General features: G+C 41.9%; 1 protein-coding gene across 5 annotated transcripts; it reads left to right on the top strand.

The window, feature by feature from the left end:
* Positions 1-33188: 33188 nt before the first annotated feature.
* On the top strand, positions 33189-55709 carry sema6d (semaphorin 6D). 5 transcript variants are annotated; one of them, XM_068318651.1, is made up of 20 exons: positions 33189-33289; positions 41769-41937; positions 42978-43089; positions 43926-43986; positions 44188-44250; positions 44343-44444; positions 45588-45678; positions 45985-46104; positions 46448-46536; positions 47306-47523; positions 47601-47732; positions 48201-48356; positions 49615-49788; positions 50100-50240; positions 50534-50611; positions 50718-50776; positions 51328-51384; positions 51906-52088; positions 53258-53499; positions 53613-55709. In XM_068318651.1, the coding sequence occupies exons 2-20, from the start codon at positions 41817-41819 to the stop codon at positions 54705-54707; spliced, it is 3294 nt and encodes a 1097-aa protein (XP_068174752.1). In that variant the 5' UTR covers positions 33189-33289; positions 41769-41816; the 3' UTR covers positions 54708-55709. The 5 variants fall into 5 exon arrangements, with proteins under 5 accessions (XP_068174752.1, XP_068174771.1, XP_068174779.1 ...); XM_068318661.1 differs by lacking the exon at positions 33189-33289 and adding an exon at positions 34058-34251; XM_068318670.1 differs by lacking the exon at positions 51328-51384.
* The last annotated feature ends 16380 nt before the right edge of the window (positions 55710-72089 follow it).

Here is a 72089-nt window from a genome sequence, read left to right as displayed (position 1 = left end):
ATTGTCACAATGATGATGTCTTTTTTTTGTTGCAGTGCATTCAGTTCTCAGTCAACCTTGAAGATGGTTCATTAATGGTGCACCGGATGTGACTGTGGTGAACAATCACAGGTACGTACATTTATTTAGAATCATAAACCATATGTTTCACATTTTGGAATGATGCCATTTGTTGATTTTGATAGTATGCCTCACGCATGCACACACACTGGAGTGTACTCATTAGTCATTCTGTCATGAAAGCAGTGTTAGCATGAACAAATAAACCCAGCTCATCAAAACAGGCTGTTATATGTCTAAAAGAAACAGCGTTGGAAGGCATGTACAGTACCTCTAACGATGAACTAACGTGTAGTAAATACAGCAGAACACAGCTCCTGTGGGCCCGTCTGATTACAGCAGTTGATGATGAAGGAAAGAGAAAATTATATAATCAACCAAATCATTTTAAGCTAAAAAGGGGAAAAGCAAGAGACAGCAGAGAAAACCAGCATGTAACATTTAAGGGTATCTAATATGTTGTTTTACACATCTAAATTTAGTAATTATTGCATTTTTATCTTTTTTTTTATCAAAGTCAGATGTAACTATCCTGTGCTGCCTCTGTTCATGTGATCTAAGGTTGCAATTTGATTTGGCGTAAATTCTACATGGTTAGCTTTAGATTAAAAACAATCTTGGTTTAGGTTCATTTGAGTCAAGAAAGAAAAAAATGAAAGGTTTTTTTATTTTTTTTGCAAAAAACCTTTAATCACATTCAAACATTTTACAATTTTACATTAGATGAAAGCACTAAAGTGCATCAGAAGAAGAAGAAAAAAACTTCAATCACATTCAGAACATTTAGAACATTTTACAGTTTTTCATTAGATGAAACTTCAAAAACACTAAACACCAATAAACAAAAGGAAATACAATATAAAACTTAGTGCATTAAAATAGGAAGTTTGCAAAAGTGAGGTGGTCATCAACTAAAGTGCGTAGGACATTTTTGTAACACCAGATGTTCCTAAAGTTATTCAGGTCTTTTGTCATTTTATAGAAACCAAATTCTAGTTTTAAGCGACATCTGATGTTACAGCGAAAAACAGTAGTTGCTTCTTGAACAGTATTGTTTTCAATCCTCCACTTCCTGGTCATATAAATTGCGAGTTTTGCCTCTCAAGAGATAAAATTTAAAAGCTGCCACTTCCTCTGATTCGATTTATTGTACCCAGCACCGTAGATGAATTTCCTGATACTAAAATTTTCACTGAACAGATTAAAAACATTCGTTAGAAGAGTGAAGAGCACTGCAAGAAGAAGAAGAACAGATTAAAAACATTCGTTAAAAGAGTGAAGAGCACTGCAAGTCTCCCACACTCACTAAAAGCATGAAAGACTGTCTCACGAAGGGGACAGAAGGGACACTGGCTGGACACCGCAGGGGTGAAAACAGAGATAAAAGCATTGGAACCGATGGCACCATGTAAAATTCTCCACTGGAGGTCGGCTGTTTCTTTCTTGAGGGGAGGTTTGTACAGGAGTCTCCACTGTGGGTCAGGTCCATTTCCCGTCATCCTGTTGGCCCAGGTAATGGGTGCTCTGTTACACAGGTTTTTCTTGTTGATTACTTTTACACAGTATTTGTACAGTATTTTTTTGTTGGCCGTGTGCAGGCTGATTTGTCGTTCATCTCCGAGGAGAGGACCCTCCAGTTCTCCAAACAGGGGACTGATGTGGACCTCAGGGAAAGGATCTTTGCTGTCCGGCACAGTCCCTGTACTATAGTCCAGGAGGAGGCTTCTCTCCTTCCCGGAGAGTCTTTGCCTCCACAGTTGTAGCACCCTCTGAGCCACCCTGGTGGACTGGATGTTCAGCAGGGAGCTCACAGCCTGGGCATCTGCCAGCGCTGGCCCGGCGTTGTCCACCAGCTGCTGGAGAGTCCTGGTCCTGGTTCTGCAAAGCGCTGCAGACAGCCCAGGTGTGGCTCCACTGCAGACATCCAGCCTGGCTCCATGCACTAGTGGCTCCTTCAGTAACCAGAACAGAGAGTCAGAGCTTTTTCCTGGGCTGCTTTTAAATAGGGCCCATGACTTAAAAACACCATGATAAAACGGAGGCAAACCGTTTAACTTTAGAAACTTCGAGTCCATTAAAAACAGTGTAGCAACCAGGTCCAAGTGGCTCACTCGTCTGAATATGCAGCTGGCCACCTCTCTCCACGTGAGATCCGCTGGTCCGGTCAGAAACCGCTGGATGAACTGTAATCTGAACGTGGCTGTTCTGCTAGCCAGGTGGATGAGGCCCTGTCCCCCTCCTCTCTTGACAAAAACAACACTCCTTGAGGCACCCAATGCAGCCCATCCCAGAAAAAGTTAACAAGTTTGGTCTGGATTTGGGCTAGAAGCCCTGATGGAGGGTCCATACAGGCCAAGCGGTGCCACAGCTGTGAGGCCACCAGGTTGTTTATCCCTAAAACTCGACCTCTGTACGACATTCTGGGGAGTAACCATTTCCATTTCTTAAGTTTCCCTTCTATTTTTTCAATGACGCCCTCCCAGTTCTTCCTGGTTGTTGTCTCATCTCCCAGGTACACACCGAGATATTTGAGACCATCAGTCTTCCAACACAAGTTTTGAGGAAGAACCGGGAGGTTGCCATGCCACTCACCAACAGCAAGGGCTTCACTTTTGTTCCAGTTTACTTTTGCAGCAGTTAAAACATTGAATGAGTTTGTCAAACCCACCAAAACATCAACATCCCTTTGGTTTTTGATAAGAACAACAACATCAGCAGCATAGGCAGATAAAAGAATGCTCTCTCTAACACCAGGTAAAGTCAAACCGTCGATGCTTTTGCGGATTTTACAGAGGAGGGGTTCCAGAGAGAGTGCATAGAGCATCCCAGACAGGGCACAGGGCCCCGATGCACCCTGAAGGGGGCACACAAATTGCCGTTAAACTTCAGTATACCCTCAACGTCCCTGTACAACACCTTGATCTTGGCAATAAACTCGGTGCTGAACCCAAACCTCTCCATAGTTTTCCAGAGGAAGCTGTACTCAACACGGTCAAATGCCTTTTAAGAAAGAAAGAAAGAAAGACAGAAAAAAGAGACAGACAGAAATAAAGGCAGAAAGAAAGGCAGACAGACAGACAGACAGACAGACAGACAGACAGACAGGCAGGCAGGCAGGCAGGCAGGCAGGCAGGCAGGCAGGCAGGCAGGCAGGCAGGCAGGCAGACAGACAGACAGACAGACAGACAGACAGACAGACAGACAGACAGAAAGCAAGAAAGAAAGAAAGAACGAACAGTGTCGCGGTCAGGAGTCCAATCTTGCTCAGCCATGAAATCTATACTCAGGGTAAAAATGGACATTTCACACACCTGTGAGCAGTAGAATAGTATCTATCCTCTGACCTGATGTTCACACAAAACACAAAGGGACAGTTGAGCCTGAGACCAGATGGTGTCAAATTTTCACACACATTCCACATCATCTGGACAGCCGGTAAGGCTATTGAATTTTTAGGGAGTGGGCTGCCTGGGTGCCGTGCAGGCTGGTGGCAGGCTGGTGGCAGGCTGGTTCATGAGGTAGGCGCGTGTCCGGATGCATAATTAACAGACTGGTTTGCCACCTGCCAGCCTCAGAGGTCGTGGTGTCCCCTCCATTAGCCAGGTGCCAATCAGCCCCTTGATCACATGAGCACATCCTTGTCCCAACGGCAGAATACCCAGAGGGCATCAGTCACATTATACGGGCCAATCTGAGGCTGGGACACTTTCACAAAGACCTGAGCAGAGACAGCTAGAGATGGAGCACAGGGGTGCTGTCTCCGTCACGAAGCTGAGCTGCCACTCAGGGGCAAATGAGGGCAAAGACTCCCCCTGCACAAGGATACAACCTTCCCTCAGCAGCTAATCGCCATCCCTCCCACATTCCAGAACAAAAACACGAACAGACTGATGAACAGGAAGTGCTTCAGACTGACTGATGTTGGTTAAACTGTTATATTTACTCAATTCTGGATATATTCATGTCTCTTGAATTAATCTGCTGCAGTAATTCCACTGATAGATGCAAATGTGTTTCTTTTGAATGTCAGGTCAGTATACAGTAATTGTGTTTCTGAAAATGTCACACGAGGCGTCACCAGCTTTAATTTATAACGACTATTTGTGGCATTTTGGTGTTAAATGCGTTTTTGTGACATCAATAATATAGAACATTGCGTGAACTTTTTGTTTGAGACCTTAACCAACCTCTGCCTGTGACCAAGAAATAGGATTTAAAACGGGAGCCGGCGCCTCTGTCATCATGGTCATATTAGTTCTGCTGCAGTAATACTAAATACTTAAGTCAGAAATACTTTCATCCTGATGGAAGTTATTCTAAAGCTACTTCAGAGCGCTCACCAAACAAACCATTTGTTCCCACTCAGACTACAGCTCTAAATCTCTGGGCTCTCATTGATCTGGAACTAGGCTTCAACACAATACTGAAAGACTCCTTTGAGAGGGTCAGTACAGCAAGCAGGGGCAGGAGGGGTTTGAGGGTAGGGGCGAACCTGCAAGTGGAGGGTCCCTTAGCTCCTGTTTCCCAGCTTAGACCGATAGACTGAGATGAAAGACCCTCAGACTCTGTGAACGGAGTTCTAGACAGGTCTCACTAACACAGAGCCTCTGTCCAGACCACAGAATGCTGCTTTCAGTTGACGGGCCCATTGTCTTTCCTTGGAGAAAAGCAACATTTCATGTGTAAGAGGCAACAATGCAGAAGATGGGTTGGGGTGTCGTTGAGACTGGACTGAAGACTTCATTTGGGGAAACGCAATTACAAAGTCCTCAATTCTGTACTTTCATTCATTGTTGAGTTTAACGGATGCAACCGGAGAAAGTTTGACAATTAAAATGTAAGTTTTAGTTTTCTAAAATAACTAAGAGGCACATTTGTTAAAACTTGAGTCTGATGTTATCATGCGAGCCCAAAAACAATTTTTGTTGTATCTTCTCCAAGGCTGAATCTTAAACCCTCCCTTATTACAATAGAACTCTGGTAAAACTACCTGGGTTGGGATTTGTTTTTCTCACTTGTTGGCAAACCATCTGTGAACGACTTTTGTTACAGGGAGAAAGTTACAAGGCTAAATTCACACTCACAAGAACACTGGTACACCTGTTGGTGCACGTTTATTTATCAAATGGATGTTCCTTCAATCACTTGGTTTCTATTTTTCCGGTGATGGACGCATTTGAAGGAAAAGTTCTATACCAACATTCAATAAATGGTTTGCTTTATATATGGGAACTGCATGACTGATTAATACAAGCAAACCTTGGTTTTCGAACGCTTTAGACCTCGAACAAATCGGAATTCGACCAAACAATTCGGAATTTTTTTGTCTTAGAGGTCGAACAAAATTTGGAAGTTGAATGCGAAACAAACGCCTTTTTCTCGCCACCAAACACGAGAAAAAGGCGAGAAAAGTCGAGAGAAAACGAGACGGTAATGTGCTTTTTATTTTAAATTACTGTATTCAATAATTTTTCACGTAATTTGCGTTCCATTGCCTATGGTACGAGTTACGGTACCGTAAACTTCTGTCCAAAAGACGACGGTAACTCATACCTTAGGCTAACCTGATGACGTCGATGTTTTGTTTTTTTTCTTTCTTTTCTAGTGTTTGCTTCTTTTTTTTACATTTCTTTGATATGTTTTATTACTTTACAATTTGGTATATAAATGACAGTATGAAATAACATATTGTGTTGAAAAATGGTAGTTTTCTAGCATCTTGGAACGGATTAAGACCATTTACATTATTTGTAATGGGAAAAATGTATTTGGAATTCGAACAAATCGCTATTCGAACAGCCTTCCAGAACGAATTATGGTCGGAAACTGAGGTTTGTCTGTATAGTAATAGTAATTATTCACCCTTCATTCCAGAACAGAACTAGATAATAAGTTATGTTGTCATATCAGATATCAGGGTGAACGTTCCCCCTTATTGGGGTCAAACAGACATACACCAGTAGACTGAACAAATCATTTCAGTTCAATTTGTATTTTCCTAGTGTCTCAAAGTAGAATTGAAGGAGGAATAAAGTTCTTTTGGGGGTGAACTGACCTAAACACCCTCTTAAAGATGGAAGCCAGCTTTCTAAAATAGAAAACACCATCACGTCACACATTCACATATTCATGCAAAACCATTCTTTCAAAATCCATAGGGAAAAAATTGACTTTAGCCATTTAAGCTAGAACTCTGGAGCTGTGGGGTCAGAGCAGTTTTCAAATGAGTATGTAAATATTCATATGAATGAATTTTGTTGTAATAATGTTTTAACTGTTGGGAATGCTGATTCACAGCTGCATGTGGAGCTGTGTCCAGGTGTGTGTTGTGTATCAGGTATCCTTGGTAACGAGAGGTAACAAGGTCGTAACATTCACACTGTTCTCTCGATGCCCCATTCCCTCACAGATCAATAAGTTCCCCGTGTCGAGCTTCATTGTCCCCCCCCCCCCCCCCGGTGATTTGTTTAACCTCTGGTGAGTCTAAATGAAAACAAGGAGCTGCCATCCAACGGCTGAAAGTTAAAATTTTCTGTGACCTCAGCACAAGAGGAAACATCTCTCCCACAGCCTGGGTTTATTTTATTTTTTTCTTTCATTACTGGAAACTGTGTTCAGTCCTCTTAGAGATTCAATTGGAAAATGTCCAACTTCCTCTGGAAAAACTGGAAAGTGTCAAGGAAATCACACAGAGTTGTTTTTGACTTTTATTTTTAAGTGAATGTCATTTATGGGTGTTTCTTTCTTTATGATGCTTCTATTTTGTTGTCCTGTTATGGATTGTTACTATCAGCTGTCTACGGGTGAGAAGCTGGATACACCCCTGACACATCAACGGTCACCGGGAGACCACATGAAAGACAAACAACCACTCAACTACAAACTCAAACTTATGGTCGATTTAGAAATTATGAATTTCTAAATTATAGAGAACCCAAACAGACACAGGAGAACACACAAACTCCACACAGAAAGATTCAAACCCAGAGTCTTCTTGCTGTAAGGCGACAGCGTTACTCCCTGTACCACCCCCGTCTGTCATTTCATTATTTTTTTTAAATTTCATATACTGATTTGAACCCCCAAAGGAATATTAAGGGAAATTAAGATTTATTGGTGTTCTATTTAGTTATTTGTTTGTTTGTTTGTTTGTTTGTTATCCATCCACAACACTTTTCTTGCATATTGCACACAACCTTATAGAACTTGCAAAATAAAAGTGACAAAAATGGTTGTGTTATTATTGACTGAAGACAAAATAGAAGTTCAAACCTCTGGGTCTGAGCTGACCAATCATAATGAAGTGAATGTTAAATAGTTAGAAGTATTGACAGCCTATTAGCTTGTTGCTAGCTCAGGTCTGCTGTAAAGTTTGTTACTTGCTAAAGCTAATTAATAAACCAAACTGCAACCAACACCTACACTTTTAGGACCTAGACACAACCACTGATAAATATATTATGGGGGAAACACTGACCTTTTTTTTTTTAACGTGCATCATGATCAGGAAAGTGTCCAACAACGAGAGAATGTTTCTACTACAAGTATTCCTTGTATGAATTTGAGGAACCAGAGGGATACGTCATCTTGCAATGGCCTTTTGTTTTAAAGTGATGAAAGGTTATTAAAAATGCAATAAATTAAAAATGAAAGGATAAATCTTGGCTTTTTGGATCAATACCATAAAACCACAAATACCCACTTTTAGAACTACCAAACTACCAAATATTACTAAAAACATGTGGAACGTGGTTTTGCTGCTCAGGCGATGAGTGACAGCTCTTTTTTCTTCCAGAATAGATTATAATCTATGTGAAAATGACCCCTTGTGTAATTTTCATTTTCATGTTTTTGGACTTTCATTCTGTACATTACATTCTGTAGATGCAGATCGAATTCTTTCACCCACGAAAGCTTTTGGAAGGCAGAACTCATTATTCAGTGTGTTGGAATATAACAGTATCACCATGTTGTTTCTCATTATATATCCCTGTACAGATCTTTAATGGACTTTTCAATGCCCACATAAGCAAACTCATCTCTTTGAGAGAAAAGGAGGAGCGGACCCCTCTGGCCTCTGTGTCCTAGTTTCCTTTCGCTGTCCGAGCCAAGAGGTCCTCCTAGCGCTCTACCCGTGCCCCCATCCCACCCGTCTGTCAGCTGAGAGGCGGGGGCTTTTGTTTCTATCCTGAAACTGTCTTTAATCCCCTCTCAGGTCTGAAAGAAGTTGGCTGTTCAATCTTGATCATGTGATGAAGGCTGATTTTGTGCTTCATTCAGGCTGTAGATATGGATTAATGGTAAGTGCAGCGTAAAGGGTTTGGCAGTTAATATGTAAGTCTAAAGAGACCGTTCTGAATGAAAGGATGTGCTATACTATTGGACATAAACCATGCAATTTGCATAATAAAATGGTGTTTCTGTCTGTTGATGTGAATATAGCTGAATGTGGAAGTGCTCAGTGTCTGCAGTGTTAAAACTCTCTCAAAGCACAGAATATCATTAGGAGGAGAGAATAAAGACCACATGAGGTAACCAGCTTTATACAGTGATACCTCTACTTACGAATGTAAGTAGAACACAAACACAAACACAAACACAAACACACACACACACACACACACACACACACACACACACACACACACACACACACACACACACACACACACAACTGAAGAGATGATGTGGGTAAATCAACAACAGGACAGGAGGTTGTGATCATGGACATCATATATCAAAAGTGTCAAATGCATCAGTGATGTGCTCATCACTTGTCCGTGAGGTCAATACATACATTGTGAAATGTGAATATTGAGTTATTTACAGAGCAAATATGTTCTACATCGTGTCTATAGATGTTTGTTGCAACGATGCCTCCATTGATTCTAGTGGTGTGGCTCCCATTAGTGGAGGGAAGGTTCCATCTACATCCACATCTTAAATGTTAAACATAAGAAGCTTGATGATTGATCCAAAGAAACACGCAAAACAAACTTGGAAAAACGACACACGGATTAACAAATTACACATAATGAAGAAAAAAGACTGACTAAAAGCAAATTGATGACCAAACAGGAACACAATCTCATGAATCGCTCACAAATTCAATTTTGATATTGACACAAAAGATAATTTGTTAACTTCTACAGTCAGAAATAAAATGTAAAATTGAATTGCTTCTTTCTATATAAATTTGATTTACAGAAATTACAAGACAGACCTGATGACAGCATTATTTATGTCAACATTTTTCATTGTGAAATATCATGAAATTTGGATGAATTAATCACTTCTTGTTCATATTTAGGATTGTGGCCCTTGCTATGAACTGGCGTCTCATCCAGGGTATACCCTGCCTCTCCTCTACAGCCAGCTGGTATAGGCTTCAGCAGGAGCCATAACCCGTAACTTCTGATAAGCAGCTGAAGACAAGACAAGGATAATGGGAATTCATCAGTTTCAAAGCAATCAAGTATTTCATGAAGTCACTTAAATATATTGTTTTTATTCACAAACTGTCTGTTCAAATGGAAATTTTAATTCATTAAGGAATTCCTAACACACACAAACACAGACACCCACAAACAGGGCCCTGTCTCAGTACCAAATTATTAAAAGCCTACTGAAGAAATGGGTTTAAGGATGGACGGATGGATGGAATTAATAAGGAATTCATTCATCCATCCTTTCGGTCTTCAGTTCGTTTCCTCAGTGAAACTTAAAACATGGAGCAAAAGACAGTGAAAAATGAAGCGCTGTGATGATAATGCTCCTGAAACGTGTCTGGTGATGTATTCGTTTATCACGGGTCACAACACGGTGACTCCACCGGCTCCTTTGTCGTCTCTTAAATCATCTCCACCTTTTCAAACCATCCCTCCATAATAAAAGATCCTTATCAGAACTACTTTGTCACACAGCATTAGAATAGAATAACATTCCTCCTGCTAACAGTTACTTTTCTCCTGTGCGACGGGATTTAAGAATTCTTTGCATCAGTGTGTGCTCATCCATGCTGAATATATGTGGTGTCACAGAATCGCCCTTCAGCCATGCTTTATTTACTGACTGGGTCTGGTGTGTGTTGCAGGAACACAGCCGTCAACAATCACGACACAACCTCAATTATGTTACAAGTCGACTCTGACTGTAAATATCACGGGGAATATATCAGCCCCAGTTGGAAACATGCATCCCAAAATCAACTCATACGCATCCAGTCCTGTGGTCGTCATCAATCATATTCTATTTCCGTTGTCTGATGCTAGTGTCTATGTGATCAATATGTCTGCGGCAGCAGCCCAGTGTACTTCTTATTTAATATCAGAGCATCAGCCCAGGTCTTGGCTGGGCGGGGGGGGGGGTGAATCAGATATTGCTGCAAAGGACAAAAGGCTGTCAACAACAAACAACTTTAACGATAATGATAAAAATAACAATGTGAGTATCCCATCTGATGAACGATAATGTTCCGTAAACAGCGGCGATAAAAAACGTTGCGCCTGCGACAGCTGTGTCAGCAGCTCACCAGAACTTAAAAACGCTATTTATGACCTGTTACTGCCACACAAACAGGAAAACAACAAAAACAGGAGTCTGGTGCGTTCATGACAAGATTTTTGACTCTTTAGGACAAACTTAATTTATATTTTTTTTAGTTATTCTAGTGACATCACGGACTAACGTTGTGTGTCTTTTCATGAGTTGTCAAACGCAGTAACCAATGCTGAGCGACTCCTCGAGGGCTGCGCCTCGCATAGCTGCTCCGTCACGTATTTAACATCCATCATGAGAGCACAACACACTTGACAAACCTCAGCATGAGCAAGCTGTCATAAGCAGCATTATTTATCCATATAATAAATGAGATATATGTTTGGCAGCTAGTTCCGAGAGAGACTGCGTGTAAGTCCTTGTGCCAGAAAGAGTTGAGGTTGGTTTTAATAGGACATTCCAGCTGACTGTTGTTTTGGCTCTGAGGTCCTGCCTGGGCCGAGCTGCGATAATAAATCACTCCTGATCAATAACAAGAAAATGAGAGTCAGAGTGTAAGGTGTCACAAAACAACCAGTGTCTGGGGCGCTTCTTCAGACGTGTTGATGGAGTTCAAACAGTTGATTTGAGATTTATTCTCAAGGTCGAAGAGACAATACATTTCTAAATTTCTAACTTTTAGAAATGATTTTTTTTTTTAAATTTCTAAAAGTTAGTTGATTTTAGAAAACCTCATGTCCTGTTGCTGATTTACCCACATCATCTCTTCAGTTTGTGTAATGCATGGATTGGTATATACAGCTGGTAATAAAAGCCGCTAATAGAAGGTTTTTGTGATATTTCTATAGGACACGAATTTGTTACAAGAACACCTAAATCCGTTCTTGTTGTTTTCTTCCCATGAACCTGGCAGCATAAACTGCAGCGATAGGAGGACTACGCTGTGTGTGATGTGATTCTTATGTGTATGACTGTACCTAAAGTAATGGATGGAGTCCTCTGACCCTATACCTGCTCACGGTGACTGAGGCCCAACAGCAGATTGCACCATTAAACCTTGTGATTATATAAAGAGCCTTACATAAAGGCTGGAGCCAGCTAAAAATACAGAGCCCAGTGGCTTTAAAACTGTATATAGGTCTGCCAGTGAATTATTCAATACAAGTGAAGTCTGACCAAAAAAAAAGCACCCACAAATTTACACAGCAACTCAACTGGAGTACCGTGTGTTTCTGCTAAGATCTGAGGTCACTACTGTTTGGTGGATGGAGCAAAGTTTGGGGTCGTAGTTTTTAGTAGGTGGAAAAATACAGAGAGATGAGACCGAGCTGGAAAGAGATGGGAAGTCTAGCTGTGAGAAAAAGATAAGAGACAGAGTCATTTGTTTTTCTGTTTCATTCACAGCCTCTGTTTGACTGTTTGTGATTCTGCTGATAAGGAAACTCTTTTAAGCACAACTAATGACCGACAGGTCGTCTGGAACAATAAAGCACGCACGCTCAATTTTTAGGACTGAATTTTCTCATTCAGACAAATTGAGTGCAGCAGAGGCAGATGTGTGTTCTTAAAGCTCTTGACCTTGCTGCAAAGAATTCATCGACTTTCTCTCAGGCTGAGCTTCCCGTCAGGTAAACATGAAGTTGTGCCCACAGGCCAAGAAAACTACTGGACCAAAAGCATAGAAACATTGAATATGAAACATTACCAGATTAATCTGAACATATTAACCCAATGTGTTTTCACCCAAAAAAGGTAAAAGACATATGGATAATGTTCTTATACAGTATCTCATACACATTATCTTTCTATCTTTCACAATTTTTGTCTTCCATGAATGTAGAAATGCTCAAATATTAATGCGATCAAAGTCACAGAGTCAAGGTTAAAATTGGTCATCCTCTGTTCAGCATCACTGAAAAGTGAGCAGGGACCTCCAAAATTCCACTTCCCCACAAGAATGGATCAATAATGATCCATCCAGAACAAATTGATTATATTGCTATAATGAAGAATATAATTCATTCACCTTTTTCACGTTTTACTCATGAAAAATCGTGGTAAGACATCCACACTGTTGCAGTCACCCCATGAATAAGGATGGAAAAACAGATTTATGGTAAGGATACACAACTATATAGAAATTATATTCCTGTCATGTGACTTAATTTTTTTAAAAGCTAAAAGTCATAATCATAGCTGGAAGAAGTTGGCCTGAAGATTTTATGCCTAAAAGTCAGTAAGATGGTCCTCAGGGCGAGACAGCTGTATGGATGGATGAGGTAAGTGTGATTTTTGCTTTGTTTGGGTGAAAATTATGTTATTTTCCAATTTTAAGATCTACAAGATGCTGTATGCAGACTACATGCAAACTTTAGCATGGATGCTAAATAAGCCATTCATAGTTAAGTTGGGGTTTTTTTTGGTTTTTTTAACTTTGGGAGGTCAAGGAAAGATGTGCGACCAAGTGATGTATTGACTTTACATTCAAACTGCAGTCATTCATAGTCTCAGTTGCTTCCCAGCGTAACCAGAGGGGATGTGATTTATGGGAGGGGCGGTAGACCACTTGGCCAAACTTGAAAGCTTTCCCTTCTGGATCCTGGTGGGTCTGTTTGTCGTGGATCAACAGTGTTTAGATGTACATATGAGTGTGTTTCCCTGTGTGAATGAGTGTGTGTGTGTGTGTGTGTGTGTGTGTGTATGTGTGTGTGTGTGTGTGTGTGTGTGTGCGTGCGTGCGTGCGTGCGTGCGTGCGTGCGTGTGTGCATGTGTGTGTGTGGATGCTAAAACTCCTGACATGAGTTCCCTTTACAACAAAAGGTTGTGGATACAGAGAGATTATTTTGATCTGGTTTGCGGTGATGTAAATGAGTCATTTACAGATGGATCTGAGGAAGAGGAGAAACATCTCTTCTCCACTTCATGTGAGCGGCTCTGCAGGTTTGCTTTTGATAGTTCAAGCATGGCTGAAGCAAACTAAAAGTCTTAATGTGGCAGACTTGTTCACTTCAGTGATAACAGTACAAAAAGTAATTCAGCCTAAAAGTGTCCATTGCAGTATAGAAGTATCTTAAGCCACTGGAGACTCTGAGAGAGAAAAGAAAAAAATATTTTGGGAACATTTTAGGAACCATAATGGTTAGCAGAGTGAGCAATTCACTGAAACTTTCCATCTGGATCTCATCACTGGGAGAGTGGCTTGCTCTTACTGCGGTGACTGAACTCACCACTCTCTCTCACACACACACACACACACACACACACACACACACACACACACACACACACACACACACACACACACACACACACACACACACACACACACACACACTCATCCTGGACAGGAAAGGGAAGTGGTGTGCAGCTACATGGACATATATCTGTACCTAAAATTAATTGCTGAATCCTAAAACCTTGAGTCATTCAAACCACTCATGGACATTCCTGGAGTGGACAAAGACTCCCTGATGTCAGGATTTGGCCCCCAGCTTGGCATCATAGTGAGTTTTGTTAGTTTTTAGAACCAGAAGTGATCATATTTGGATGACAGCATGGAAGTGGGGAGGGAATCCTGGGTGAGAAACTGTGGAAGTTACTTATCAATCACAAGTTAGTAACATGTGTCAAATTCAAGGCCCACGGGGCCAAACGTGGCCCTCCACATCATTTTATGTGACCCACGAGAGCAAAAAAGGTCAGAATGTCTAAAAATAAATAGGACAAAAGTGTGCTTGGAGTAAAACTACATTTCCCACAATGCAGTTATTCAACCCATTTTAACTCAAAAACATTTTGAACAAATTTAATGTTCTAACTTGTGTTTAATGTTATTTTTCTTTTATCCATCCATCCATCCATCATCCATCCATCCATCCATCCATCCATCCATCATCCATCCATACTAATCCACATCAGAAGACGCTATCAGCTTCACCTTGTGTTGTAGCAGCTTCAGCTCTTCACTTTCCAAACCTCATTCTTCTTCACCAAAGCGAGAATCTTGTGTTCAGTTCAATTCACGAATCTTTTGTTTGGATTCTTTATTATTCCCCTACAATTATTTGTTTTTGAAATGTGAATTCCTTTTTGTGTGAATCTCTTTTGGATTCCGTGTCAGTTTGATTACTGTGTAATTGGGTTCTTGGGAATAAAAGTATTTATGAAGATCAAATCAATCTTTACCAAATGAAGGAAAAAGTAAACTCTTCTAGCATGCCTGCATCACCTGTCTCACACCTCGACCTTCTATTTCCAGTATAAACATAAAAACACGAGTAAGCGTACTGATAGGATTTCACTCATACTTTATAACGATAAAATGTAACAAAGTTGCTACATCAATATTTTTATCATCATCATAGTCACTATTTAAAGTATGTTAAATTATAATGTTGTGTTTGATGATGTGCTGCTCACTGATTACCAGAAACAACATGCAAATGCAAAATACATAGAGTATTGATAAACAGCTGATAAATATGGATTGACGGTGCATCTCTCTTTGATTTGTGAGAGATACTTTTATCCATACTAAGAAGGCAGCGGATGCAGCCACAGACAGGGATAAATATGTGAACATTTATCAGGAAGAAATTAGAGAACAGAGAGCAAGACAGGTGTAACACATCGACTATTTGCTCTTTACCCAGCCACTTGACTTCAAATGGTTGTACTCTGCACTCCTGTTTTATAGAGAGCCCTTGCAGAAAGATAAGGGAGAAGATAAAAATAAAAAAAACTTGTATTGAATCTCCAAAGGGAGGCAGAAGCCCTAATTTTATGTAAGAGGCAGGAAGCGGAGGACAAATGCTCCCCTCCTCAGACCCAGCACTTCCCTGTTAGAAATATAATTGAATGGATCATCAAAGTTTCCTTCCCTCTCAGTTCCTGCGTGCTATAATTAGATCTGTGCTCTCTCTCTCTGGCAGTCATCGCCGACTTTGGAAACCTCTTTTTTGTCTTTCTGAGCCGATACAGACACTCGCTTAGGGTCATTTTTACAGCTTCTCTTCTGGATGTTGAGGAACTGGAGGTGGGGGTGGGTGGGGGGACTGCTGATCAGCAGTTATCAATAAGACAGCATCACTGTAAGGTGGACAAAAACAAACAGCCACAACTCATTCATTCATACACCGTTAAAATCCTTAAAAGGGGGGCAGAACAGTCCGACAGTTTGGGATACCCACTGTGTGACCTGCAGCTGAGTAAATTCCCATGCATGCGGCGTTATTCTGCATGTACTCATGCATGCATGGGTGTGTGTGTGTGTGTGTGTGTGTGTGTGTGTGTGTGTGTGTGTGTGTGTGTGTGTGTGTGTGTGTGTGTGTGTGTGTGTGTGTGTGTGTGTGTGTGTGTGTGTGTGTGTGTGTGTGTTTGAGAGAGAGAGAGACAGAATAGCTGGAGTTCAGGTTTTTTTTTGTGTAGAGCAAAAGCAAACAGTCCATAAAGAGGCCCTTCCACTCTCCCATTTCAATGTAAATGAGTCTGACTCTGTTAGGGGGTTAAAGAACTCTCCAGGGGCCTGGCGACTACCATCATTGGGTCACACGTGCACACACACACACACACACACACACACACACACACACACACACAACACACACACACACACACACACACAATCATGCAGAAACAGAAACATGCATGCACACACACAAACTCTGAAGGCGAGAGGCCCAGATAAAGAGCTCAGAGAGCCTGTCAGAGTGTCAGCTCCCATTAGGCCAAAGGCTGTTGTGTGTGTGTGTGCGTGTGTGTGTGTGTGTGTGTGTGTGTGTGTGTGTGTGTGTGTGTGTGTGTGTGTGTGTGTGTGTGTGTATGTGTGCAGACAGGCGTACTGCTTTTTACATTTCATTCAGCACACACACGCACACACTCTTTTCTCACACACATATCCTTCCCAGAGCCGCCCCGCCTGGCTGACATGCTGTTTCAGACAAGACACACAAAAGACAACGGAACCCGCCTGAAAAGACAGACATCTCCAACATTTCCTACATCACATGCAGTGGGGAGAGAAGAGAGGAAACAAAAACAAACTCTAAATGATTTTAGATGAGCAGAGGCTGAGCTAAAAAAAACATGGAACCTGTTCAAGGATCCCCTGCAAGATCAAAACTCGCAGGTGCACGACAAAGTAAAAAACTTCAGCGGGGATCTATTTTTAGTTTTTCAGTTTCAAACATAAGAAGTACAGTTTTCATCTATAATGACATTGTTAACCGTGATGTCAGGTGTTATTACACAGTAACTAAATGGAAAAGAGAGACCACACTGGTGTATAAAAAACAGCAAAGCATTTGCAGAAAGACTAGAGAGTCTCAGGGAGTCTGCGTAACCTTGGTGACCTTCACAATTAGTGCTGCACTCCCTCGGCCGCCCCATGGCCAGCGAGTTGTAAAGAGCAGGATGAGGCTGCCAGGACACAAACAGAGAGGATAGAGAGGGGTGGGGGGTTGATCTCCTCCCACAAAGCCTTCAGAAACATTACAACCTGAAGAGGAGGAGGAGGAGGAGGAGGAGGAGGGAAGCAAAACAACAACTGAAGAAAGATGAAGAAAATAGAGGAGATATTAAAAAAAAAAAAAAGCCCGTGTTCAAACCTGGGAAATAAAGATGTAAACACCCCCACACACACACGTCTCCAGCTGCGCGTGCCCTGACTCAGCTGAGACTCGGGGCAGGTGTGTCATTGTGTTACCAGCCTAAAGCGCTGGCATGCTCGGGCAGCAATATCAGCTCTTCCCACATAATAAACAAGAATCAGCGCTAAAATAGAACGGCTGGAATGACTTCTTCTTTTTTTTTCTTTGGTTGTTAGACCTTCCCTTTCTTCTTCCTAGTCTTTCATGTTTTTAAACAGAGGCTAACAGCTGTTGCTAAAAACAGTCATCTGAAAACAGCATGTGTGCTTGATCCAGGGGGGAACTCCAGCCACCGCAGAGCATTCAATCCCAGACTCCAGCACCGCTACTCATGCTACTGACACACAGTTCAGTCTGCTCCTCCAGCCTAATCACTCCTTCTGTTCAAAAAAAAGCTTGAAACCACAGCCCACATGCCCCCCTTTGGCAAGAGTCTGATTCGTAAGCATACAGTCAGGATCTTTCATGTACATGTGCTCATTATTGAGTTCACTTTTCACCCACATGCATCTCACCTCGTGTAGGGATGGGGTGTGCATCCATCATGGATCCTGCGTGTACACACAGGCTCAGACTGGTGAAGGAACAGAAAAAAAAACAGTTACGCATAATATTTTCACGACAAAAGAATTGATGACTGGTCAGAGATGTATGATGTGACGAAATGAATCATCAAAAAAGACGTTTAGCACGGTGTCAACGAGGTCGCGCCTGGTGTTGCTTCGTTGTATGGAAAGAAAACTTGAGATTGAAAACATAAAAATTAACAAATTAGTTTTTTAAAAATTAAAAAAACGTTATTTGAAGGGTTTTTGCTTTTAAAAACTCTAGCATATAACTTAAAATGCACTTTTCAAATTTAGAAATCATGTGTGGTAACATTTGAGGTCAAGTGTTCCTCCACATCAGACGTTCAGCGTTTTAAGTGATACATGTCAGACAGGAAATGAGGTTTAAGAGTCAAGAAAAATAAAACAAGTTTATTGCAGAATCAACTCGTCTTCACCTCTTGTTATCGTCGATTCAGCTATGTCAAGCTCTTCCATCTCATCCAGATATCCTTCCATCTTTCTGTAACAAAACCCACTGAGCAAGCTGTTAGTATAAAATGTGCTTTGCTTAAATTTAGACACTAAAAACTACGAATAACAGGTGTTTAGTTTAGCATGGGATTCAAATCTCATGCCTCTTTGATGGAATAGAAGAAAGCTGATTGCTTTAAACTGAACACAGTATAAAGACTTTCTGTATTTGACTGTATTCCAGAGATTTATGTTGGTTTTTTTTAAAAGATACATAATTACTTTTCTCATCCACATCCATTCTTTCTCCTTCCATATCTGCTCTTTACTTATATTATACAATTTCCTCCGGGATTAATAAAGTATCTATCTATCTATCTATCTATCTATCTATCTATCTATCTATCTATCTATCTATCTATCTATCTATCTATCTATCTATCTATCTATCTATCTATCTATCTATCTATCTATCTATCTATCTATCTATCTATCTATCTATCTATCTATCTATCTATCTATCTATCTATCTACTTTACCAATCTGATAAACAACCTCAAAGCCCAACTTATTCTCACTGTCATACAATATTTGTTGATTGTGCCATTTGGCTTCTAACACTAGGACAAAAAAAACATACACAAAAAAAAACATACACAAAAAAAAACAAGAGACTTTTACCCCCCAGAAAAATGCGAAAGTCCCTGGCGTTAGCCCCTAGCCCAGCAGCAATCGTACCTGAAGCAAACACAAATGTGAGCCATTCTTGTAAGGTGAACTCCTGCCTCCGTATGATCAGAGCATTGGGTATGATATATTGTGTAGATACTATAATCCATAGAAAAAACTGACTGTAAAATAACCCTGTAACAGCCACATCCTGGTTAGCACAATATCAAGAAACAGACTTCAAAAGGCAATGAATGAGAATAAAGGAACTGAAAAATGAAGACGTAAAACATGCAGATGGATAAAGAGAAGGACGCCACGCTATGATAAGGCTCATTGATATGACTTATAACCCACCGGTATCCATGACTGCAGCTGTAACCTTTGGTAAATGACTCTACTTAATCCACGACACGGACACAAGCCTGATGGGACGTAAAATTAACACCCCACAACAGAACACCGACACTTACTGACACTTCAGAATGTCTCTGCAGAGCCACAGACCTATACATACAGAATAAATAGACGATATACATTATTCATCCTCCGTCAGCGGAAATATTCACGGTCCCGTTTCTATCAACATTCAACAAATTGGGAGGAAATGTAATATGATGTAGATAACTGGGATATTAGGAGAAAATAGTCCATTAACAATGCATGGCTGGAGAGAGAGGAGGGGATGTGGACAAGGGGGGAAGACTGGGTTTAAATTAAGGGTTGAGAACTAGAAAGATGGGGCTCAGAGGGGCAAAGACATTATTCAACATGCAAGATACCACTCGTCTGTTGCCCCAGGTAGGACAAAAACAGAAAGCTGAGCTACGTCAGCACTCCATCAACCAGGAAAAGTGCAGAGGATGGGTTTTCCCTCAAGACGGAAGCCATTAATTGGGATATATTCACATGTTTTAAGATCATTGTTAAGTTTAGCAGAAAGTCCATACAGTCAAAAAAGCCTAGTTTGTTTTTTGCGGGTAAATAAAAAATAAACTAGGCTTTTATTGTTTATTTACAGTATTTTCTTCACTATACGGCACAACTAAAAGCCTTAAATTTTCTCCAATTCTCATAATCCAATGTGCCTTATATATTAATTTTTTTTTAAAATAGACCATTCATTGAAGATGAGTTCTCAGATGTGCTTTATAATCCAGTGCGCTTTATAATCCAGTGCACCTTATAGTTGCTCCATTTGTTCAGATGTCTTTTTTGGATTGTTACTACTACTCTTGGCTCAGAGAATGGGCCAGGAGCACACACACCTACACACACACACACACACACACATATTAAACCTTTGCTCATGTCACACAGAAAGGTGAGGTACGGTAAAGTCCCGCTGTGTAAAACGAGTCAAGATCTGTTTTTTTATTCTCTAGGTAAGTGTGTCTGCTGGGAGTACACGGTTTGACCTGCTCACACTCTGGACCTGTGTTGTAGAACTGAATGATGTTATCAACAGATGAATGGCCACGCGGGTCAAAGGTCAAGTCCAGCTCCGTTGTTTTGGCTCTGGAACTTTGTGTGTTCACTCAGCTTCCTCCCATCTAATCCCCACCAGCTGTGTGTGTGTGTGTGTGTGTGTGTGTGTGTGTGTGTGTGTGTGTGTGTGTGTGTGTGTGTGTGTGTGTGTGTGTGTGTGTGTGTGTGTGTGTGTGTGTGTGTGTGAGGCTGCTAGAGCCTGATGACTTACCAGAGAAATGAGTTAGGTCTACTTCATTTAAATATAATCTACCTGTGGGAGACATAAGACGTTATTTTCATTCAATGCCAGCTGGCATTCGGCAGCAGCAGAGAAATCTATCAAAATATTCATTTGGCGCAACAGGAAGGAGAAATCAATCCCATAAAAAACAGAGCACTTAATAGAGTTCCATTAAACCGACTCTTAGGGCTGTGCAGAAATGGCCACTCTGCTGGGGGGGGGGGCATAAAGAGGCCACACTGTTTTCACCAGGCTACAATTTAGAATGAATAAAGACACGCTCCATTCTCAGCCAGTCCTGACAACTGCTTTTTTTTTAAATGACACCTGATACCCTCATGCCCCGACACCCCCCCCCCATTCAGCAGGAGACACACTTGAAAAAGGGGCATCCGTGGGAGGGTTTGGGGATGAGTAATGGATGAGTGGTGGACGAGTGTGTGAGGGGGTCAGCGCCAGGGTTGCACATCCCTGTGCCGCCAGCACACACACACACACACACACACACACACACGACTGTCTCCAAGTGTTTGTGGCGGTGTGTGTTTCACGTTACAGCTGCTTGGTTGCAATCGAAGACAGGGCCCCCCCCCAGTCTATACGCAGCCTGTTCGAGGCAGATCTGTGGCGCTTCCTCACTATTTTGCATAAATGCGACAGTTTGCAGGCAATTCAAAGAAATATAAAAGTAATTGCCCCACAGCTGGGCATCAACTAACAGGGAGGGTAAATGTTGGGTCTTGTTCAGTGGTCCAGCAAAGCAAAACTTCTCTGCTAGTCTAATATAACCAGAAATCATAATATTTGTGATAAATGTTAATTGTATTTTAATGCGTTTTCCTTAAATAAATATATTTAAATATGTTAGGTTAGGAGTTTTAGTAGGTAGTCATGTGATACCGTACGTGCATGCTATTGGCTGACGGCCTCCGGAAGTGTGCTACGTTCCAACTCACGGTTCATCCTGCAACTTTTTTTTAATATGAAAGTGTTCTAAACAGTCTATGAATGTGGGAAAAGGTAATACAGATAGAAGGTAGTTTAATATCAGTATGGGGAGGGTTCATAAACATTTAAATTACCATAAATAATAAAATATAGTTTTTTGCTATATTGTGGAATTGGTTGGCCTGGAACGCATTAACCACGAGTTACGAGGGATTAGTGTATTTATACATTAGGATATAATATTAAATAGGCCAATAATGGGTCGGTGTTCTATTTTTAGGTTAAAAAGTTTTCATCCCATCAGAATTCAGCTAGCTTGTGTTGCCAGGTTGAATGAAATCTGCCCGGGACCTTCAGAATCTAGAATGCAGGCCTTCCTGTACTGTGAGAAACTGGGCTCATATAGTTAATAGACAGATGGAATAGCCAATCAGATATTACGTTTTTAGTTTCACAAACATAGAAAGAGTGTAATAAAATGTGTTTTCACGAAGCTGAATTCTGAGACCTGCAGAGAAATAGCTGGAAATTAGCAGAAGCAGATGGGCAGTTGTCTGTAAACAAAAACCCACTTAAGACCGAAGACAAAATAAAGACAACACCATTACACACACATTCGTCATCGCTTAGAGAACTTTATTCAAAGTTTGTCTCAAGGTGTGTTCACAGCCTGTACATTCCCATCATCATCATCATCATCATTTGTAAACTGTCTGAAACAATCACTGTTGTGAGAACAATGTTATCAAACTCAATTTAATTTAATAATTGATTATTTAATCATGTTGACATTACACTTAGAAAATGGTTTTTGATTGATTATAATTACAAAAAAAGCCATCCAAACCCAAACACACAATGTCCCCTAATTATCCTTTTATTCAAAGAAAAGATAAGAATATTTTGCCCCTGGTATTATTACAGTATTTGCATAACATATTTTACCAAATGATATGTTTTGATGTCCCCTTTGAAATCCAAATAAACTGCAGAATTACAATTTCAGCACCTTGAAAGAAATAATTTCCTAGTTTCTCAGAATAACCTTCAGATCTTACTGTGAAGAATGTCTACTGGAACTTTTGTCTACCTATGAAATGATCCCTTTGAAAGTTGTTAGAGTGGGTTTATCCAGTGTAACCCAGACGTGGTTTCTATAAAAAAGATTATTTCTTGGTTTTCCATTAAATTTTGAATGTTTCTTGTAAATTAGGTGGAAAGGCCTTTTGATCTGAGAGCTTGACTATTGCAACAAAACGTGACACAATTCAATTTAGCAAATGTCGAAAGCAGACTGACATGAAATGATGACACATATCCAAGGAAATTTCCCAGAAAAGCTCCGCATTGCATCCTATCTCATCCCTTCTACTTATTTGTGACTTGTTCCCCCTGAGGAGGTGTAACAGTAGCTGAGAAGTGTGAGCTGAAGCATGTTGGGGCTGGTCAAATCCAAAGCGTAGGAACTGAAAAGTATTAACCCTGCAATAGCTGTCTGGTGAACAGGGCGTGTCCTGCATTGTGGGTCTAGGACAGAAAGATTTCCCTGCTGATGTGTGTTAATCAGACTAAGACTTGGAGGACTTGCTACAGCTTGTTGAGGTAGTTGACCTGGAGAGACGGGATTACCTTCTCCAGCTGCTTGCCTGACGGCACCTTTATTAAAGAGACCTACTTCAACCCTACGCTAATCAACAACACAGAAGTGTGTGGCAACCAAAATGAGCTGACTCTAAGCCAGGTAGTTGAAGTGTTTTCAAAGAACAATTAGTAATAAAGAGTAATAAGGAATGTGGCACAAATTGAATGAACTCTATGACCTGGATCAGGGACAGACTTCTGGAGCTGATAACTTATCAGCTGAGGAAGAATTGTGTGTTGGTATTGTTCGCTTCAGCATTTCTTCTGCAGTAGAATCCATCCCCATGAACACTATCTTCTTCTCTTCCTTTCAGCTTTTCCCTTCAGGGGTCGCCACAGCGAATCAGTTGCCTCCATCTAACCCTGTCTTCTGCATCTTCTTCTCTCACACCAATTACCTTCATGTCCTCTTTCACTACATCCATAAACCTCCTCTTTGGTCTTCCTCTAGGCCTCCTGCCTGGCAGTTCAAAACTCAGCATCCTTCTACCAATATATTCACTATCTCTCCTCTGGACATGTCCAAACCATCTCAGTCTGGCTTCTCTGACTTTATCTCCAAAACCTCTAACATGTGCTGTCCCTCTGATGTACTCATTCCTGATCCTATCCATCCTGGTCACTCCCAGAGAGAACCTCAGCATCTTCATCTCTGCTACCTCCAGCTCTGTCTCCTGTCTTTTCCTCAGTGACACTGTCTCTAGACCAAACAACATCGCTGGTCTCACCACAGTTTTGTACACCTTTCCTTTCATTTTAGCTGAAACTCTTCTACCACACATCACACCTGACACTTTTCTCCACCCATTCCATCCTATTTTGATGTAAATGGGGATGGCCCAATGAATTCCCTCACACTAGCACTAGCAGCGTTGGCTATTGTCATGTAGGCGAGGCCCTTTCCTTTCTTACATGCAGACACAAAACCCTAAAACACACATAGAGATGGTGGCCTCCAGCTGACTGTGTGTGTACACCTGGCTCCTGAGGAGTGGGAACTTAATTCCCCTGATTATCCTATGCAATCCACCTAAGGGTTTATCGGCACATAGCATCACATCCAACCAGCATGACCTGTGTGTGCACTGGAGTCATGGAGAGATATCTGTAAGGATATGACAATGTATGCTTCGAAACAGTCACAGAGGTAAAACAACTGCAAAGATGGCGGCAGTGGCTCAGTGGTAAAGCGGGCGGTAGAGCGGGTCGTCCTATGATTTAAGATCGGCGGTTCGATTCCCGCTCCCGCCCCCCCAAAAATACCCGGAGGTGAGCTGGGAGGTGTCAGCTCATCTCCGGAGCACTGCCGAGGCACCCTTGAGCAAGGTGCCGTCCCCTTTACAAATTGCTCATTTGAGGCGCACCAAGAAGGAGCTGCCTGCCACTCTACCTCCCCTGCATGCCTACAGGCCCCTTTGTGTGTGTGTGTGATACAGGGGCCTGTACTCACAAATATGTATGCATGCGTTTGTAATCAGTAGCTAGAGTGTGCTGTCTTAATTTCCCTTCGGGGATCAAACCAGTATATAAAAAAAAAAAAAAAAAAGAGATGGATTCTCTCTGAAAAGTTAGTTTGCCACCTCTGAGGGCAAAAAAAAGATGCCATTTGCTGAGTTTATAATGTTTTGCTGACATGAGACATTTGTTCGCCCCAGCCTGTAGAGAAAGTCCCTGGATAAAGGGCTTTTCTGTTAAATCCCTGATAGCCTCTGAGTTCCAAGCAGGACTTAGCTGACGACTGACAGCCCAGATAGGAGGTGGGACGGGGTTTGAATCTGGGGTATATGACGTGTGTGGTTTGGGAAAAGGGGGGTAGCTAAAGAGTTGGACCAGCAGCCCTGGTTGAAGTGAGATCTTTGGTTGTGGATGGAGTTTGGGGTGTGCAGCAGAACCAGAGTCAGATTGCTTCAGGCTCAAAGGTGGAATATCACACCGGAGACGGAACATTCTGGGTGGGTGGGTACAGTTGACGTCGGGGAGCTTGAGTGGCACCTCGCAGCTGTCCTCTGTGTGCGTCTGTCTGTCCATACGCCTGTGTCAAATGCTCTTCCGGTGGTAGAGTTAATAAATGTAGCAGCTACCACCCAGCAGAAGCTCCTACACACAGCTGTTCACCATGTAGTCAGTGTAGAACATAACACCTGTGTGTGTGCATGTGTCTGTGTGTGTGTTTGTGTGTGCCAGCCAAATCGCATCCCAGAATACAAGAATAGATCCATATAGATGAGATGTGAATGCATGGCTTTTCCGTTCTTGTTCACACTTCAGTTTCAGCATATTAAATCCTGCCTCCATCCCTAAATAGTAATATTCTTTCCTCCTGATGTCTCTGTTAGATCATTAACTTCATTACAGAGGATGTGACAAGGTCTCAGAGAATTAGCACTGCGGACTATGGTCGAGGTATTCATTAGTGATGGATTTTTTGCAGAGATGGTATGGGATCAATGTTGTAATGAAAGACAAAGTGTGTGGGAGGAAGGATTTATCATTGTTATTGAGAATATTAAAACTTTTGTCCCCTAACAATCACCTCTGTCTCACAAGAGGTGAATGTCAGGGTTTGGCTTCTACTACCATTAATTGGTGGACGTGTCCTAATGGTGTCAAGGTGGCACCACATTATATTCACATCATCATTCATTTTGTACACAACACAGGAAGTAAGTGTGTCACCATCAGTTCAAAGCCAGGAAGATTTCATTTAGCTCTCTCACATAAACATCGACGGCAGAGCAAATTAAAACATTTTAAATGGAACCTGGAATAGGATCAATAAATAATGAGTTGAAAATGTCACGTGTGTCACTCAATCATCAGCTTTTCACACTGATATGGCAGCTTATCCCAGGCTGTAAATTACCCACAGCACTAGCTATGAATATGATTAGCATTTTTATTTCCCCCAAGAAAACTCTAATAAACATACAATTGTCCTAAATCGCAATATTTTTAATACCTTTCCAGGCATTTAAATCAACAGGTTTTCTTCAAAGAAAACTAGATCCAGTAATGCCTTCAAATGTAGAGCAGGAAAAAAAAAAGTTTGACAAAATGGATTTGTTTCACTTCATCCTTTACCCACAAAGAAGCTGCAGAAGTAATAAGTGAAAACAGCAAAGGTCATTTCACTGCAAATTACAGATATATGTTTCAGGCTGGCATCTCAGAAGTCGGTTTTCACCTTTATCTGACTTTTAGTTAGAATGATTTTTTAATATAAAAGCAAAGGCTGGAATAAATTGGATTGCATAATCATCAAATCTGTGACATGCAGCTCATCCGGTTCCCATTTGGATCCAGACATTTATGAATTATCTTTGACTCAAAGTCTTCCACTGAAATAAGAATTTTGTGTCTCTTTTGTATAGTAAAAATTAATAATAATAAAAAGACTTGAGTGATTATCCTCAATTTAACTCCAAAAGAGGTAAACTGCTAGTAATGTCTTGTCAGCTTATGTTGTCTACTACGAACTGGAGCTCATCATAGTCTTGCAAAGCCTTTAAGTATCGGTATACTTTTGTTTTCCTTTACAACAATCAACAATTGGGAAGAATCTTTGTAAAGTCCATGTAGCTTCCATGATTCATCAGCCTCGATTTCTATAATTAGCTCTGATTCCCTTTGGACATTATTTTGTGTTCATTTTTGCAAACTCAGCACTCTTATATTTTTCTTATATTTTTTGGGCATTTGCTGTCTGTCTGACAAACTGTGCAGATGGCTGACCTGTAATCACCAGTAATTCAGATCACAGACACAAGTTAACTAACAGCAATGACTCCTCAATGACTCACTATGAGAGTACAAAAATACCTACATATGTTTTCCTGTTTAGTAATAAGTCTATAAGTCCACAATCACCAGTGGTGCAGAGTATGTCCTGATTTTTTTTTTAAATTCAGGTTTTAGTTTAAAAAGCTAATGTTTGCGTCTTTATCCTTTGACGTGCCATTTGGTGTAACTTAAATAGGCTTCAGAAGGCTAATTAGGGTGAGGGAACACTCTAACATGGGTGGCCCAAACAGATATGGCTGAGCTGGAGATTTAAAGAAGAGGTCTGAATGTAGACGTAGAGACGCAGAGCCTCTCAACGGGAATGCACAGTCAGGTGACAAATGGCGCCCCAGGCCAGCCAAGTGACAGGAATGGCCTCTTAATCAATCAGAGGTCACCGTGGAGGTTCACTCCAGACGGCACCCACCCTGAGAGGCAGCCATCTGATGGAGCACTCACTGCCAAGCCGCAGAGAGCATAAGCCTTTCTCCTGCTTAGCACACCACTGCTACAGTTAGGCTAATCAGTTCTCATGGGAGAGGTCTTTTTGACTGTCCAGACAGTCAGCACTCGAGCTGACTACAGTATTCTTCAGTGGTCATGTTGTTCAGAAACATCTGACCCATCTCTGGCTTCAACCCCAACCTTGAGCCAGCAGCCCCCATACTTGACAGATGGCCATCTGTACTGGTATTTCAAGCATTAAATAGGAGGAGTGGAGGATAGCGTACTGTGTGGTAGACACAACCTCCGGCCAAGTCCTCACATTCTCCTCTGCACCCCAAGGTCTACCCTAAAACACCCCCCGGGGGTGACCCTCACAACACAGAGTCCCCAAGGGAGCCGATCAGTCTTTAAGCCTTCTGTCCTCTGTCCACCCCCCAACCCTCTGTGCACATCACTACACATCGCTACCCACCATCCATCACTCCATCTCCCAACATTTCATTCGTCTGTCCGTTATCACGCTCAATATTAACATTCTCTTAGTCTCAAAGACTTTTGTCAGTCAGTTGCACATCTGCTCCAACAGTATCTCTAGAAATATGTCTCATCTCATTTCTATATATGTCACATATCTATTTATTACAACAACAGAGACTTTTTGGCTTTAAAAATACTGTCTGAATTGACTTCATCGGCACAACTCTCTTCCGCAGCTTTATCATCTTCACCATCTCCCATTATTCTTCATCATATCAGAAAATGTTGATAGTTTATAAGAAAACAGCAAAATTATGATTACTGCTGACCTTCGGTTGGTAACAAATCATCTTAGTTGCAAAAATGGCAGTCAGAGACTGCAACATCCCGCGACTTACCCTGACCTACTTTAAGGGCAGGTCAGGGTCAAAGCTTCAGGGTAGGTCAAGTTATGCACTAGCTTTGACCATAAATCAAGCTCGTGCATAGGTAGATCAAAGCAATAGCTTTGATCTATGGTCTTACACTGGCCTTCTCCCTCGTCTTTCTATCTTATCTGGTTGCTGAGTGTACAAAATTTTAAATTTTAACTTCACCTAGTTTTCTCAAGTTCAAGGTCTTCATCTCACTTTCATTCCCTTTGCCGTCCAAGTAATGTTCTCTTTGTTTCATCTTTCTATCTGCAATGGTTGCAAAGATAATTGGTGGATATACGAACGAACGGACGAACGGACGAATGGACGAACACATGAACACTGACAATTACAATACATCACCGCTTTGAAGCGGGATGTAAAAAATGCACTTAAAGCAGCTGAAGAATTGTCAAAGTCAATAGTGGTGCCAAAGCCCATTAACACCAACTAAAAATGTGTCATACTGCCATTACATCCATGATTTTAAAAAAATCAGCTCATTGGAGGAAAAGATCAATCAATACAGCCACCAATCACCAGGTACACACAGATCCATTATTGTATTCACCCATCCTGACACTCACTTATTGGTCCGTTTCCTGACAGACAGACAGACAGACAGACAGACAGACAGACAGACAGACAGACAGACAGACAGACAGACAGACAGACAGACAGACAGACAGACAGACAGACAGACAGACAGACAGACAGACAGACAGACAGACAGACAGACAGACAGACAGACAGACAGACAGACAGACAGACAGACAGACAGACAGACAGACAGACAGACAGACAGACAGACAGACAGACAGACAGACAGACAGACAGACAGACAGACAGACAGACAGACAGACAGACAGACAGACAGACAGACAGACAGACAGACAGACAGACAGACAGACAGACAGACAGACAGACAGACAGACAGACAGACAGACAGACAGACAGACAGACAGACAGACAGACAGACAGACAGACAGACAGACAGACAGACAGACAGACAGACAGACAGACAGACAGACAGAGTCACTGTTGGGGATCAGGAGCCTCGGTTACTCGGGGTAACCGTTGAACTCCAGCAAAAAGACATCAAAGCCATCAAAGTCTCCTGTGATGTATAGTTTAGTCATCTTCAGATTACCACCGCTGTATCCGCCGCAACGGGTCACGGGGAGCCTATCTCGGCAGCATAGGGCGTGAGGCGGGGGGACAATCCGGGCACGACGCCAGTGCACCGCGGAGCCACACACGGGGAGAACATGCAATGTATAGTTTAATTTTATTTAATCTTATACTGTTTATATTTTAATTTTATACTGTTTATATTTTAATTTTATACTGTTTATATTTTAATTTTATACTGTTTATATTTTTAGTTATAGTTTTGTATATACGTCCTGTTAGTGCTGCATGTGTCTGTTAGTGTAGTGCATGTCTTGTGGTATGTCCTGTGATGTCAGTGTTTCTTTTTCTCCTGGTGTATAATCCAGTATTTATTCATGATGTAATGCCTGAGCAGTGGATATGTACAATTTCCTCCGTGATTAATAAAGTATCTATCCATCCATCCATCTATCTATCTATCTATCTATCTATCTATCTATCTATCTATCTATCTATCTATCTATCTATCTATCTATCTATCTATCTATCTATCTATCTATCTATCTATCTATCTATCTATCTATCTATCTATCTAGTGTATATATTAGAGTGACTTAAAGGACAGAAACAAGTGAGTTATTGCAAACCTTTAAGATAACTACTACTACTAGCTACTGACCACATTACAGTCTGCTGCTCAGGTAAGACCGTATGTACATCTGTGAGTCATGAACCGATCCAGACCACTTTCCCTCCACTTCACAAATGTAGCCTTCAGCTTCTTATAGCAATAGCTGTAAGAACTTAGAACAGCTTTTAGGCATTACACGTTTTATTTTCTTTCTGTTTTAGTCACATGATACACATGTGTTGCGCTCTACTGTCTGTTAAATATGTTAAACATGGTTCAACACCTGTTAAATAATAAAACATTTAAACTTTTTTAATTTTATTCATTAAAAGAGTAAATCAGCATATTCGTATTACAAAATAGTTCACAAGAACAATTTGCATAATTGTGTATATTATATAAGAACTGAAATGAAGAACTGACATCTAGTCATTTAGCATGGGTTCCCTGATGATAGCCAAAAGTGCTGTAGTTCGTAGAGTAGTTTTGGCTATATGTCAATGCCACAACTATTGACGTATTCTTACGTCAATAGTTGTGGCATTGTACTGCTTAGAGCAGCCTTTAGGCATTTCAAGTCATATTTTGTCTGTTTAGTCACATGATACACATTTGTTGTTCTCTAATAGAGGCAGTAGCATGAAGGACAACACGATTATATCACAGGCTCTATCAGGAATCATCCTGAGGTGAAGTAGACTCTGGAAGGGCCTTCAGGAGGCTGATGGTCATCTCCAACCAGACTCTCGTCCTGCGGTGAGCCCAGTTGAAGTTCTGTTGGGGCCATAGGTCAGTGTCAAGGGTCAGTAGCCTCGATTACCCTGGATAACCGTTGAACACCAGCAAAAGACATGAATGTCATCAAAGTCTCCTATGATGTGTAGTGTATATATTAGAGTGAATACGGAGCACTACTACTACTGTTATTACTACTACTACTACTATTACTATTACTACTACTGACCATGTTACACAAATTGACAAACCGGAGTAAAAGCCGTTTCAAGGTGAAGCACACTGAGCATTTCCCACATTATATAGAAAACTACCGTTTGAAGAAAAACAAAAACTAGACGCAGCGCTACACACAATACCTGCTGGGATGTGAGAGCATGACTGCGATTTGTAACACTGCAGATGTGAGGATGGATTAGGTTGATGATGTGTGTGATGGATCGGGGCGTGGACCAGTACCGATTATAAAGATCAGGTTAGCTCCAGAGACTCTTACTGCAGTAACAAAAGCAGAGATTCAGTTACCTCGCTTCGTGAACAGGCTACAGTTACCCCTCCGACTCTGGCTAGAGTTACCTCCCTTTCTGAAACCGCAAAACCTGGGTTTCCCTTATTTCAGGGTTAACTTACCCAGGGTTTCCACTAAACCTGTTTCGTGAAATGGACCCCTTGCGTCTGCAAAAACCTTCAACACAACCTTCAACACACATCCATCCAGTGGTTAGCGCTGCCGCCTCACAACACGGCGGACCCGGGTTCGAGTCCCGCTCTGTGCGGAGTTTGCATGCTCTCCCCGTGTCTGCGTGGGTTCTCTCCGGGTTCTCTGGCTTCCTCCCACCTCCAAAAGCATGTGCGTCAGGTTGATTGGCTGTTCCAAATTGCCCGTAGGAATGAGTGTGTGTGTGCATGGTTGTGTGTCTTTGTGTGTGGCTCCGCGGTGCACTGGCGTCGTGCCCGGAGCGTCCCCTGCCTCACGCCCTATGCCGCCGAGATAGGCTCCGTGACCCACTGTGGTGGATATAGCGGTGGTAATCTGAAGATGACTGACTGACATTGATCCATCCACCGTCACCCTGTCTGTCCGTTATACACTTTTGCACTGATTCAATCCCCTCAGGTTAGAGGGACATCGCACATGAGTACATGTAACCTGGGCTGTCCACATCACATCACAGGCTAGAAGAAAGGGAATGAAAGTCACATGAATGACAGACTAAAATCAGCTGACATTTAGAAAAGAGGAATGTAGGAGACCTGAGGAAACGTGAGCATCAAAAAGAAGAGAGTGCTAGTGAGGAACAGAAACTCAAAAAATAGGAATAAATGAGGGACAAACACCCGGAAGAAGTGCCAAACCAGGACCAGAAGATCAGCAGGGCAAACTAGTGGTTCCTGTGCAAGTATTGAGATGCAGATCCCACTTTCTCAGCTCATGATGAGTGCTATCTGTCAGAAGTGTGTGTGTGTGAGTGTGTGTGTGTGTGTGTGTGTGTGTGTGTGTGTGTGTGTGTGTGTGTGTGTGTGTGTGTGTGTGTGTGTGTGTGTGTGCGCGTGTGCGTGTGCGTGTGTGTGTGTACTGAGAATATTCATGCAGGAGAGAGTCTCACACATCTGTTAACTTGCTTCTCTCATGGTAAATGGACCTCCACTGTCCAGCCTTGCAGACCTGGTTGTGTTGATCTAACAAATTCATCTTCACATGCAAACAGTAACACATCCTCTCACCGCTATTTACACATTCATGCAGAATGACTGAGGCCTACGCATAGATCTAACTCCAAACACAACCAATAACCCATAAATATGTTTTAAGTACTTTTCCTATAACTTGTGTTACGTGGATCTCCGTATCCACAACAGAAGCAGTTTTTTTAATTGACAAAATACATTGTTTTTTCCCTTTATTTTACATAAATGTGTTGTACAAAATGTTTAATAATTTCTCCCGCTTTAGCATTGTTGTGCTAAATTAGATGAGACGTGAGCTTCAACCATCTCCCTTCATAAATCCAAACATTTCTAAAAGCTGCGTTTTACTAAGCAGCCACAACTCAGCTGAAATGATTTTAACAAGGCACTCTTGCTGACTTGGATTTGGGGGGATGGGGGTTTGTGGGGATGTGTGTGTGGGGGGGGGGGGATACGGGGTCACATAGAGTGAGGGAGGGGGGGGGGTCGATTTTTTTCCCCCCTCTCCCTCTATTGGGTTTTAGGAAAGAAAGGAAGGAAGCCTGAGCAAAGCAGAGCAGCCCAAACCCAGCGAGGAGAGATGGATGGTGGGGGAGGGACTGGAGCCAGAGCGCTGCTCATTGGTAGGCTGCGGTTCTCTCTCTGGATGGATTGACTTAGCACGGGTCGAATTACACCATTTGCCGTGCATTAGTTTGTTTTTCTCCCCTGCCAGGGCAAGTTGATTCACTACGAAGAGCTCAGTATTTTTTTTTTGGAGGATTACAGAAACACAAAAGGATACAAAAAAAACAAACTATTCTGATGAGGTGAGTCTCTTTATACGTGGATTTACTTTGTTGCGCCGCATTACGCACACAGTGAAGGGAGAAACTAGAGAAGTATTTTGCTGGGATACAAAAAAAGAAAAAAAATCTTCTGACCACGTCGCTCTGCAGCTCTGCAAAACTGATGGTTGCATGGACAGAAATAGTTCAGGTCCGGACTATTTTTACTTACGCTTCAATCCGATATTCATTCATTCCTTTTAGCACTGGCAGCTTCTTGTTCGTTCCTGCACCAACAGCGCCCTTATAATGGTGTAACAGAGGGTAAACACAATCTAAAAATGTTTACTCACCTTTTCTTTTTGTAACCTGCTGTTGAAGCTGTCACAAAATCTTTATTTTATAGCAGCTGAATCTCCAAACCGCAAAACCGTTTATTAAACTGGGGGGATCCAAAGTTATGAGAGCATTACGCGTGAGGAGAAACAAGCATAGATCGAGTTATTTTATGTAATTCTTTATTATTATGGTTGTTATCAGTATGAAATTGGCCATATCGCTTTGTCAACGCGTTCCCTGTTAATTCACAGCAGCATGAAATCAATAATTAGACGTTGAAGTCGGAGCGCACCGCAGCGAGGATAGGTCCCCGTTAATGTTTATGTCTTTTCCCTCTGCTTTGTGGAGTTAATAGTAGTGGAAAGGGGTTGGTGTATTTGCTGTACGAGGGAGGGGACTGTGTGGTGGTGGCTGAGCTTTTTGAAGATCAGTCATCAGGGGCCCCGGGAACGGCGACGGAACCATCGGGTCGAAATGCTCACATCGCACTCCGGCGAGTGGAGCTGAAATCTGTGCGCAACTGGATAAGAAAGAAAAGTGGGGCCCGGATGGAGCAGAGAATAACAGGAATATTACGTGCTGGGTGTTTTCTCCTAAATGGATTAATCGAGGAATACGATATTCGGTTGCTTTGTCCCATTTGTGAGTAAATTTGGAGACTCAAGGTAAGTGGCTATGATTTTTTTTAATTATTGATAGTGCAACTTTATTTTGAAGATGCGCCTTTAATTCGAATTATTAAATCTCTGGTTTAAATAAAAAATACTCCAGAGAACTTCCCAGTGAGCAGAAACCTCTTAAAGGGGAAATTAAGTAGGTAACGATGAAATGAAAGTAAGATAGATTTGATTTTTTTTATTAATAAAAACGGAAAACATTAACCTGGTGTAAGAAAATCACCACCACAGGAGCTCGTCTTTTACACTTACACCATGCTTGTATTGCTCTAGTGTCTTTTTCACAATAGTTACCATCTCATATCGTTTATTCTGTTTTCACTCTCTAAATCATATCTTTAAATGTTTGTGACCAAAAAATAAAATAAAATAGGAGGATGGGTCATGCTTGACAACCTCCAGAGGTTATGAAATAGTAAACGTGGGGTGGGAAGGGACGTTTGACTGGAAGGGTTGTTGACAGCTCACTCCCTATTCCCACTTTCGTTATAGTATTCTTATATCGTGTAATAAATTAGAGACGCGCTCCTGCCCCCCCACCCCTTGCTGCGCGTCAGCCCAACCCCGCGCATCCATTCGGTGCTGTGGAATCAGTGAAATGCAGCCCCATCACTGCTGTCAGTCCACCGCTGTCCGCTGCTCTTTGTCGCCTTTTGTTTGTCTTTTTAACATGTGGGCTAAAGGGGTCTGAAAAGATTTACCACGGATGAAACTTGAATGCCTTCACGCCCCGGTCCCTACAATGTGCGCGTCACAGCCACGGGTGTGTGCGCGGAACAGGAGCGGAAGAGCCCCACGCAAAAAAAAAAATTAAAAAAAAAAAAAAAAACCTTGAAAATTGACCAATGAATAAAGGAGGATGAATAGTGGAGTATTGAAGGAAGGGAGATCATTAGAAATGTGCTTTTTGTTTCATGAGGAAAAGATTTCTCATGGCCAGAATAAGATGGTGAACACACATGATTTGGTTTATTTTGAAGTTTGAGGTATTCATTCATTGTCATATGACCACCGCTATATCCGCCGCAGCGGGTCACGGGGAGCTGGAGCCTATCCCAGTGGCATAGGGCGTGAGGCAGGGGACACTCCGGGCACGACGCCAGTGCACCGCGGAGCCACACACAAAGACATACAACCACTCACACACACACTCACTCCTACGGGCAATTTTGGGACCAGCCAATCAACCTGAAGCGCATGCTTTTGGAGGTGGGAGGAAGCCGGAGAACCCGGAGAGAACCCACGCAGACACGGGGAGAGCATGCGAACTCCGCACAGAGCGGGACTCGAACCCGGGTCCGCCGTGTTGTGAGGCGCCACTGCGCCACTGTGCCGCCCTAAGTTTGAGGTATGTTTGGTCGAATTTAATAGGAAAAAAAAAAAAACATTTCAAGAGGCAAAAGTGGACACTGGTATTTAATATTTACGTAAATTGTATTGGTCTGGTGGAGCTTTTCTCAAATACGTACGTGCCCATTCAGAGAATTAAGTCGTTTTAAGATCATAAAACAACATTTCTGGATGTGGACGACCCCCTGATTAGTTACTGAAACTACTAACGTGATATTGACAGGTGTACCCGTCTGTTCCTGGGGGGGGGGGGGGGGGTCAAGCATCAGAACCGGTGTTGGGGTGCCCCCCCTGACAGCACAGCTGGCGGACGTGCCTCACTGGTCACGGGGGTCAGAACCCAGCGACCATAACAATCACCGTTAACCTCGTCCACAGCCGGCCGTAACCCCGGAACACCCGCCATTAAATCATACAGCCTGATGGTTGTCCCCCCCCCCAAAAAAAAACTGCTGCTCTGGAATCAGATTGTTCGCCGCTAAATCTCTTGAGGGGTAAAAGTTTGACCTTGTGTCCAACGTTTTGGAGTCAAGATGTTAATATGGGGGGGTTTGTTTGCTTTTATTCCCCCCTATACCCCCCGCCCTTTTAGAATCCCCCAGAACCACTCTGCTGATTGTAGGTCTAGCGACCGGGGGTGGGGCTCCATTGTATTTCCCAAAGCCCCCTTTGTTTCTCTGGTCACACCTGCAGCTCAGCCCCCCTTTGTGCTCGACTATAGTGGAACTACTGCTGAGAACAGCCTTTCTCCTGTTTCACCCCCCCCCCTCCTGCCAAAGGTAGAGAAGAAAGGGAGGGAAAGCAGGGATTAGGGTGGCACAGCCCTCTCCTTCTGCCAAATCTCTGAAGCAACAAGTCCAACCAGGCCCCCTCGGGAAGCGAGGCTTGGGTAAACAGCCTGCGATTTGGGGGTAGAGGTTATTACTGAAATGGAGCAGTAATCATTTCTGCCCCTTTGCGGGCCGTCGTCTCCACCTGACTTTAGCTGCGCGGCTGCGTCTTGATTACTTTCTCTGGCCTCGACCAAAATCGAGACAAGCGTGTTATCGGGTATATCCAGTCACACACACACGCTTTGCAGACTCATTTTGACATAAATACACCGGAGTAAGTGAAAATGCATGACACCAAACTCCCTGGGCTGATCTTATTTCCTGCCCCCCCACCCCCGCCCCCCGTTTTTGGTTTGCGTCTCTCGGTGTAGTGCACAATGATGATGAGCCTCAAGCAGCAGCAGTAACAGCCATTGTTCTGCAGGGATTACATCCACCCATCACATCCACACATAACTTCCAGCAACCTCACACACCAGTGTTGTTTGCCACCTCTTTTTTTTATTAGCCCCAGTTCCTCCCTGTAGGACCTCCCCCTACAAAAACATGCATCCAGTGGTGAGGTGGGGGGAGGTGATGGATGACATATGCCACTAAAAAACATTGAGAATATGTGTTAATCTGTCATTTTAAACTTGGATTACTACATCTTTTTTGGGCAACACACCCCACATCCACCGTCACCGTGTGTCTGAGCCAACATCAGCAGGGAAAGTGTGTGGTAATAAGCCTGTAATAACAGAGGTAGAGTGAGGCCAGGCTGAATGGTGCGAAGTTGCGTGACAAGCACAGCGTCTCCAGGCTTGTTGAGGCCTATATGTGCATCCACGGTCATACCCACTCATTTACACACACACACACACAGATGCACACGCTGCAGATCGAGAACAAGAGAGCGTAAACCAAGAGTCAATAGAAAACATTCTGGGCTCACGAGAGATTGAGAAGTAATTTTAGATCACTGACCTCTGGTTGTCTTCCGAATCTGAATCTGTTTTACATTAAAGTTTCCGAGGAAAGCCTCGGTCTCTGCAGCGCCGCTATTACCTTGCAAGGAATCATGGGAGATCAGAGCTGAGCTGCTGTCTCTGGTTGGAGTGTTTTTATTCCCACCACCAAATAGGAATGGGTTCCGTACCACTGTTGTTGTTGTTGTTTTTATTCCGGAGAACAACTTAAAAAAGTATTTTATATGTTGTAAAAATAAGTCCTGAAGTTGTGATTTTTGCTTGTTGGGGATTTATTGAGGGAGAATCTTTATTTGTTTTTCTCAGTCTCATTTTATGAACAGCTCTCAGATTTCAAATCTACTGAATATTTTTAATCAAAATGTTGATGAACACACATAAGCACACAGTAGGGGTTGTAGGTGGTGTATTTTTGCTGTTTAGGAATATTTACCTTTTGTATTTGTTTAATTTACATTCAGATTTTTCTGCGATGTCCTGGCATGTTCAGTGTTTTTTTTCACTTAACTTTATTTATTCACCTCCTGTGTAGAAGGGGTTCCTTTTATTAATTTTGTCAACATCAAGCATTTTAGTTATTTCTTTCTTATTTTCAAAATTGAATGCAGTTCACAGGACAATTGTGGTTCTTTAATGAAATGCACACCCGGCAGAGAACGCTGAACGGTTCATACTCGTTGGATTTTTAACTGAGGGAGAGTGGCAGGATAAAGGTATGTGTGTGTTTACTAAGAGACCATAAATTCAAAGAGGACTCTGAATTCTGACAAGCAAGGAGATGATTTACCTGCGAACAAAAGCCAAGTTGAGGCAAGAAGTGCAGCCTGCAATGATGGCTATGATAGCTTTATAAAATTGAAATGTGGAGCCGGGTTTATTTACCTTTCGTAGCTCCAGTTTTTTTTTTTTCTTTTTCTATTGTTATGCGTTTGTTATCTATTCCCGTCCCGGGCTTCTCCTAGAAACTCATGCAATTTATTGCTTGGGTTTTAATACAGCACCTCTGTTGGTGCGAGAATGTCTGAACCAGGTAATAAAACATCGCTGCAATGCTTTTAAAGAACACTTGCTGTCTCCTGGCTGAGCAGCACCATCGCTCCTCATTTGGATTGAGTTGCTGACAGTTGTTCTTTTGAATAAGCGTGGAAGCCGGTGTGCACAGATCTGTCGATATATCGCATGCGTCCAGAGATTCCTCTCATTTTTTTGTTTGTGTAGCTAAATTGACTTCCCCAGCTTTATTCGTCCTTTTAGGGGGGGAGCAAACCTTTTGCTCCTCATGTAATCATTCTGTTTTGTCGAGACACGAAAACCCACAATTTAACTAATAAGTGGCCTAATTGAGATGAAGTGTGTTCTTGTGGAGGCCTTGCGTTACTCAGGCATAATGATGTTGCTCTTTAAAGCCTTCAGCGTCCCACAGAGTACTGAATGGCCATGATTACATGCCACTGATGACTAAAACATGCAGACATTCCATCGCCACCGCTTCCATTCTTTTTTAGAGATACACAATCAAACGGTACCTGTGTGGAATAACATTGAATTATAAATGGCTGAAAAGGACATCATTTTCGTAAAATCGACCTAGGAGCTTCAAAGCAGGCCAAACAAATAGCATGTAGGTATTTTCCACGCTACAAGACGCACATAAAAGCCTTTAATTTTCTCAAAAACAGACAGTGCGCCTTATAATCCAGTGCGCCTTATATATGAAAACTGTTTTAAAATAAGCCGTTGGTTGGAGGTGCGCCTAATAATCAGGTGCGCCTTATGGTCCAGTGAGTCATATGAACACAGTTTAACAAAATGCCATTCATTGAGGGTGCGCCTCATAATCAGATGCGCCCAATATATGAAAAGGTTTTAAAATAAAATGGGCCAATCATTGCCAGAGATGGACAGAGTACTTGACCCCAGTACTTGAGTAAGAGTACAAATACTTCTGGTCAAAATTTACTCCGCTACAAGTAAGAGTAGCCCAGTCAATACATTACTTGAGTAAGAGTAAAAAAGTACTTGCTTTTAAATGTACTTAAGTATTCAAGAGTAAATTCTTTTAAATGTACTTAAAGTAAAAGTAAGAGTAAATTCCTTTTTTTTAAAAATCTTTGATGAGAATGGACCTGACTGAATTACTGTCATTTTACAATTTTATATATAGCACCTTGTATCTCTTGTTTCAGAGAAAACTCTTTGAAACCACCTGCACTGATGTGCTTGCCTGTAGAACCATTATGTTATACTGTACCAAGCCTTCCCCAACATCTATAAAAATGGAAATAAAATTAATGGAATCATCAAAGAGGACAATTATGTCCTTTTCACATTTTATTAAACAATTCCCCCCTTCCATACACACACAAGACCAAATGGAGCCATACAGGCCCAACCAACTCGTTTAACTGGGGACCAACTGGACCCCTAGAGGACACCCTGGTGGACCACTGGTGAGAACCACTGCTTTACAACAAACTAAAGCTCTGCCTTCAACAACTCAATGTTTACAGGAAGGACATATCCCAGGACCACAATATTTGTCTCCCCCCACCTGTCTGTCTGTGTCCCCCCCCAATCTGTGTGTCTCCCCCTGCCCCCAGTCTGTGTGGCCCTGTGTCATCCAGTCTCTGTCAGTCTGTAAAATTAAGTGACCAGAGGTCTCTAGGTGTGACTTCGGTCAGTTTTTCTTCAGCAAACACAATAAGCATTTGAAAATGTACTTTTTCTTGTCTGAGTCCGCGTTGTCCTTTTTCACTTCTACAAACTTGAACATATCTTTAAGATGAGGCCATGGGTTTTCTTCTTCCGCCTCAAACTCCAACTCATCATGTTCATCAGATTCAACGGAGGCTTCTTCGGCAGTCGCCATTGCCACCGCGGTCTTGTTTTGAGCTGATTGGGTAGGGGATGATGTATTTCCGCTTTTATGTAAATCCCGGTTGAGAACGTGTACTGTGATAGGTTTCCTTCTTTGACGAACACTGCGTGTGGCCAATAGCATTTTAGGGGAGGGGGTGGGGGTGGGGGGGACAAAAAAAACAACAGGCAAACCTAAAAGTAATGAGTATTCATGAGCCTTCTCAGAAATTAACTCGAGTAAGAGTAAAAATCTTTGCCTTGGAAAAGTATTCGAGTAAGAGTAATAAGTATGAAAGAATTCTAGTATTTGAGTAAAGTAAAAATCCTCAGAATCTGTCCTTAAGTACAGTACTTAAGTGAATTTACTCCGTTACTGTCCACCCCTACTCATTGCATATGCGCCTTAGAGTCCAGTGCGCCTTATAGTCCAGAAAATACTGTAATTATAACACATTCACAGCCGCTAAAGATTGGCCATATTTTTGCTGTTAGCAGACAATATTTCCTTTTATCAGTGCTCAGAAAGTATGAAAAGTTTGCGGTTCCTTCAAAAGTGACCAATTATAAGTTACACACTTTGCACATTGTAACCGTGATAACGCTAAAGTCCCATCGATTGCTTTGCTGGCAGCCGATCTGCCGTCGCTTCCTGTGTGGATCAATCAGAGCACTAATGGCCTGACGGGCGGGGGGGGGGGTCACAGACAGTGGAGCAGGTGTGCTTTGGGGCTAATTGAAAAATGAGTCGATGCTGCATACGCGTGTCTGCATGCACACACATGTGTCCGTGTGTGTGCATTACACAATTTGAAAAGGGGGCTAATATATGGGCAGCCATGCTTATGTGTGTGTGTGTGTGTGTGTGTGTGTGTGTGTGTGTGTGTGTTTGTGTGTGTGTGTGTGTCCCAGTGTGCTCCAAGCTAATCCATCCCCTCCCCTGTGTGACGTCCCCCAGTAAATTGTTTATATCCGTTCAGGCTTTACTTGCATTAATAATTTGTTTTCCCTATAAATATTTGAATGTACATCGATCATTAATATGCACACACACACACACACACATACACACAAACACAGTCTGTCTTTCTAGCTCAACACACACATGAAACCAGTGCAGCTGCAGCTGTAATAGATTACAAATACAGGGCAGGATACACCGGCAAAGGTGAAGAAGTGAAGTTTCAATGTGCTAATTGGTGGTGAGTCTTGGCCTAGGATGAGCCAATCAGAGCACAGATGTACAGAGACAGCAGGCCCACCACGTCTCTAACCGAGTGGACTTCCGCTGCATCCAACACACACCCAGACCCCCCCGCCGGTCGGTTGGCTGACCTTCCCTCCGGTAGCAGATGCTGGGGGAGGTAGAAGGGGGGGAAATGCCAAGCGCTGGCACCCGGTGCTCCGTCATCAGCGTTATGTGGACCTTATGTTGGTGTTTACAGCTCGGTTTGGGTTAAAGCATGGAGAACCAAAAGCTTTTATGTTGTGTTTCCAGGTAACGACTCCGCCGGTGTAAAACAGGAAGTGTCGTCTGCGAGCAGCCATGGGCCAGAGAGCTGCGCTTCGGCTCATCGAGCTGCTGCTGCTGCTGACAGCCTCACAGTCGCTCCTCGCAGTCAGCTTCCCCGAGGACGCCGTCGCCCTCAACGTCATCGACGCACAATGTGAGTAAACACGCAAAGTAACTGAGTAGAGATTACAATTACATCCATACTGCTTAAGAAGGCATGAGCCTTCGTATATGCTTTTCTCACTTGGGTCGCAAATGGTGTAAAGCACATGTGTCAAACTCAAGGCCCGGGGGCCAAATGTGGCCCTCCACGTCATTTCATGTGGCCCGCCAGAGCATAAAGAGTGTCTTAAAATAAATAGGTCAATAGTTTGCTTTGACCAAAACTACATTTCCCACAATACAGTACTTGTGTTTTATGTTATTTTTCTTTATTCATTGATAGTTTGATCCTTGATTGATGGAGTTCTGTGGGTTTAATGACCTGACAAATTAAAAGGATTTATGTCAGAACAGAGAAACAAATATGTTTTTTTTCTGTGTAACTCTTTAGTTTAGTTTTAGACAATGCAATTTCATAAAACACATGATTATACATGGTTTAAAAAAAAGCCAGAATTAGCCAGAAAGCTAGTTTTCATCTGTAGTCATCTGGCCATGATGTATTAAAAAAGCAGTAAAATAGTAAAATACAGTTAAATTGTAATGTTTGTGACTTGAATAAGTCATAAATTCAGAGTTATTTAACATTAAGGAGTAGTTATATTTATTTTACATTACTTTGATTACTTTGATTTATTAGTTACATCTGGCCCTTTGAGGACAGCAGTGATGCTGACACCCCCGGTATAAAGTCTTCTCAGTGATCCAGACACTGTCCATAGTAATAAAATCAATCTGTTGTATGGTCAGCTGCAGCTTTAAATGGATTTCATTTTCATCTACACACGCGACTCTGCCGACATAGGCATCCATTACCTAAAGCATAAACTCCATGATTCACAGATATAATTACACCGAATGTACATTAAGTATTTGTACTGTGCTATTATGTTAACTGCAGGGGGATTTGTATAAAACACACACACATACAACATGATCATGTCTAATCACGGTTGTCACATTAAATGAAGCGAGAGGGTGAGAAGTGGTTTGTGCCTTTGTGTAAATTGCGTGTTTGTGTTGTCCTCACAGCTTCACGGAGGTGTCCCGTGTTCAGAGGCCGGCCCTCTGGCAACGAGTCACAGCATCGCCTTGACTTTCAGCTGATGACCAAAATACAGGACACTCTGTTCATCGCTGGCAGGTAAACACACACACACACACACACACACACACACACACACACACACACACACACACACACACACACACACACACACACACACACACACACACACACACATTTAGAGCACACGACTATCTCTGTCTCTCACACGTCCCCTACACTCAGTCACTCCTTGGCAGGTAAACAGTGGTGTTGGGGGGGGGGGGGGGGAGAAGCTCTTAGTGTTATTGGATCTGTGGCTTTTAGGCCTGCATCTGATGTATATTGCCAGTATTGATCCGTGGAAGGCGTCTATCATGCTGGTCTGACGCTCCGTCAGGGATTTCTTGGCATCTTTACTTGTCTTTTTAGTATTTATGGGCACTGGGATTAATCTGACCACCAGCACTAATACTGTAGCAGGAAATCACTTTGACGTGTACAATATAAAACTCCCACCTCAGGAGCTCCCAATAATCACCAACACATGTATCACTGCAGGCAGATGGATGCTCCTGTTGTCAGTTTGGTGTATTCACATGTTTTTACTGTTTAAATGAAGCGAGTTGTGGTTCTCTGCAGGCCACTAAAATCTAATCCTCACTGGTTTCATTACATTTTCCCTTTTAAAACAACCCGAACCCACTTTATAATCAAAAAGAGTAAAAAGCTGTCATGTAAAATGGTTGAGTAGAAAACATCCTGGAAGGCACTGAGCATGTCAGGTGTTTCCTTGCTGCATGGAACTATGGGTAAATGGAAATTAACCGTCCAAATTATTATCTATAAAATGAGGGGAAAAAACTTTTTGTATAAGGTTCTCCTCAGTTGTCTCGTGTCACTGAGTTTTGTGTTTGGTTGCTGTGTGTCCACAGAGATCAGGTGTACCTCGTGAGTCTGCAAGAATCCTACAGGAATGAGATCATCCCTTACCGGGTAAGATTCTCGCCACAAGCTTTTCTCTCAATGCACAAACACTGAAAGGCCTCCATAGAAAATGCAGAGCCATTCATCACAAACTGTGGACAGGCTGTAAAATGGGAGAGAGGGAAGGGAGAGGCTGTGTGTGTGTGTGTGCGTGTGAGTGTGTGTGTATGTGTTCACAATGTCTAACGCATCGTGTTTGGGTTTTTACAGAAGCTCACGTGGCGATCGGGTCAGGCTGATAAAGAGATGTGTGCAGTCAAAGGGAAACACAGAGTATGTATTAATAACCAATCATCTCGCAGCGTTAGCTCTGGACTCCGCCCCCTTCCTCACCACGCTGTCCCGTGTTGCGTGTTTGTTTTTAGGACGAGTGCCACAACTTTATCAAAGTGCTGATTCGTACAAACGATGACCTGGTGTTCATCTGTGGGACCAACGGCTTCAACCCCATGTGCAGATACTACAGGGTCAGTATCCAGGGAGGGAGCGTGTAATATTATGTATGTCACGGTGGTCAAACTCATTTTCGCTGAGGGCCACATCAGCACATGGCTGTCCTCAAAGGACCACATGTAACTAATAAATGTAACTCAGTGTAATGTAAAATGAAATGTAACGAGAGTAGAATAGAACTTTATTCTTCCCTTAAGGAAGTTCCATCAGGGAAATTAACTTCTCTGTCACACTACAGACAGCAAAGTGAGTACACAAAAACACAGAAAAAGCACAGAGAAAGCACCAGCACATAGAAAGTAGTACCAACATAGAAACTACTCATCAACTGCTCATTAATGTTAAATAATTTATTACTTATTCAAGTTACAAAAATTACAGTTGCACAAAAAATGTTTGTTTCTCTGTTCTAACATAAATCCTTAATTTCTTTTTTAAATTTTAAAAGAGCACTTTCAAATGACATCACATATACCATATATACAATGACATTATCATAAAAATAATCGCAAGTCTCCTGATTAAGTTTTTGTGTTGCTCTTTAAAGTTTTTTAACATTTTATGTGTGTATTAGTGTGAACTATCTAGAAAAAAACAACCTAGGAAGCTGTCACACATATATATATATATATATGTATATATATATATATATATATATATATATATATATATATATATATATATATATATATATATATATATATATATATAAAGCACAAAAAAAAGAACAGAGATAGAGAGAAAAAAATCCTATAAATCCTTTTAATTTGTCAGGTTATTAAACCCACAGAACTCCATTAATCAAGGTTCAAACTATCAATGAATAAAGAAAAATAACATCAAACACAAGTTAGAACATTAACTTTGTTCAAAAAACTTATCAAAGGTAAAATGTGCTTATGTACTGCATTGTGGGAAATGCAGTAAATAAGTATTATAGTATTTTCCATACTATAAGGCGTATTAATTTTCTAATAAACTGACAGTGAGCCTGCTCTCACGAGCCACATTTGGCCCCCAGGCCTTGAGTTTGACACATGTGATATAAATGATGGATTTTGTTATAATTTTACGTCTGATTCATGTGCGTCCGAGTGTTGTTAGTATGTATGTTCTGAACTCCTCTAATGCGTGGGCGATGGTTTCTCTCCCTACAGCTGGATAACCTGGAGTTTGATGGTGAGGAGATAAGTGGACTGGCACGAAGCCCGTTTGACCCCAAACAAACCAATGTTGCTCTTTTTGTTGGTAAGGGTCAAACACACACACACACACACACACACACACACACACACACACACACACACACACACACACACACACACACACACACACACACACACACACACACACACACACACACACACACACACACAAATAGTCCATCTTACTGAAAAGAACGAATGTGGTTCTACTTATGCATGCGTTGTCACCTCAGCTGAGCCTGCAGCGATTACAAATCAACCCATTAAGCCTTATAAACGACGAGTAGCAACGCAGCATTTAATCCCAGTTTTTTGGTGACTGTACCTCTTGACTTTCTGTTTTTTTTAGACGGAAAGCTGTATTCTGCAACCGTGGCCGACTTCCAGGCCAGTGATGCTGTCATCTATCGCAGCATGGGTGACGGGTCAGCCTTGAGGACCATCAAGTACGACTCCAAATGGCTGAAAGGTACACGAATACCTCTTTCTTCATGATCTTCAATCTTTTCGTTCTGCTTGCTTTTTGCTGAAGATGCATGTGTCTACCTGTCAGCTCACTAAACGCCCTGTGGTGCCTTTGCATGCTGTACATATGAGCGGGTCTGTCAGAGCTGGGTTTTTTTAGGAGTGATAGAGAGCTCTCCTTGCCTTTCTATCTCTAGTCTAGTGGGATATGGTCTGTTCTCTCTCAGGCAATCTGGGTCACCCCCAGTCATATCCAGCCTTGTACAAATCTCTGAAATATTCATAATGCACAGCGGTGGTGACGGTGCAAAAAATACACTTCAACTCTCTGCCTGTTTCTCCCTTAGAACCTCATTTCCTTCATGCAGCAGAGTACGGGAATTACGTCTACTTCTTCTTCCGAGAGATCGCGGTGGAGCAGAGCAACCTGGGAAAGGTAAGACGGCGCACCTGCCGTTTACGAGGCATTAACTATTCCACACGGAAACAGGATGCAGGCCTATATCCAAAAAAAGGCTTACACCTCTTTCAGCCTCGTGCATTCGTGCCACAAATGCACCCCCCCCCCCCAAGTGGTAATGACGCTTATTCAGGGTGTAATACATCACATTAGAAAAAGCCTCAATAGCCAGTGTTTGCTGCTAATATTCTACTAATGTCAAATCACAATGAGGTGAGAGGATTTATCTCTTGTGGCGATTATGCACGCACACACACAAACACACACACACCATCACCTTTGACCATGTCTTCTGACTAAGCTGGTCAGGCCAAGCAGCAGGAAGTCAGCATCCTCCCTTCAGCCACCAGCCAATAAATATTTCAAGTTTACTAATGCTTGTGTGACACCTGGCCTCTGATGGAGGTTAGCACTGATGAATTATTAACACCATCCAACCCAGCTGCTACATACTGTATATGTACTGTAAGCCTTTGTAGTATAGGCAGGCACACAACACTCTCTCCAGACGAGCTGCATTAGACCACAGGAAGTGGGGGGTTTTTTTTAGGATGTTTTCCTCCAGTCAGAGTGAACAATCTCCCACATACAACATCACAAGATGAGAGTGTGTGTTTGTTAATTCATCTGTGGCAAGTCGCTACAGGATGATATGTATTATTCAGCTTTGTTGGAGCGTTCTAGTGACGTTCACTCCGGCTCCTTCCTGTCCTTGTTAAACCCCCCCTGTGTTCCCCAACAACAGGTTGTGTATTCCCGTGTCGCCCGGATATGCAAGAATGACCTGGGCGGTTCGCAGCGGGTGCTGGAGAAGCACTGGACGTCTTTTGTGAAGGCAAGGCTGAACTGCTCCGTGCCAGGAGAGTCTTTCTTCTACTTCGATGTGCTTCAGTCCGTCAGCGGCATCGTCAACATCAGCGGGGTTCCCTCGGTGGTTGGGGTGTTCACCACCCAGATGAACAGGTGAGTCACAGCCGCCGAGAAATGAGTCAAAGAAGTCAAACACGGATGTGACATTGACGGGTGTCTTTCTGCCATAGTATCCCCGGGTCAGCAGTGTGTGCCTTCACCATGGCCGACGTAGAGAAAGCATTTTTGGGCCGTTTCAAAGACCAGAAGACTCCCGACTCCGTGTGGACGGCGTTCCCAGAGAACAAGCTACCGAAACCTCGGTGAGGACCTTAAACTTGGCATCTCTTCCAGAAGGTGCCCCTTGACTCGCCAGCTGTTCACCACCTCCCCTTCCCTCCCCTGTTTCTTAACCCTTTCTTTGTCCCAGGGTAAAGATATTAGCTGCAACCCCGGACATTCACCGTATGCTGATGATTAAATTATTTATTTGGCATAATTAGACACAATGCATATTTAACCCCTTTACAGTCGGGAGACATATTTGTTGTCTAGCCTTGTGTCCAAAACACAAAGTCCACAAAGAACCTCATTACCCCAGTAAATCATTGATGGAGGATAGCCGTGCTCATGTATATTTTATGTCTCCAGCTGAGGCCTTTTTGTGGTCCTAATAAGCACCTGCTCTTCGTCCCCATCCTCTCGTTGATTCCCTCCTGGTCGGTATTGTTATTCCCAGTCATGTGATCTTTACGGGCCGATCTTTGACCTTTGTGCTCTCTAAATTCCAGACCAGGGAGCTGTGCAGGTCATGGTCCAGCTGCGTCTTTTAAGAGCTCCATCGCCTTCCCGGATGATACCCTGCAGTTCATCAAGACCCACCCCCTTATGGACACAGCTGTGCCTTCTATTGGCAATGGGCCTTGGTTCACCAAGACCCGTGTCAGGTAAATGTAGACGCAGTGCTTTGAGCATCAATTTCAGTTAATAAAAGTGTTCTGTTCAGTTTAGTTATATATAAGATATTTATAGTATTTTCCACACTATAAGGCGCACCTTCAATGAATGGCCTACAGGCAAAACTCGGTTTCCGACCAAAATTCTTTCCAGAAGGCTGTTCGAATAGCGATTTGTTTGAATTCCAAATACATTTTTCCCATTATAAATAATGTAAATGGTCTTAATCCGTTCCAAGACGCTAGAAAACTACCATTTTTCAACATAATATGTTATTTCATAATGTCATTTATATATCAAATTTTATAGTAATGAAACATCAAAGAAATGTAAAAGAACCGTCGTCTTTTAGACAGAAGTTTACGGTACCGTAACTCGTACCATAAGCAATGGAACGCAAATTAAGTGAAAAATTATTGAATACAGTAAACTGAAATAAGCACATTATACAGTCAAAGCATAAAAAAAATAAAGATAAGAATCTTTACCTTTGTGGTGGTGAGCAGTTGGCATATGTTAAGTACGATCCTGTGACGCTCTTATTTAGGGACTTCCTTTTGTACCTGGAAGTGGTTACATGTCAATATGATGCGCTTGTTCTATTGAGTGCGACTTGCGTAATGTGCCTCTGTTCAATTGAGTGTCAATGTGAGCGTAGCGGGCTCTGGTTCAATAAACAAGAGAAAAACTTATTTTGTTCCGCTTATCATTCACGACGCAGATTTCGGATGAGAAAGTCTTGTATCGTAACAGCATACGTGAATGTTGGTGAGGGAGAGGAGGAGGATGAGGATGGATGTTACTGCGTTTGTTTCGTGTTCAACTTCCAAATTTTGTTTGACTTGTAAGATAAAAAAATTCCGAATTTTTTGGTCGAGTTCCGATTTGTTCGATGTCTAAAGTGTTTGAAAACCAAGGTTTACTTGTATTAAACCCTTTTCATATAAAAACCGCACTGGATTATAATGTGCATCTGATTATAAGGTGTACCTTCAATGAATGACCTATTTCTAAATTTTTTTCTCAAATAAGGCCCACTGGATTATAAAGCACTGGATTATAAAGCGCACTGGATTATAAAGCGCACTGTCGGTTTTTGAGAAAATTAAAAGGATCCGAGGTGTGCCTTATAGTGCGGAAAATACCGTACATTGACATGGCTCTTAAAGTGCATTTATTAATATTTCTAAAAAAAAGTTTGACCTTTAGTAATTCAAGAGCGTAAGTAACAATTGCTTCTGTCCAAAGGTACAGACTGACGGTTCTGGCTGTCGACAATGAAGCCGGACCTCACAAGAATTACACTGTGGTGTTCATTGGTGCCGAGTCAGGAGTTGTCCTCAAGGTTCTGGCAAAGACTTCCTCTACGTCCCTGGATGACAGTCTGCTTTTGGAGGAGATAGATGTCTTCAATAAGGCAAAGTAGGGACTCTGCTTTGGTTCTCTTTTTTATCTTCCTTCTTTTTTTCTTCCCAAGCATTAAACTAAAGAGAAGTTTTGTGGCATAGATGATAGTCTGTTTTCCCACTATCTGCACATGCACAGTATGTGTTGGCTTTTATTTTATTGTGCGCCGCTGGCTTGCGGTTACCAAAGCTCATACTGCTGTGGGTCAGAGGTTAAAATCCTGTTAAACTGTGTGGGGAAAGGGCATTATGTGATTAAATCTACTGAGACTGAAACAGTAGACGCTTTATCTGATAAACCTCTGATCAAGTTTCTTCTCTTGCCAGGTGCCTGTCTAACCGCGAGGACGACAAGCGCGTCCTTTCGCTGCATTTGGACAATGACGCTCACAGCCTTTACGTCGCCTTTTCCAGCTGCGTCATCCGCATCCCCCTGAGTCGCTGCGAAAGATATTCCTCCTGCCACAAGTGAGTGACGTGTTAATTTGCATGTCGGGGGTTAATTTGTGCTTTGTAAGGTCTTTATTGTTTTGTTTTTCAGTAAATCGTAAAAGGAAAGATAACAGCCTCACCTTATGCCTTGTGGTTAATGTTCAGACAGCCACAATTATTATAGTGCATTTCCCAGAAAGATTAAACGGCATGGTTTAATGTGTGTGTGTGTGTGTGTGTGTGTGTGTGTGTGTGTGTGTGTGTGTGTGTGTGTGTGCGTGCGCATGCGTGTGTGTGTGTGTGCGTGCGCATGCGTGTGTGTGTGTCAGGGCCTGTATTGCATCAAGGGATCCATACTGCGGTTGGACGAGTCATGGAGCCTGTGAGAGGATACAGCCTGGTATTTCGTGAGTTCAAACTCGGCTGCAAAATAAAGTGTAATTAGTATAAATGTGATGATTATATAAATTTTCACAACTCCATGGTGAGTCCCCTTCATTGCTCTCTTTTCAGGACGGATTATGAGCAAGATGTCGAAGTAGGAAACACGACCCATCTGGGAGACTGTCAGGGTAGGTATCTCCCATCTACATGCCATGCCATTTATGAACACACACATGCAAAAATACTGAAACACACACACACACACACACACACACACATCCACAAACTCATCTCCACACACCCCATGAGCCTGAACAGTCACGTCAGTAACCACTCAGTAACTTGACCCCCTACATAAGCCTGTGTGCAGTATTAACACACACATCTGCATACAGTACATGTCGACCTGTAACTTGTGTGGCCGGTCAGGCCGTGACATGGACATGTACAGTAACGTCATGCTCAGCCGGTGCAAACTGGAGAAGTCTTTATGTATCATCAGGGGGTAGACAATGCCCCTTAACTGATTTATTGTGACATTTCAGTCGCTTCATTTGCACCAACTCAACATGACATGTACCAAAGCTCAGTATCGATCAGAACCAGAGGGAATCTAGTCGCACTATAAAGAACAATAAACCCACGACGCTGCATTCACAGTCTTGCAAGGGTTTTAGCTTAAGTACATTCTACTGAATTCCTTTATGCTGATTTCCTGTTCTTTTTTTAATTCTCTTAGCATTTTTAGGCAGTACATCAGCACCAGATTACAAATCATTCGGTGACCCTACCTCTGGTTAGTTTGATCTTTTACTAAACTGTGTTTGTTTTTTATTTCCCTTGAGTTCAGCATTCTTGTCATTCCACCTTTTCCACCATTAATTCACCTCTCGAATGCTGACATTACCTGTTCACTTTTCACTGTCAGAAACATGTTTCACCAGTCAACGCCGATTCTCCGTCTCAGTGCAGAATCACTTCCTCCCTCTCCACTCATCACCGTCTCGTTTCGATCCTTCCTCAATCTTGCACGCCCACTCATCGTTCCTTGGCATCCTTACTGTTGTGTACCAACTCCTCTTTGAACCTCAGTGTATTCTCCTTTCCCGTTCCAAATTGTCTGAACAAAAAACCAAACAAAAAAAAAAACCAAATGTCTTTTACTTGGTCTGTGGTTGTAGTAGAATCTGGTCTTTTCATGATTCTATCAGATACTAACCTCAAACAATTCACAAATTGCCTGTGCGTACTAACTGGGATGATAATCATGCTTATCCACATCTGCACAGTTTGTTAATAATTTGTTTGTCACCACAGACATGGAGTTTTCATCAGCGCCCGTCACTGTCCACCCCAGTGGGCCCATACACCCCCCACTACTCACACCCACTCAGAGCCCCAGCTCTGGACCCAGTCCAGAGCTCTACGGCTCAGGCTTTGTGCTGCAGGATGACCCAGCCACCTCCCATTCTTTAAACTCTATCCCAGGGGGCCGAGAGGGTAAGGCCCACAGGGAAGCAGCGAGCACGCTGCTTTGATCCTGATCTGATAACCGATCTGATAATGGCTCTCGCTCAGCCTCGCAAATTTGAATCAATACAAAAGCTCACAAATGCAAACACAATCATGGCTATTGAGGATTTCTATTAGATGACATGTGAGATTTTAATTCAGCCTTTTCTATTGGAAATAGTTTCATGCATATAGTATTTTCCGCACTATAAGGCACACCTAAAACTCTTAATTTTCTCAAAAAATGATGGTGCACCTTATAATCCAGTGCGCCCTATATAAGAAAACAGTTTTAAAATAAGCTATTCATAGAAGGTGCACCTTATAGTGCAGAAATACTGTTATTTACAGGACTATGCATATTATGTTTTACTTATACTATTGTTTTCTCTTGTAAAAGTGACACTTTTTCATCAGCTTTTACTTTCTTTGCTCTTTTATTTATATCTACAAATATTTCTTTCCAATTTTCAAATTATTTAACTGCTATGAATTTGTTTCTTTAAAATCTTTTGTCTAGATCCATCTTCTGTTTCTGCTGTAGATTTTTTTTTTTTTAACTCTAGCTCTAGTAACAGTTTACCTAAAACTGGTAGATCATTGGCCGGGCCTGCTTACTATTTGTGGCTGCGCAATGGATGACTAACTCCTTCGATGTCTGTGGGTACTAACAACAAAACACTTACAGAAAAAGCAAGCAAACGATACCAGGAAGGAAACTGTTGGCTATTCTTCCCGCTGGTCAATATAAAAGACTGATTTTCCTCATTCTTTTAGGCAGTAGTACATCCCTAACCCATCGGTAACTTCAAATGCATGACAAGTGGAACGTGGATGAAGGCTCTCAGCTTTGCCTTCTGAACTAACATAGCACTGCAGTGCCACCTATTCCTTCCTATACTTCAGATGGTTAAATGGATGTGGGTACTTAACAGCTTCTGCATATTTTCACAATACATCTTCATCTGGATTAGTTGAAAAGGATTTATTATGGGTCATTAAGTTGCTGTGTATGGAGGTATGTGTAAAAGCACAGAATCCTGCATGATTGTGTTAAAAGAAATTGTGAATGTTTCGTCTGATGAATGGAACGGGAGGCTTGAGTGAACACAAGTTTGTTCCATGAGGGGGTTAACCTATGCTTCAATGTTTTGTAGGAATGTGGGATAACCAAGCAGGTGAGACCGACCAGATGGTCCACATGAACATCCTCATTACCTGCGTGTTTGCTGCTTTTCTCTCGGGGGCCCTGCTGGCTGGTCTGATTGTTTTCTGCTACCGAGACTCATGCCTTCGTAAGCCAAGACACGTTCACAAGGATGAAGAGTCTCCTCCGTCCTGCTCTGATTCTACTGGGAGCTTTGTGAAAGTCAGTGGCCTTTTTGACAGCCCAGTAAAGGTAAAACCATAGTAACAACTCCAATATTACATCAGAGTGTTTTGTGAAGAGGATTGATGCAACAAGAGGTGAAACCATGTCTAACATTACTCTTACTTTTGTCCTATTCTTAGGAGTACCAACCCAATATTGACTCCCCTAAGCTCTACACCAATCTGTTGAAAAACGACAAAGACCTGAATGCCCCCGGTGGTGACACCAAGACCATGATTCTGCGGGACGGTTGTCAGCCTCCTGAGCTGGCTGCCCTGCCTACACCTGAGTCAACCCCAGTGCTTCAACAGAAAGGCCTGCAAGCTCAAGGAAAGGCAAGTGGTCCCCGTAAGGAATCAAACTTGTCGTCCAAGAATTCTCAGTTCCTTCTGTCTGCTGCTCCCCTGAACTCCAAGCCCCACCAGGCTCACCTCTCCCACGGACACCCCCACATCCCTAGTGCGGTTGTTCTGCCCAATGCCACACATGACATCTCTAACTTTGACCATGGAGAGGAAACGCTGCCACATTCATCTGAAAAGAAGTTGAAGAATCTAGATTCTAAGGGAAGTAGGAAAGACCAGAAGAGGTCTGTTGATGCCAGAAATACCCTGAATGACCTTTTAAAACACCTCAATGACTCAGTTGCCAACCCCAAGGCCATAATTCCAGAGGGATCAGGTCCCCGCTCAAGGCAACATCTCACACTTGAGCCCATGGAGGAACTGACTGAATTGCCCCCCAAGGTGCCCAGCCGTGAGGCTTCCCTGTACTCCCCCTCCTCGTCCTTGCCAAGGCACAGCCCCACAAAGAGGGTTGATGTTCCCATGCCCACCACACCGACAGGCAGCCTGAGCATGGGGGGCACCCTAGAGAGGCAAAAAGGGGGGTATCAACTCCACCGGAGTGCCTCTCACAGGCACTCCTTATCCAACCCACCAAGTGGGGTAACAATGGGGGTGTCAGTGTCTCGCCAGCACAGTATGAACAGAGGGGGATATATGGCCCCAACACCCCCCTCTAGACTTGACTCCCATGGTGCAGTGACGGGGGCAGGAATGCACACAGCCCACCCAGCCTCTGTATCTAGACAGAACAGCTACAGTCGGCACTGCTCTCTCCCTCGTACGGGAGTTAAACGGACCCCTTCGCTAAAGCCGGATGTGCCCCCTAAACCCAACGGTTTCCCCCCACAGACTCCACAGATGCGAGTGGTCAATAAGTACAGTTATTGAGGGGAGCATGGACACTTCTGCGTGAGCTTTATGCCTTTGAGTCCTGGGGGCTCGAGGGGCGACTACAGATGGGGTAGAACTTGTTGTTTTGTTTGGATATCAATTTGAGGTGTGTTCACCCTGTAAATGAAGTGCACAGCCACTCAACGCAAAAATCACACATGTGGCCCACGATGGGAGATTTACTGCTCCTCAAGTCTCCATCTTGATCCCTTTTCTCAGTCGCCCCAGGATACGAAGCAATGGACAGTCTTGAATCTGCTGCTTCGTAGTGTACCTGGTCTTGGGTGTTCAAGGTAAATGACACTAGCTGGGGCCTACGTCTACGGCGTCATTGATCACGGTACCAGGTTGAAAACAGTGGAATACTTGAAAAATGGGTCTCATTTATCACTGCCTTTGAGCACTGTCTTCCCACTAATGTGAACTGAACAAAAGAGAGGAGGTAGGGCATGCCTTTGTTAGCGAGACCGCTGCAGGCAGAAGAGAAGAGTCAAAAATGATGTGGTGTTGCTTTGGTAGATTTGACTGAAGTTGAGCAGCAATAGAACAAGAAAAGGAGTGGAAATTAATGTGTTCATATGTGAGTGTGTGGGGTAACTGGAAGGCAGGTTTGTGTAAAGGCAGGACACATAATTGGCTTTCACACTTGGTTTTAAGAGTGGGGCCACATGCCAGACGATGCACCTTAAGACCTGTGTTAGACCTGAGTCACTGTCTCTCATTATCACTTCTCTGCTCTCTGAACGAACCTAAACCAACCCTCAGCCCTACTTTCTTTTTACTTTGTAGTGTCTCTGGTGATTACGGTGAGGTGAAGTTGGTCCTGCTGGTAAATTACTGGGACAGAAACTCCAACTCACTGAGGAAATTTGCATAGTACATCTGCTGCTATTGGTTTAAGACACAGGTCTTTGCTGCTATTGGTTAAAACATAGGTCTTTGATTTCTTTTTTTACGGGACCGTGTGTGTGGGTAGGGGGTGGAGTGTGTTTGTATGGATGTGTGTGTCTGTGGGGGGGGGGGGTCAGGTGTGTGAATGTGAGGGGGTGGTCAAGTGTATCTGTGTGGGTGGGTGGGTCAGGTGTCTGTATGGGTAGGTGTGAGTGTGTGAATGTGAGGGAGTCAGGTGTGTATGGGGCGCGGGGGGAGTGTGGTACATTGCAGACACAGTCAGATCAGTAGTTCTTGGAAAAACCAAACACATTGTTAAAACTGAAAACCTGCTTTCCTCTGGGACTGAAACCTCCCCCAATCTCCAGGAGACTTCATCCTTTATGTAGCAACGGCATTAAATATTCTCTCTATACACGACTTTTGAACAAGATTATTTGCCTTGATAATGTTATACTGTGTTATTTAAAGAGTTAAACATGTGAGACTAAACCAACACCGGTGGTTTAGACACGTATGTGAATTCAACATGCGAGGGTACTTGTGTTCTTTTAAACTGTGTCCCCTCCAGTAGAAAGGCACTTGAATATTCCTTCGACATTATTAAAAAGTTTATCAAAGTGACCCTAGACAAAGATATGGATGTAACGTTCTGTGGTTCATCAGCCCATGTTCTCTGTGCAGCTTTCCTGTGCGTGGCCAGTGTACAATCAACGCAACATTTACCAATGTGTCCAAATGAGTCATGCTGGGAATGACCACATCCTGTACATACAAAAAATATAAATAAGGAGTATAAATATTTTTAGGGAAGTGAAACTGAATCTGTGCATTGTGTGCCTTATTCACAAAAATGAACTACTACAGTATATATATATATATATATGTGTGTGTGTGTATATGTATATATACGTATACATACACATATATACACACATATATATATATATACACACACACACACACACACACACACACACGAAAAGTCGATTGGTCCTCTTTGTCTTATGTTTTATATAAGCAATTAAAAACATAGATTTTCGGGATAATTATAACCTACCTATCCAAACCAAACTGATGTGGAAAACAACTTGTCTTACAAACTTTCCATTTGTGAATCCAAGTCATTCAAAAAGTAAAGCTGAAAAATATTAGTTGGGGGAGTATGAATCAAATATTCTCCTTTACCAACGGTGTTAAAAATAACTAACCGAGCGTGTTAATCCACCACATATAGGTGCCATGCAGTGATTGTATTTTCTCCACAGTGGGATAAAGGATGGTTAGACCTTGTACTCTGGAGCAGCACATCCTGCCCACAGCCAATGTATTAACAGTGTTCATGTGAAAGCCGTCTGCTGGCATGGGTCACACAAAATCTGTAATTCCCTGGGATTGCAGTGGCAGGAACTGCATCTATTTGGCCCAGTGGGGACGTGGGTATATTATTTAGCTGAGATCTGCAATCCTATCCGAGAGTCGGTTGCCTGTTTAGCCCAAAGCCACATTTTGTTTACAAGTGATGATTGTATGTAAAGACTTTCTGCCTGTCATCTGAACAGTGTTTGGGCTCTCTTTTCTACTCTACACACACATCACAAAACATACACAACATACACTGCTCAACTGCCTTGTACATTGCAATATGAACTGGGTGTTGCAATCTAAATTAAAGCCTTTATATTTCAGTCTGAGCTCAGTTTATGTGCAGATAAACCGGATTTTGTCATGTTATTATGATTTAAATGCTGTGCAACATGGCGAGCAAAGGCAGCTGTACATATGACCGCCAGAGTATTTGAGCGTGTAGATATGTTGTAAAGTTGTACTGTGTATGTGTAAATAATAATGACGGTCTTTGTTTCATGATATTTTTTTGTTGAATTTTTTAACATAGCATGTATAGTTGAAATAAAACATTACTGCACAGAGACGTTTGTCCTGTTTTTTGTTTTTTAAACCAGGTTAGCTGTGTCTGACTTTGCATCATGACATGGAGCTGCAAACAGTAAATCAGATGTTTGGCATCTTTCAGATCCATTCTAAGATCCATGAGATGTTCTTTACTTACAGTGTAACTTGAATGGTGGAATTCATATGTGTCAAACTCACGGCACGGGGGCCAAATGTGGCCCACGAGAGCATAAAGGGTCAGAATGGCTAAAGATAAATAGGTCAGAAGTGTGCTTTGAGCAAAACTACTGTACATTTCCCATAATGCAGTAATTAAACCCATTTGAACTTTTACAACAAGTGGTTAATGTTCTAACTTGTGTTTGATGTTATTTTTCTTTATTCACTTGGATAATTTGATGGATTTATGTCGGTTTCATATCCTGACAAGTTATAACAGAAACAAGCAAACATTATTTTACTTGAATAAGTAAAAAAATTAGTTATTTAACATTATGGAGTAGTTATATTTATTTTACATTACATTGAGTTACATTAGTTACATTTATTGGTTAGATCTGGCCCTTTGACGACAGACACGATGCTGATGTGGCCCTCATCTGTTCATGAGCAGACCATCAGAGATGCTGGAAAATGATTAGGAGCATTTGTGGAACTGGTTCCTCTGACATTTGAAGCTAACACAGGGTCTTCAATCGCTGATATTATGTGTCAAAGTTTGCAAAGATGAGTGTTTAATTGCTCAACAAACATCTGATCTCCTGCTTGAGGCACAAAGATCTGAGTCGCCAATGAACTGAAAAAATGGACAAACACCAGCACACATAAGCATTTAGACGCATGCACTGTCAACACCCAAAGCATTATGGTCTGCACAGACGGGACCACGCTAAGAATCACTGCCAGGGCACAGGAATAAAGGAGCTGTGGTTGAATGCAGATCACATGTGTTTCTGCTTAGCTGAACGGGAAAAGATTTAAGTTTACTGCTGTTTATGTCATCAAAAGAAATGCACATAAAAATCTCATGTGCCTCGTGTCGGACTGCTGAACATCAGACGTGTAATTCATGTGAGATTTACACAGACACCGACACAAAAACATGGAGGAAAATAGATTGTGAAAACAGGAGCTTGCATTAAAAGTGATGCACATCTTAAGTATAAAAACACACCACGTAACAGAAACAAGATTGAATTCTTGCAAGAGTCATTTGCAAGATATCACATTTTCCGTCAGCCTTTCTATTACTTTAAATGACATCACAAACAGCTCTAATTAACATTTTGAGTCCATAATTTCTCCAGAATATGTTCAAGATTAGAAACCACAGAAGTCACACATCCAGATTTTTAAGAAGAGGAGGATGGTGACATTCCGGCTCTCCACCATGAGGTAATGTGTCCCTTCGGTCGTTCCCTTGTGGCACGATGCCTGTCGTCATTGTTGACACACGTGCTTCTTCATTTGCTTTCAACAGCACTTGCTGAAAACTCACACCTCCTAGCAACCCAATGCTATCTTTCTCTCCCTCCCTCTCTGACACACACACAAGGAAAACATCCACCCCCTGAGTATTCTGAAGGGGAGGTATGTGTGTGTGTGTGTGTGTGTGTGTGTGTGTGTGTGTGTGTGTGTGTGTGTGTGTGTGTGTGTGTGTGTGTGTGTGTGTGTGGAATGGGGAACAACAAAGAGCTGTCTCTTGCTCTTCTGATGTACATCCCATTCTCTCCATTTATCAGATGGTCTCTTTGAATTAGTGGTGGCGGATAAAATAGAGTGAGTCATTTTCTAGTCTTTTATTCATGTGTCCCTGCGTCTGGCCACATTTAGTCCTATTACTAACACTGATGCTTCTCAGACAAGCAAACATGCATTTGTTGTGAGGCAGGTATGTCGGAGTGTGATTATTTCAATGCAGAAGAGAATGAGATGACAATTTATTCTAAAAGACACACATTCTGTTGCTTAAATGCAAAGCAGAACACACAAGGTCACTCATCGACATCTAGGAAGGTGAACAGTAATTGCTTAAGTTAAAAGCGCAAAGTATATGTGTCTTGAAACTGCAACACTTGTGTGAATAGAACACAAAAAACACCAAAATTACCATCTCACCGCGGATGTCCGTTTCTATGCTTACCTGCTTTCTCTGCAAGTAAGCTTTTCTCTTTAGAATGTAAAGAAATATTTCACATGGAAAGATGGTCCTGTCATAAAAACTGGGCTGTCTTGGCAGTAAAACAACACATATTTCTGAATTATCTGCTACTTTACCAGAAGAAAGGGCAGTGGAACAAAAAAATACAACAACTTGTGTTGGTTTCAGCTTGTGTGTTGAGAACCTCATCTACCATTGAGAAACTCATGTGCCTTTGAGAACCTCACGTACCTTTGAGAACCTCGCATACCTTTAAGAATCTCATCTACCTTTGAGAACCTCACGTACCTTTGAAAATCTCATTACCGTTGAGAACCTTATGTACTGTTGAGAACCTCATCTATCATTGAAAACCTCATCTATCTTTGGAAACCTCACATACTTTTAAGTATCTCACGTACCTTCGAGAACCTCATCTGTCTTTGATGATCTCATCTACCGTTGAGAATCTCACCTACCCTTGCAAACCTTATGTACCTTTGAGAACCTCATTTAAGAATCTCATCTCCCTGTGAGATGAAAATTATTATTGTTATTAAAAAATTATTATTATTAAAAAAATAAACAAAAATACAAATGCAAAATTAGCACTTTGGACAAATGGCGCTGAATTCAAAACAGATCAACCAGAAAACCTTTGCAAACTGATGAGTAAAAGACTTTGGATGTCGGCAACATGGCGGTAAGTTAACCAATGGTCTTCTGCATGCACTACCCACATTATAATGACGCTAATATTGTTGAAAATCACCACCGCTTCCCTTGATGATGATTAGACTGAAATTGATCCATCTCTACTCCTTCTTCCAGCTTTCCCTAAAAGCCCAGAGGTGAAACCAGCAATTACATTTACAAGGCTCGGCCATGGAAAGATGCTTATAGAGTTTCTTTGTGGGCTTTAGCAAGTCCACGTGCACTCGCTCTAATGCATTAAGTTCTGACAGTGTCTGGGTAATGCTTCATTTGAAGGTGGGATTAAATGACAGGATAGAAGCTTTCTCCCAAGTTGGATTGAAGAAAAGTTTTGAAGCATTTGCATGACTGACTGCAGTCAAAGAAACATCGTCAAAGTCTAATCCATGTGCCAAATATCATCATATTGACAGCTGGGAGCTAATGGTACTTAAAGCTTTGAATAATGACATAAATCAAAGGAAAGGAAGAGAAAAGGGATTGTTGAAAGAGGGAATGGTCATACAGTCATGACGGGCCTCGTATTCCTATGCCTTTACGAGTAAATACAGACATCTAACCATCTAAAATCACTCACACAAATTCTTTTTTCAACAGGAGAACCCTAACCCTAGGATAATGTCATATTGGTGTGCTCCAGTTTGCATTGATGTCGACCTGTTAAGTTACTGTTGGTGCAATAAAAGCTTCCCAAGAAGAATAAATCATGAATGCAGGGCAAAGTGGTAGATAAACCTGGAGGGAATGTTCCAGTTGAAATGACTTCTTGTATGAAGCTCAAGACTTAAAAGCCAAAAGCCCTTAAGCCAAGGGTTACTGACATGACATGTGTCTCACGGCTTTATTTTCTTCACGTCATACTACTATGTTATGTTTTCATTCAATGTGTAAAGACTATTTTCTGTATCTGTATATCTGTTTATATTGTATTTTAGTGTTGGCTTTCTGTTTATTAAGTCTGGTTTTTGCTCTTTGCACTCTGCTTGTCTTTTTTGTGCACAAATCCTGCTTTGTGTGCCTTCAATTGGCCCTTGGGGACTAATAAAGTTTCTTGTATTTGAATTTGTTGTAAGTGTTTGCATATCTGCTCTTAATATAATGAATTAAAACTGTATAGGATTATGATTGATATATTTCTAAAAGTCAGATCCTTAATATAAATAAAATGATAATATTTTTGTGTGTACTAGAAGAAGACAAAAATCTCCCAAATAAATTCTCAAATAATAAGTACTAGTGCTAAAATGTACTTTAAATTGAAATGTTGGTAATGCACAACACTGAAACTAAAACTACAAGACTAGAATAATGTTGACTAAACACAATAAAACCAAATGTATTTGACACAGAACTGAGACTTAAATATTTTTAGACTTATTATTTTTAGATACGTAAGTCTAGCATGTACCTTGGGAGGAGCTACATTGTACTATGCATTATCATGTGTCTCATAATAAAATTTAAGAGAGCAGGACATTTCGTTTTGCCTACCGCATAATGTCATCAACACAATGACGTCACTATCTCACTTCTTGAGTTGTATATTTTATAATCCCAGTGGCTCGACATTGTATTTTCACTTCTGATCAAGAGAGGATAGAAAACCAAACAAATAATCAGACCCTGTGTTATTTTAATTTATACAAATTGCAGTCTGGAATGTGATGTTACCCTAGCATTTCAGCTTCCCACTATGAGTAAAATGACTGTTGTGTGAATGTGGTCTGTTGACACCACAAACAGAGACGTTGAGAGAGACAGTGGGAGGAAAAGACTATGGCAGCAAATATTTTAATTCATTGGTACATAATGTTATGGCTGCTGAATGTTCCTGCAGTGAATGGCTGCTATGTTCCCAATTAACCTCCAGGAAACACATGACAATTACTTTTTATGACTACATCAACACAACCCCGTGTTTGAACATGGTTATCAAGGAGGAATAAAAAGCGAATGTAAGTCTATACCTGTGGAAAAGATTCAGAAATGTATAACATTATATTATTCAATTATGTCAAGAAATTGCATCTGGAAGCTCTCACAAAATATCGTTTAAAATGGTTTCTACATTTTCTAGATGGTACCAGAGTTAGCATGACATGTGTTATTAGAAAGGTTTGTATTATCTGTAAAATAATCAATGGCAAAACATGACGTTGTTGTCAACTTTGCTGAATAAAGGTAACAAGTTAGATGAATGAAGAATTACTGACAGAAGCAAACCGGTCCTTTTACTTTACCAGGCTTGACATGACTTTCTAAGCAAATCTATTTCACAATAGAAAAATATAAGATAGCCTTATCAACCTTTTATGAAGAAATGACATTAAATGTAAGATATTCTTTGACAGTTTAGCATATGACTGTCAGCATTTCCCTCTGGGCTGATTACCCAAACTGGCGGCTTGCTATAATTATCAAAACTGGTGTCACTGATATGTCTGTGGTGTCCACAGGTACAGAACGATCCTCCTGGCTACTTACTGGAGTGGAAAAAAAACAAAACACCTTGATTGTTGATCTATCAATATGGAAAATCTGTTTTCTGTCCTCTCCAATTCACATGTCGACAAATAATAATAACGGTAAGCTGATGTGGATGTGGGAGGTTTTCTTTGACTTGGTGCTCATGAAAGCAGTGAAATACATCAACGTAAGGTAATGATGCTCATAAACCAAAGCACAGGCAAGATCTTTCTGTTGTGCACAAACAAGAAGTCCTACTGCATACATATGTAATGTGATGATGCTGACTATTGACTTAAGCATATAGACTTATGATTATGTTGTACAGTGAATCCAAAACCACTGCAAACCCACTAATTACCAGGCAGCAGACTGAAAGCCGACTGTTCCATTTCATTTTCCACTATTCTGTACATAATATCGTAATATTTAACCAAAGAATGTCTTTATTTTATGAGAGAACATGTCTGCAACCCTCTAAGCAAAATCCAATGTCCACTCACCGCATTCTCACCAAATTCTGTGTTAATTCTGTTTTTCAACTGGCAATGAAATGTTGGCTTTTCAGCTAACAGGATAATTTGATGGTGATCATTTTCACTTCTCGTAGATACCAATTTACTCTTTAACCTGTAGGCGTCCAAATGACCTGAATACCACCAAAATGAGGACAGTCAAACCATTTTAATTTAGCTTAATTATAACAAATACAACACAACTCTGCTATAAATGGTAACAGAGTGCAGTGGGTTGTGGTTATCTGTTGAATCATACCCTGTCCATGATTCAGTCACATCACATAACCCATGTAAAACACAGGAAACAAAAATCAAACATTTATATGACTTTGTAACATGAGCCTTTGCTGCTACTAATGTGGTTTCTGTCAGCGATGACAGCAGAAATGACATTGCAAACAATTATCATTTCCAACATAAACCTTACCAAATAGAAACTCAAGCTGTTCAGCCTGCCTTCTGTCTCAACCGGCTCACCTCAGGTCCAGCAAGATGATGTTGGAACGCCAACGTGAAACATCTTTCAGAATCTGGTTCAAACTGTCACGTCTCTGGATTATTATTATTATTCTGTTTGTTTTCCTGTTACTGACATATTTAATTCCAGATCCAGTCCAACTTCAAATCAGTTCATTCCCTGCACCTGCCTTCCCTTCTCACCCCTAATCAGCCACCAGTCTTCATATACCAGCTCAGCCCTCAGTTCTCATCCAGATTGACCTTCCAGCCGTTGAATCCTGCCAGCCGCTTTGACCTTGCTACACCTTACCTGTTTTCTGGACCCTACCTGTTGCCTACCCCTCATCCGATCTGTCGGATCTGTACTCTACCCTAAGTACAAAGTCTATCCAGGGTACTCAGGATACTCTACCCTGAGTAGACTTTCTACTCAGGGTAAACAGTCTACTCAAGGTAGAGTATGTGCTTTGTGCCTGACCCTGCCTGATTATTGGATTTTGCCTGTTTTCTTGCCGTCTGTCTGATTTGCCGGCTGTTTGGACAGACTCCCCGGTACCAGAACCCTGCCTGTCTTAATAAACCTGTCTTGAGACTCTTGACCTGCCCGTTTGTCTGCCACGTTTTTGGGTTCACCACCAGTCTTGTTCGAGCCCTGACACAGACATGTTCTGTCTGGACATCTGTGACACCACAGGTACCTTCAAAGTTACTCCCCTCAGATATACAACATGTTCTTCACTGACGCTCCGAACATGGTAAAGGTAGCACTTTATGACCAACTCACACCGTATGATGTGTGTGTGTGTGTGTGTGTGTGTGTGTGTGTGTGTGTGTGTGTGTGTGTGTGTGCGTGTGTGCGTGTGTGTGTGTGTGTGTGTGTGTGTGTGTGTGTGTGTGTGTGTGTGTTACAGTCCATGGAGACCTATATTAGGTTGATGGATGAACCTAAGCCAGGATGTATAATCGATAGATGGAGTATAAATAAACCAAAAGGTGCAATAATGATGTTGTTAATGACCAAGGATGACAACAAAATAACAATAGAGACAAAATGAAAAACTGAAGTGGAGTACTGCCCCTCCACTGGGGACGAAGCAGGATGGGATGTCCTCAGGGAAATCCTCAGAAAGACAGCAGCATTTGTCCCACAGGATTTACTGTCATTTCACTTGGTTATTATTAGTTTTTAGAAAAGTTGGGTAACTCAGAGCTCTATTCTGTTATATTTTTTTTTGGGGGGGGGGGTTGGTCTGGTTATGCTTTAGTATCGATGTGGGTCACCTTTGGACCTTAAGAGAAAAGGGCTGACCCATTGTGGTCCTGATCCCTAGAATCTAACTGCTTCCAGACCTCCAGGAGCAAATGAATGAAGCAGAAGGAGAAGAACAAGATAATAGAGATAAACTTTTGGAAAGAGAGAGGAAGAGGGATGGAAAAGAAAACATTTTCAAATTTGCTTGTATTGTTTACTGATCCGTTTGACAGTAAAAACCTGCGAAGATGCATGATGTGGTTTCATTGGTTCTTGGCTGGAGTCATACAAGGTTTATAGTTTATCCAGCTTTTACCACCACTACATTTTTACTACTACAGCCTCATAGCATCAACCAGGTCTAAACAGCCCAGCGCGAGAGAATCTAGAGACACAGCATAGAGCAGGAGCAGCGAGAGAGATGAATATCTATCTATACACTACACTTACTGAAGATGCACAGACCAGCACATTTAAATAGAGGTACTGATCTACCATTGTGTGTCAGAGAGAGAGAGAGAGAGAGAGAGAGGGAGAGAGTTATAAATCATTGTGTTTGGGAGAAGTGGTTGGGTGTGGCAAGTTGAAGCAAGCCTATCCAGCAAATATTCGGTTCCTGAGACTGAACACCAGGAAGAGTCTCACGTTTTGTTTGCGAGGAAATCACATCGAGGTCCGTCTAATGGCTCCTTGTCTTGATGGAAATATAGACCTCTATTTCTCTTCCCTGTTTCTTTCTCTTCTCTTCACTCCTCCCTCTCTGAAACTGACTCAGGCGCCCACAGTGTGGGTGTTCTGGATGTGTGTTGGTAAACCAATGGATTAGCCCAATGGCTCTATGACTAAAGCCCAGCCTGCTATTACACCGCTTTGTCATTGGGAAATCATATGTTCCTTGGCACTCAGGCGGTCACACCCTGACAGTCACACCTTACCCCTGAGGGACAAAGTTGTCTGCCCACAAACAGACCAGTGACGTGCGGTCAGGGGAGGAAGGTGAGGCTGTGCCTCACCTGCCATCATGAAAGAAAAAAATGGAAAATGGAATAAATTAAATGCTAACATTTATCCAGCGATGTGTATTGTAAACGTATTTTCCGTTTAACATCACCAATTTTAGGTTATTTTTACTCAAAATCGCTGAATTTTAACATTTACCGCTGAAATACGGAGCAGAGACCTGCGGTGAGGCACCAGCCAGCCGAGCCTCACCATGGATTGCGCAATAGCTCCGATAGCTGTGCTGGTAGCTATACAGTGAGACCGTAATGCTATCTCTCTATATGTCGCCATTAAAATGTTCAAACACATTTGCTCTATAAACTAAATTCCCGTAATTTGGCTAATGTATATAATGTACAGTGTTTTTTTGTCAACAGCTGCATGTGTGTAATGTCTTTCTTGAGTTGAGCGGTCCTGAAACCGCTGTGAAAAGGCACTGGGTGAGGCACAAAAATACCTGGCCTCATGGATAGGGGGCGCTGGTGATCCCAGGGATTCGTCTTGGGACTCCTCAGCCGAAGAATAAGTGAATGCAGGCTACGATCTACATTAAGTCAAGTGCAGCAATTATTTTTTCCGCTATTCAAATGGAGGATTACATATTGCAAACTGAAGGAAGATACGGACAATTTCTATAAACAAGTTATTGACGCGTTTGTTCAGAGGGAGCGGCGCATGGGCTTAATTTACAAATCAAACCTGACATATTAACAGGTAGGTAACAACATAATTTTTAATCAAATATGCTTATTTGATACACAAGCTGCTCATTTGGGTCGCGACCTCTGAGCGCGACCCCTCACTCTTCCTCCCCTGGACTAACTGCATGATTACAGGCCCCTAGTGTTCTGTGTTTCAGTTGCCTTATTCACAACACTGTGTGTGATGTGCTAAAAACTAACACAAATGCATGTACTGAGAGTGTAAAGAGAATTTTCCCTCTGGGGATCAATAAAGTTTGAATTATTATTATTATTATTATTATTATTATTATTATTATTATTATTATTATTATTATTATTATTATTATTATTATTATTATTATTTGTGTGTTACAGTTTGTATGTGTAAATAATTCTGCAATGACACTTCAACATAACCCACTCACTGTTGCTAATTAAATGGTGAATAAGCTACACTGTAGGTTCATATTTTTGTAAATCTGATCACTTGATCATGATGACGTCGGTGCCTCACCAGCCTTGAACCTCACCGCACGTCACTGAAACAGACATACCAACAGGCTGAACAGACCTACCCTCAGGTAAATGTGGTTAAACACGGATGCTCTAGTCATTTTTAATGTATGTAAGCATAGGTTGTTGATTGGAAAACAAATCATAAAATGAATGAAATAAATGCAACACAACAAGGTCACACGGACAAGATTATGTGGGGCGGTTATAAGTACAGCACCCCACCTTTTGTTAGAGGATTTAAATGAACATAGCTTGGATCTGACGTCGGCTTACAGCATGAAGTTAGCTCCCTCCTGTATTAGTGCCAGCGCAAATTAATTCTCCCTTAAGATCAATGGGCTTATGGTCTATACATATCAGCACCAAGAGGTTTTCTCGAGCGGGCTGCTACTTCACAGTCATCATCAGCCAACCTTGGATATTATTGCAAAATCTGATCGCCACGCTAAGGTCACAATATTCTCTGTTGTCTTCCCAGATCAATACATTAGGGGGCTCAAACAGAGCAGAGGGGGGCCTAAACACCGTCTCATTGTGGAGTTAAAGACTAGAGAGTGAAGGATTGAAGGAAGGTGGTTGGAAGTAAAGAGGAGCGCGATGACCGAGAGTGACGGGTGGGGGGAAAGGATGGCACGGAAAAGGAGGGAAGAGCAGAGCGCCAAGATGTTGCACAACAACCTCTAGTCTTTCCAACAGGCAGAATTATCATTCAGGGCAAAAACACATCAACCACAATCCAATAGCCTGGCCTCACAGGATCCAGCTTAGCACCACCCCCATCCCCAATAACACATACCCACGCAGAACCTAAAACCAGCTTTAGCCATTTTTATCTCTGCCAAGGAGGTTACGTTTCCCCAGGCATCTGTCTGTGCGTCCGTCTGTCAGCAGGATTACAAAAAACCTACCTTATATGATGGTTGGGAGTTTTGATGAGGAAGAACTTTTTAAATTTAGGAGTGAAACTGGATAAAAAGGGTGGAGTCAGGAAAATTGCACAATAGAGATTTTTGAGGTGTTTTTGCCTGTTAGACATAAATTGCTGAATTATAATAAAACTAAGTGAAAAGGTGGATCATGGGCCGTGAAAGAAAAGTCATAACTGTTAAACTGATAATATATATTAGTAATATATATATTATAATGATATCAATGTGATTTAAATAACGTAAATCATATGATGTGACTCACTTGTCTGAATAGGTTTTGCACACTTGTGAAAAAAACATCATGTTTCAGCCTCACAATCTATTATTATTGTGAGTAGAATCAAACCATGTTTTTGTTTTGCAATGAAAAATACATCACTATCAGATTTCTCTTTTGAATATCAAATCCCAAATTATTGTCCTAGCTCTGTAACGCTCTGTTCTAAAACGTGCCTGTCAGGAACAGGCCGTTTGTCAGCCCGGTGGTGTTGCTGGTTTGCAGTCTTCTTGTTCTAACTATAGCAGTGTTATATCCAGCATCCAGCAGCAACAGTGTGTGGTAGTAAATGAACTGAAGTGAGTAAAACCCAGCTGCAGGCGTAGGTGATGATGTTCCCAACTCAATCGACTGAAGCCACGACAACCGCCTCTGCACAGAGCGCTGCCCGCCTTTTTATCCTAAATGTATTAGCATGGAGCATATTGCATCCACACTGCAATAAATACAGACCACTTCCTTAGGACAAAGGCAGCACACATGCAAATTTTTGGAGCAAATGCATCAAAAAGTAATTTCCAGTTTCATCTTCTTAAGATAGACCATGTCCTTTTTTGATGGAGTTCCAACTCAATCAGAATGTAACCTACTACTGACAGACCGGTGCACCACAGGGCCACACGAAAGACAAACAACCACTCATGCACACACTAACACCTACAGGCAATTTGGAACACTCAATTCACTTGAAATGTAAGTTCTTGGAGGTGGGAGGAAGCCGGAGAACCCCGAAAAACCCACCGTGCCCGGTTTGTAGAGGGGGTGTCCTTTATGGGGAATGATCAGTTTTGTGGAGGTTTGAAATCTCTGAATGTTCTTGTTTGAAGCTATTTCAAAGCTGTATCCAGTAAAGACTTTAAAATGACTTGGCTGTACAGTTTTAAAATTACTTTTATTATGTATTATTTTAACCTCAACCCCAATGCCAGTGTAGGGAAAGCACTTTTGGTCAGAAATACCTGCTTTTATAGAGCGATACCTTTTCCTGGAAAATCTTCATGTGCATCAAGTGCTATTAAAATATGTATTATAAGGAGAAATTGGTGAGAAACCTCCCCAGCAGTCAGCCCTTGAGTGCTGCTGTTACAATAGAAGCGGGTGCGAGCGGTAGCCTTAGCTTAGCAGTTGTGTCCCTGTGTGATGTAGAATGTAAAAAGGCAGTTGTCTGAGCTTAGGAGTACTTCAAAAATCCCAAAGCAGTGTGAGCTGTGGCACGAGTGACACCTGTACGCAGGGGGTGAACAGTCTGTGTGTGTTTGTGTGCTCCAAAGGTGCACGTGTTTTTTGTGCGTACGCATGCATGCGTGTTTATATGTGTGGGTGGCTGTAGCTGGATGATGGTAGGCCTATTAAAAAGCTGCCTGAGGAGAGGGCTTTAAGTGGGACGTCTATGGGGGGGCAGAGAGGATGGGCCATTGTGTGTCAAAGGTCCATCCTGAGAGCTGGAATTAAAGCCTTTCTCCTCTGCTCAGCTGGAAGACTCTGTACCGACACCGCCTCTGTGTTTCATTAGAGGAGACACGAAACTGTTGAAACAGGGATGAACCTGAGTAATGAACATTAATAGAAAAAAATGTTGGTGGAAAGATTTTGGAAAAGAACTAAAATAATTTTTTTTAAAAAGATTTACACTGTTTGGCAAAGCTGGGGAGGTAAGATTGAAAGTGTGTCGAGTCAAATAATAATATAATGTGAAATATATATGTTAACCTTGGTGGTGTTGTGATAATGTGCACCAGGGATCACATTATATACCTTTGTGGAGGTTTCAGTCCCATCAAATTAGGTAAACAAACGTTAATGGATGATAATGAATATGAGCATTACCTCTAAATAGTGGCCATTAATATTGATGATTGTTTCTATTCCAACATATTACAAACCAAGACGCCATCAATATTTGTCAGGGGAGTGTGAGTGCATGAATGTTTATCAGCGATGGGATAAATGAATGGATGGAAGGAGGACGTAAACACAGGCTGTTGTCTCCTCTGCTGATGATCTATCCATTTAGGCTTGTAAGGTTCATTTATGCTAAATGGGTTGATTGTTGTAGGAGGTAAACAATGTGTCAAGCTTTATTCCAGAATTACTCATTCTGCTTAAACTTTAATACCACGAAGGCTTTGGGGATGAAAAGGGTTTAAATTCCAAAAGAGCTGCTTGTTACTTATTATACTGGGTGCCAGTTGAAATATTCCTGTAGGTGTTCCTTTAATTACCTCTTAATAAGACTTCTAACAAAGTGATGTCACTAATGGATTTTCCAATGCTCTCATATAATAACACTATAAAACAATTATATAAAATTGCTTATCATGGGAGCTAACAAGGCCACACACACAAAAAGCACACTATATTTGAACTTTCTCTCTCCGGTGTATCTTAATCCTGCTGCCCACTGTGTTCCACCTGATTAGTCTGATCATTCACTTATGACAGGTGCCATTCTTAACCTTACACACACCACACACACACACACACACACACACACACACACACACACACACACACACACACACACACACACACACACACACACGAATGAAATCCTAAAAACACACACATGACTCGCATACAGAGACAATTTGAGGCCAAGAAAAGAGAAGAGAAAAGGAAAATATCCCATCACATCCTGCAGCTACTGGTGTCACACATCACTTCACATGGCCACATGGTCACAAACACTGGCTCATTTGATATTAATTGCATACACACACACACACACACACACACACACACACACACACACACACACACACATCCTTAAGAAAACGTTTCCAACACCAAAATATGCATAATGAAGGTCCTCCCTGGGGATTTCACCACTGAAGGATAGAATGGAATGAACTCAGGGGGCGAAAAAAATGAATGCAAATATGAGGCATGAGACCGGGGTGGTGTCCGGGTTTCCCATGCATCGCCTTCAACAATATTGTTCTCCACCTGCTGAGATCTAAAGCGGTAATCGAGAGGCGTGGAGAGCCATGGCGACTATTTCTGTGCAGGGGACATCACTGACTCCCCCAGGCTTCAGATAAGAGTCAGCATCCTGTGTGTATGCATGCATGTGAGTGCATGTGTGTGTGTGTGCTCATGCATGTAGATGGAGGCCATGCAGCCCTTCCTCTCTGTTAAGCCATCCTTCTCCCTCTCCTTCTGTTCCTGCTGCCCCCCCCCTCATTGATCCTGTATTCTGAGCAGTTCCTCATTGACCGACCTGCTGTTAGAGTTGTTGTTGTAGTCAGACTTGATTTAGTTGAGCTTGCAGCGACTGAACTCTGAGGGGTCATTCTGCTCAGCGGCTCTAAATTACATTTATTTACAAGGAGGATCCGAGTGGGAATAAATGAGTGGGTGTGGATGTTTTTATCTGCAGTCGTGTTTTTGCATGTCCAAACAAAGTTTGTCTCACTTTCTAATAATAAGACGCCCTTCATGAAAGGTCTGCAACGGCATTCGTAAAGGTTAAACAAATCTAATCTCATCAAAACTGTTGTATAGTTTGGTTAGAAGCCATTAATAGAACAAATTTGGGGGTGCCAGGTGGTGACAGACATTGACTTTTCTTTGTTTCAGAGAATAATCTGACATTTGAAGACTTTTTGGTGCTTTGGT

The sequence above is a fragment of the Antennarius striatus genome, chromosome 1 (assembly GCF_040054535.1).
Source record: "Antennarius striatus isolate MH-2024 chromosome 1, ASM4005453v1, whole genome shotgun sequence".
NCBI lineage: Eukaryota > Metazoa > Chordata > Actinopteri > Lophiiformes > Antennariidae > Antennarius > Antennarius striatus.
Note: the sequence above shows the minus strand (reverse complement) of the source record. Positions and strands in the feature narration are given on the sequence as shown.

Coding starts and splice junctions, on each gene's coding strand:
- sema6d (XM_068318651.1), top strand. CDS start 41,817: ATGGGCCAGAGAGCTGCGCTTCGGCTCATCGAGCTGCTGCTGCTGCTG. Junction 43,090..43,925: donor ACTCTGTTCATCGCTGGCAG/GTAAACACACAC, acceptor GTGTGTCCACAG/AGATCAGGTGTACCTCGTGA. Junction 46,105..46,447: donor CGACTCCAAATGGCTGAAAG/GTACACGAATAC, acceptor TTTCTCCCTTAG/AACCTCATTTCCTTCATGCA.